The sequence below is a fragment of the Carya illinoinensis genome, chromosome 14 (genome assembly GCF_018687715.1).
Source record: "Carya illinoinensis cultivar Pawnee chromosome 14, C.illinoinensisPawnee_v1, whole genome shotgun sequence".
NCBI lineage: Eukaryota > Viridiplantae > Streptophyta > Magnoliopsida > Fagales > Juglandaceae > Carya > Carya illinoinensis.
In genome coordinates, this window is record NC_056765.1 from 4,543,084 (window position 1) to 4,615,172 (window position 72,089).

The 72,089-nt window shown below is 32.9% G+C and overlaps 2 protein-coding genes and 1 pseudogene across 6 annotated transcripts; all 3 read left to right on the forward strand.

The window, feature by feature from the left end:
- Positions 1–28,790: 28,790 nt before the first annotated feature.
- Positions 28,791–38,315, forward strand: LOC122294273. Of its 5 annotated transcripts, XR_006237574.1 has the most exons (14): positions 28,793–28,980; positions 29,231–29,610; positions 30,960–31,355; positions 31,508–31,657; positions 32,084–32,191; positions 32,878–32,976; positions 33,465–33,518; positions 33,692–33,745; positions 33,874–33,927; positions 34,373–34,417; positions 34,587–34,631; positions 34,760–34,950; positions 35,132–35,211; positions 37,401–38,315. XR_006237574.1 is itself a non-coding variant. In XM_043102877.1 (13 exons), exons 2-13 carry the CDS (start codon positions 29,247–29,249, stop codon positions 35,135–35,137), a joined length of 1,566 nt encoding a protein of 521 aa, XP_042958811.1. In that variant the 5' UTR covers positions 28,793–28,980; positions 29,231–29,246; the 3' UTR covers positions 35,138–38,315. The 5 variants fall into 5 exon arrangements, 1 of the variants encoding a protein (XP_042958811.1); XM_043102877.1 differs by having other exon boundaries at positions 35,132–38,315; XR_006237575.1 differs by lacking the exons at positions 34,760–34,950; positions 35,132–35,211; positions 37,401–38,315 and having other exon boundaries at positions 28,791–28,980; positions 33,600–33,745; positions 34,587–34,630.
- Positions 38,316–39,968: 1,653 nt separating this feature from the next.
- LOC122293424 lies at positions 39,969–41,343 on the forward strand. Its single transcript, XM_043101997.1, has 2 exons — positions 39,969–40,574; positions 40,788–41,343. The coding sequence occupies exons 1-2, from the start codon at positions 40,033–40,035 to the stop codon at positions 41,290–41,292; spliced, it is 1,047 nt and encodes a 348-aa protein (XP_042957931.1). The 5' UTR covers positions 39,969–40,032; the 3' UTR covers positions 41,293–41,343.
- A 4,042-nt stretch (positions 41,344–45,385) lies between these two features.
- LOC122295030 lies at positions 45,386–46,419 on the forward strand (annotated as a pseudogene).
- Positions 46,420–72,089: the final 25,670 nt, after the last annotated feature.

A 72,089-nucleotide genomic window follows, 5' to 3' on the forward strand; every position in this document is an offset into this window, starting at 1 on the left:
AGTTTTATTGATTAGGGGGGAATTGATGGGTTCGTTATGTTTGAGGGTTTCCTCTGCCATAAGTGAGGGGTAATAAAGTTATGGAGATCTCGTCCTCCTTTTTAAAAAAAAATTAATAATTTTAATTATTTATGCATCCATCAGCTACAGCTTATCATGTATTCCAATTTCCTTAATTCTTGTCTCCTCAATATTGTAGTTGCTAATTCTTTCGTCCAAGAAAACATGATATGGCTGAGGTTGGAGTTGCATTGCTCTTTGCCTCTCTTAATTGGAGCGTTCTTTGACAAAATCACGAGATCATTCACTTCTTACAAGAAAGAAAATTTGTTAGCCCAAGCCTCCTTAAAAATTCAAAAATATATATTTATATATATATATATATATATATATATATATATGTATATATATACTACAAATGCTATGGAAAATTTTGGCTATGATAAGGTAAGTTGTTTCATCAAGTAAACTATTGTAACTAAGACTAGGTGACATGTGGTAATTTAACAAATTAAGATGGTTATTAAGAAGGAAAAATTCCCAAAATTTGATATGACATGATTAAATCTATCTTTAAAAAAAATACAATTTGATATACCATATTGGCACATTGTACATCATTTCAATTTGTAATCAGTTTTTTGAAATTCATTTTCTAGATAATTAATCTTGTTGAAGTAAATTTTAGTTATTAATTTTATACTATAAAGTCACTTGCAATATTGTTACCTAATAGTGATAGGGAACAAAGGAGGGGCCCGTTGGGGTCATTGATATTGTTTAATGTTGTGAAAGTGAGACACTTGTGATTCTGCTTTCCCTACGGACTTTGTGGTCCACTTAGCACCACAAGGGATGATTTCCTTCATGAGATATTTAATACATTAAATGGTACTGGTAAAATGTATTTTTCTCGATTGCCATCTCTCTCATTTTCAATGGCAACGTCCTCGAAGTTTCCATTTCTTTTCATGGTAGACCATCTCTAATGATAAACATTTTGCAACTTCTGACTGGCTACTCTGCATCAAGACATGGTGGAATTCAAAAAGTCTTTTTCTGAAATAAACACTTTACTTAAGCAGTTGTCATCCCTAAGGAATGATTCTTTTTATGAAATTATCATCATTGCATAACCATTATTGATGAGTTTTATCTTCAATGAAATGTGGGTTTGGTATATTGAGGATTTTTGGGAAGAGATTTTGGTCTTTTGGATTCGATGGTCTATACTATTTGTCATGTCCTCAGAGAGGGTAATAAATTTAGTTGCTGATTGGCTTGCAAAGTATGGTGCGCTTGGTTATCATATGAAGCGGCAAGTTATTGGAGAAGTGCCGAGGCTGCTGAGAGGTTTAATCCGCTTGGACAAGCTGGGTCTTCCTTCGTTGCACTGCCGCTAATTTTTATTGCTTTTGTTGCTCTTTTTCTTCTATTGCTAATGGTTTTGTGCTTGGTTCTATTTTGTTTCTTTTTCTTGCATGGGCTAACCTTTTTTTGCAAGTTGTTTGTGTCCCTTTGGTTGCTTTGTTGGTTTTTTCTTTTGGTTTATTTTGGATTATGTTGTATTGTGGTTTTAATGCTCTTTATTTTTTGATGCCTGTGTTTGGATTTTTCTGTAACCCCCAGGTGTCCAGTTTGTAACTACGGTTTTCCTCCATCACAAGTGAGGGCAATCAAGAAGTTGTTGCCTTGTGTTATAAATTTAAGCTTGTTTTTTTATACATGGCAAACTGAACGCTCTACTAGGGTTTACGCCGCTAGGTTTTTCGTTCGTTCTTCATGGTTGTTGCCGAGGGCACCTCGGTAACGGCTCCTCCTCGGTTACGTTCGTTGGTGGAATTGGTTCAGGATTCCCCTCAACCTGTTCCTGAGGTCTTGGTTCCTTTCCGGGCTCCTAAACTGTGGATGGGGAGGTGTGCATTTTATTCACTAAGGATGAAATTGACAAATCGGCATTTCCGTTTCAATTCTCTATTGTCCTTAAATTTCTACGCCAAAGGCCTTCCTTAGATTCAATCAGAGCATTCATTCGTGCTAGATGGGGTCTCATTAATCAACCTATTTTTTCATCGATGTTAAGGCCTCGCAATGTTTTCATAAGGATGTCGTCTGAGGAGGATTTTGTTAAGGCTTTGACGAGGGAGGCAATAGATATTAATGGAGTGGTGTACCGTGTTTTCAAGTGGAATACAGAATTTCAGGAGGATAAAGAACCTATTATTGTACCTGTCTGGATTTCTTTGCCTGGCCTTCCCCCGAACTTTTATCATGACTCATTCTTGCTCAGTATTACGGCTCCACTCGGGAGATATCTGAAATGAGATAACACTACCAAATATGCTACTCGTACAGAGGGGGCACGAGTATGCATTGAGATCGATGTTTCTAAGGAGCCTTTGATGGCGTTCTGGATTGGTATCCCTCGACAGCCTCACAGTTTCTTGCAGCAAGTGATCTATGATAAGTTACCTACATACTACATGAAGTGTAATATGCAAGGACACAATGACAAGACATGTAAGGGGAATGTTCATAAAAAGTTGGGTGATCATAACCCTAAAAATGACGGAGGAAAGGTGGATTCGAAATGGGTAAGTAAAGACCAGAAAAAAACCCTAGCGAAGAAGGAGACTGTTATGAAGCAAAGAATGGTGGTATTTCAAGAAGGAAAAACAAGTGAACCAATGACACTGCAAGAGGGAGAAACACACAAACAAGTAGATAACCAAGCAATTGAGAACAATCAAATTGATAAATTGAGTATTTTACAAAAGGAAGTGGACATTATGGACAGGGTCAATGTGCCAATGCCAGGTTCTTCCCATGAGGATCCGGGCGTACAGAATGAAAAATCGATGAATGAGGTAGATTTGATGCATGATGTACCCAATGTGATGGAGGACACTGATGAGTTGCATGAACCTGCATCGATTCTTGAGGTCTATCTTGGTGGGGATGGTCACCATGGTCTGACTGTGGATGGTAACGTGGAGGAACATGGGTTGATTGTAGTGGATGATCGTGATGGGAATCTTATGGAGACTAATGATGATAATGTAGCTGTGGAAAATATTGCTGAGAGAGAAGAAGGGGAAATTCAGGTTTGCTCAGAATCTGAAATGGAAGGACATTTACAACATTTGGCCAAAGGAAAGGATTGTCTAACAGATTCTGAAGTACTAGTAGAGACTGATATGAGAGAAAAAAAAGTTGTTAAAATTAGGGGCTCTGCAAGGGTTAAACTAGACTTGATTTATGATGAGTTCCTATTTATTCTGGAATGTGAGAGGTTTGTGTACTTCAAGAAATAGACTGAAGAAATTAATTGTGAAATTGAAGCCTAAAGTTTTAATGCTTGCTGAACCTATGATTTCTCATAGTCGAATCCATGTATGGAGAGATCGGTATAACTATGACAGTTGTGCTTCAAATGAGGTTGTGGGAGGAAAATTGTAGTTGATGTGGAAAGATGATACTAATTTGGTTGTGCTGGCCATGGGAGATCAGTTTATTACTGTGAGAATGTTGGATAATTTGAAACCTATTTACATGACTATGGTTTATGCTAAATGTTATTATCAAGACCGTAGACGTTTATGGAGTGGTCTAGAAGCGACTAATACGCATAATGTGCCATGGACTGTTGTTGGTGATTTCAATATCATTAGAAACGATAGTGAAAGACGTGGAGGAAGGCCCAGAAATTTAGTGGCAATTGATGATTTTAACAATTCTATTGATATATGTGGGTTACTGGAGATGCAGTTTAGCGGGTCATCGATGTTGTGGTGCAATGGGCATCATAATTTTACTTGAAGTTGGGCTCGTCTGGATCATGGCTTCTTTAATTCTTCGGGTTGTGATGAGTATCCAGAAGCTCATCTAAAATACTTGGCTAGAACGTCGTCTGATCATGAGCCCATGCATATTACGTTGGCCAGGAAGGTGGTGCCTTACGGTTTCCCATCTTTTAAATTTCAGCAAATGTGGACTACACATGAATCTTTTCTTGATTGTGTTTCCAAGGATTGGTTGGGAGAAGGGTCGAGGTCAACTCTGTCCAGATTGGCTTTTAAACTTAAATCTTTAAAGCTACTCTTAGGGTCTGGAATAAACATGTGTTTGGGAGGACAGATCTGAACATTGCACATCTAGAATGGTGTATTAAGGAGATTGAGGATAATTTACAGCGCTCTTATTCTCAGGAGGAGGAGATGGACCTCATTGCTTCACAACTAGAACTTAAGGTATGGCTAGATAGAGAGGAACATAGATTATCTCAACAGGCCAAACAACATTGCTTACCTAAAGGTGAAGCTAATTCTGGTTTCTTCCGAGCAGTCAGTCTACGTAATCATAGGCAAGTGGATGAGATGCAACTTGCTGATGATACTACTCTTACTACTCCTGAACAAGTACATAATGGTGCTATGGACTATTTTCAAAAATTTCTAAAGGCTCGGCCGTTTGGTGATATGCCAAATTTGGAAGGCCTGATTGATAAGCTGGTTACTGAGCTTGATAATGCTGATTTATATAGAGTGTCATCTCAACAGGAAGTTAAGGAGGCTATTTTCTCTATCCCGGTGGATACTAGTCCAGGACTCGATGGGTTTGGTTCCGGGTTTTATCGATCATGCTGGCATATTATTTACAAGGAGGTTGTTGAGGCGGTGGTAGAATTTTTCAGCGGTGCTATGCTTCCAAGATTTTATTCAGCTTCATACCTGGTCTTAATTCCGAAAATTCTCAATCCCAATAGTTTTGATAAGTTTAGACGGATAAGTTTATGTTTGGTGTTTTATAAGATATGTTCTAAAATTCTGGTTACTTGGTTATCTTCGATATTATCCAAACTTATTTCGCCAGAGCAAGAAGCATTTATTCAAGGTTGGAGTATTTTTGAAAATATTAGCTTGACCCAAAAGATGTTCCATGGTTTAAACAAACCAACTCGGGGGGGAAATGTTGTGATGAAGATTGATATGGCCAAAGCATATGATAGCATTGATTGGGAATTTCTTTTACATGTGTTGAATTCCTTTGGTTTCTCTGAATCGGTTTGTGGGATTATTCGACAATGTATTACTACTCCTTGGTACTCAGTGGTAATGAATGGAATTCCTAAAGGTTTTTTTAAGGGTGGTCAAGGATTAAGACAGAGCGATCTGTTATCCCCATATCTATTTATTCTAGTTGAGGAGATCCTCTCTAGGATGTTAAAACAACAAATAGAATTGGGGAAGATTAAACCTTTTTATCATCCGAGGGGAGCTCCTATTATTTCCCATCTACTTTATGCGGATGATATAGTGATTTTTGCAAATGGTGGAAAGGCATCTATGAAGTCAATTTCCAAGGTCCTCAAGAAATATGGAGAATGGTCGGGTTAAATGGTGAATGAGAGGAAATCTTCTATATTTTTCTCAAAATACGTGTCCATAGCTCAGCGTAGAATGATTCTACGTTCAACTCGTTTTAGTGGAGGGGAATTTCCGTTCAACTACTTGGGTATTCCAATAGTTTCGAGAAGACTACTTGTGGCACATTTTGAACGAATAATAAATAGAGTTTGAGCTCGAATAGAGGGGTGGAAGGCTAGACTTTTGTCCAGTGGTGCTCGTCTTGTTCTTTTAAAGCAGGTTTTGCAAAGTATTCATATTCACTGCCTCTCAATTTTACATACTCCTAAGGGGGTGATGGATAAATTGAAGCGTATATTCAGTACTTTCTTTTGGGGAGTGAGAGATGGGAAGCCAAAAAAAAAAATGGCGGGCTTGGGAGGAACTCTGTAGGCCAGTTACTGAAGGGGGCGTTGGACTACGTAAGCTGCATGAGGTTCAGGTTTCACTTCATATGAAACTGGTTTGGAACTTATTACAAGGTAATTCTATTTGGTCGAAGTTTTTCCTTGCTAAATATGTACGCCAAAAACATATTTCTATTGTGGATCCCTTAAAAGGTTCCAAATTCTGGAAAATGTTATTGCATAATCTACCGGCAATGCAAAAGTTTTCTAAGTGGAAGGTCAGAGAAGGAAAATTGTCTTTCTGGCATGACAAGTGGTTATCAGATGGTCCTTTTACTGATCACCATGAAGTTAGAGAATCACCAACCTTATTATTAGCAGATTGCAAGACTGAAAGTGGATGGAAGGTGGATGTCTTCGACGAGCTAGTAGGGATGGAAAAATTAGAATAGATCATTGCTAAACTGAGAAGAGTGAAGCAGGGGAAAGATGTACTTATTTGGTTACCGAATGCTCAAGGTTGTTTCTCCACTCAATCTGCATGGCATTATACTCGGATACGTGGCCCAAAATTACCATGGGTCAAATGGTTGTGGCATCCTGCCTTACCGAGGAAAATGTCATTAATTATGTGAAAAGCTCAACATAACTGTCTACCAGTGGATGATCGAGTGCGCAGAGCAAGAATTCCTTTGATATCAAAGTGTGATTGCTGTAGTGAAGGGAGTTATGAAGATCATAACCATGTTTTGGCACTTGGAGCTTTTACAAAACAGGTTTGGCGCATTTGTTCTATAAAGCCTGAGATGCCTTTTTTGGAAGGTAAATCATGGAGAGAAAAAGTGGAATTCTGGTATAGGCGAGCTAAACATTCTTCACAGAGTGGTCAGTTAATTGGCATGTTGCCTAGCATTATTACTTGGAGATTATGGACTTGATGATGTACAGCTAGAATGGAGGGTCAGCAGGAGTCTATCCAATCCATATGGCGTTCGATCACATATTGGTTGGCGTTGGTAGGGGAAAATCTTAGGCGTCAACCAAATGGTCAACTCGGGATGAAGAGGTTCTGAGATGTTTTCAAATCCCAGTTAAGCAAAGAAGGTTTACTTCTCATATAGTGCAGTGGACGAGACCTCAGGAAGGATGGCATAAATTGAATGTGGATGGTAGCTCATTGGGAAATCCGGGTATTTCAGGTGCAAGAGGTGTGATTAGAGATTTTAAAGGAAATTTGGTTTCTGGTTTTGCTATAAAAACTGGTATTCGGTCCCATAACTTTGCTGAATTTATGGGCTTGCTTCAAGGAATCTGTATTGTAAGATTTCTGGGTTTAAACAAGGTAGATATCAAGATGGACTCTAAACTTGTGATAGATTGGCTGATGAAGAAAAGATGTGGTCTTTGGTATTTGGAAGACTACTGGGAGGAGTTGTTAAGGCTACTCGAAGGAATGACTTTCCGACTTAAACATGTTTATAGGGAATGCAATTCTTTGGCTGATGGCTTTGCACGTTTGGGTGCTGTTGGCGTTAATAGAACTTGGAATAAGAGTTCAGATTTACCTCGGTTACTTAGGGGTATTTTCCGTTTGGATAGGAGTGGGTGTTCATATCTTAGATTAATAACATGTTCTGGGTAGGGGTTTTTTTTGGGTTGTTATGCTGGTTTTTTCAGTCTTAAGTTGTAATTACGGTTTTCCTTCGCCATAAGTGAGGCTTTCTTAATAAAATTGGGGAGGGGTCACTCTTGGACATGTGGCTCTGACTCTTAAAAAAAAAATGAGGGCAATCAATAAACTTGGGACACCAACCTTTATATATATATATATATATGCAAATATTCAGAAACGCCCAAAGAGGTGAATTGTGAAAAAGATTATTGTTCGGATCCGGGAGGAAGTCATGTGAGTGTTTTGAATATAGATGCCAAAGAAGTACCTGTGAGGAAATCTCGAAGGACGAAGGTCCAACCAAACAAGCTGAAGTTATGATTGGCAAGGTAATGGTGTGGAATGTGCGCGGACTGGGCACGTCGAAAAGTAGAGTATGGAAGTTGATTCGTAAGCATAATATCTCAATTTTGGCTATTTTAGAGCCTTTTTTATCTGTTGAGAAAATACAAATATGGGCTTTTAGAGCTGGTTTTAATAATTTCATGTCGAATATTGACGATGGTGGTAAGATATGGGTATGTTGGAGGGATGACTTGAATATGGATTTGGTGGATCTTACTAACCAATCAATTACTTGTCTGTTTTCAAGAGATGGAAGTATGGTTTTATCAACACTTATATATGCTAAATGTCTTATGGTGGATCGGAGGCAACTTTGGGATCATCTGTGCAGTTTTTCTTGTCCTAATATCCCATGGATGGTGTGTGGCGATTTTAATATTATTAGAGCTGATGATGAACGTGCAGGTGGGCTCCCAAGATCAAGAAGTGCTATGAATGAATTAAACCTTTTTATTAATTCTTGTGGCTTGTTGGATTGGAAAATTGAAGGGAAGCAATTCTCTTGGTGTAATGGGCAGCAAGGTATGGCGAGGAGTTGGGCTAAGCTTGATCGAATGCTTGTCAATAATGAATTTGCGTTAAAATTCGGGACTGCCTCAGCTCATTTTTTGGAGAGAAGAACTTCTGATCATGCCCCTCTCTTGGTAAAATTTGCGGAGGACTTTACTAGGTATGGTCCGATGCCTTTTCGTTTTCAAAATATGTGGGTAGCTCATGACGAATTCCTTAAGATTGTGGAGAGTTCTTGGAAAGAACCGTTTCCTGGAAATGGATTATTGGTATTGGCCGGAAAATTAAAGAGATTGAAAGTGACATTAAAAAGATGGAATAAAGAGGTTTTTGGTAGAATGGAGGGGACAATTAGAGAATTAGAAGAAAGAGTGGAGGTGCTAGATGCTGAGCTTCAAAACCAATACTCGAGGAAACTTGAATGTGATTTTCTTAAAGCTAGTAATGAGCTGGATCAGTGGGTACAAAGGGAGGACACTCGATGATGGCAGCAGGCTAAACAAAGATGGATGGAGAAAGGTGATCAGAACACAAAGTACTTTCATGCCGTCATTGCTCTGGTGGTAGGCTTCTTGAGTCACCTGTAGAAATACATGAAGAAGCTACAAGGTATTTTGAAAGGTTTTTGTCTGAAGAAGAGAATTTGGAGTTGCCTGATTTATCTACATTAATTAGCCATTAATTAGCTCTGTGGTGGGTGAAAATGAGGAAAGGTGCCTGAGGAAGCCACCATCAGATCAGGAGATTTATGAAGCATTTCTTTCTATTCCAAAGGATTCAAGTCCGGGGCCAGATGGTTTCGGTTCACAATTTTATTTGACATGCTGGGAGATAGTTCGCAAGGAAGTCAGCAATGCAGTTATGGAATTTTTTCAAGGTATGGAATTACCAAGATTTTATACAGCGTCTTTTATTGTTTTGATCCCAAAGGTGAAGGATCCTACAAGTTTTGATAAATTTCGGCCGATTAGTTTGTGTAACGTGATCTATAAAGTGTTTGCAAAGTTGATTGTGAATAGATTAGCAACGGTGCTGGATAGAATGATATTGTTGGAGCAAGGGGCGTTTGTAAAAGGTCGAAGTATTTTTCAAAACTTTTCCCTTTCTCAGGAAATGTTAAAATTATTACATCGGAATGCATGGGGTGGAAATGTCTTTATAAAAATTGATATGTCAAAAGCGTATGATAGGGTAAATTGGAAGTTCTTAATGCATGTGTTGTCTAGCTTTGGAGTGCCGGGAGATTTTTCTGATTTGATTAAAAACTGTGTTACAATGTCGTGGTTTTCGATAATGTTGAACTGGACCTTTAAAGGTTTTTTCAAGTCAAAGAGAGGACTTAGACAGGGAGATCCGCTTTCGCCATATTTATTTATAATTATGGAGGAGGTTCTCTCAAAGATGATAAAAGGAAAAGTGGCTGAAAAGAAGATACAGTTGTTCTCTAATCCAGTAAATTCTTCGGTGGTCTCTCATCTTCTATATGCTGATGACATAGTTTTGTTTACCAATGCTTCCAAAGGAACGATTCGATGTTTGATGGATGTGTTCAAACAGTATGAGAGATGGACGGGTCAGAAAGTTAATTATGAGAAGTCAGCGATTTATTTTTCTAAGAAGATATCAAATCAGTGTATTAATGATATTCGGAGGGTGACTGGTTTTGTGCAGGGTGAGTTCCCTTGTAAATATTTGGGAGCTCCAATTATAGATGGAAGACTGAAAGCTAGGAATTTAGACTATTTAGTAGCGAAGGTTCAAAACAAATTGGAAGGATGAAGAGCCGACTCTTGTCACAAGGAGGTAGGCTCATCCTTTTGAGACATGTGTTATCAAGTATGCCGATTCACCTGTTATCAGTAATTCAAATGCCAGCATCTATGATTAAGAAGCTAAATAGTTTATTTTCTAGTTTTTTCTGGGGAGATAAAAATGGTAAAGTTAAAAGAAGATGGAAGGCATGGAATCATATGTGTGGTCCGGTGGAGGAGGGAGGGATTGGTGTCAGGAAGTTGGGGGAAGTGCAAAGATCTTTGTTTCATAAATTTGGGTGGCAGCTGTTGACTGAGGACAGTTTATGGGCAAATTTCTTTCGGGGTAAAAATGTGAAGAATAAACAAATGTGTTTGTGGTTGGGGAGAAGATCAGGTTCCAATTTTTGGCGTAAAGTTGTGGAGGGAATTCCTTTTATCATAGGAAACTCAAAGTGGAAGGTGCATGTGGGGGACCTGTCATTTTGGTATGATAAGTTCCTAGATGAAGGCATGTTATGTGATCTTGTACAACAGGTAGAGTATCCTGATATTAGAATTAGAGAGCTGGTGATTAATGATCTATGGGACATTGGCAGGTTGCAAGAAATGGTTGGTAATCGGTTGGGGACAGATGTTATGGAGACTATTGGGAATTTGAAAAATAAGAAGGATGTGTTAATTTGGCTTCCAAATAAAAATGGTCTTTTCTCAACAAAATCAGCATGGGATATCCTTCGAGTTAAGTTAGTAAGGAATGAGTGGTATCGATGGGTGTGGAATAAAAGTCTACCAAAAAAAATGTCTCTATGTATGTGGAAGGCAATGTTTGGATGCCTTAGTGTAGATGAGAAAATAAAAAAGGTTGGTGTAGCGCTAGCCTCATGCTGTAATTGCTGTAACAGGGGTCAAGTTGAAGACTTGGATCATGTGCTTGGAAGTGGGCAGTTTGCAAGGTCTGTGTGGTGCAGGGTATCGGCTGAATTAGACATTCCGTTTGTGCCTCAGCAACGGTGGAGAGAAAGGGTATATGCCTGGTTTAGTAGAGCATCAAGACAGTCTCAATTGGGGATGCTGCTGGGTTTAGTACCTGTTATTGTGACATGGAGGCTGTGGAAAAGGAGATGTACAGCTCGGAAGGAAGGAAAACATGAGAAGTTGGAGGTGGTTTGGAGATCTGTGATGTACTGGATAAGGTATGTTGCTAAGAAAATAGAAAATGTAAAAAAAATTGTCAAAGAGGGATATAGATATCTTGAAGAAATTGAATGCTAATATTGTGGAAAAACAGAGAAGAGTGCCGAGAATTGTGAAGTGGGTTGCGCCTAATCCGAGAAGATTTAAGCTAAATATAGATGGCGGTAATTTAGGTAATCCTGGAGAAGGAGGTGGTGGTGGTATATTGAGGGATGATACTGGTATGTTGAGGTTTGCTTTCACAAAGTACTTTGGTCATTGTACTAATAATGAAGCTGAACTCAGAGGGGTGTTAGAGGGACTGTTATTATGCAAATAGCTGGGTTTCTTTAAGATTGATATGGAATGTGATTCTTTGGTGGTTGTTAATTGGTTGATTACTAAAAAGTGTACTGTTTGGTACCTTTGGGATTTTTGGGACAAAATAGTGGCTTTATTAGAAGAATTTGATTTATCTATTAGTCATTGCTTCAGGGAAGCTAATAGTGTTGCCGATCTGTTAGCAAAAAAAGGTGCAACAGGGTTGAATAAGGTAGTCTGAAATGTTGGTCTGTTGGATGTAAAAATGAGAGGTCTGTACAGATTAGATAAATCAGGTATGCATTATATACGTTTTTAGTTTGGTTTACTCTGGACAGTTGGAGTTTTTTTTTTTTAGGGTTGTTTTGTTTGGTTTTTTGGATGTAATAAGTTGGTTATGGGTGTATACGTGGGGAGCAATTTCCTAATGTATTGATGTAGTAACCATGGTTTTCTCTACCATAAGTGAGATTTTTGAATAAACTTGGGACGTGGCCTCTATGTGTGGGGCTAATAGCTCTTTTTTTTTAAAAAAAAAAAATTAATTATTTATGCGTCCATCAGCTATCGCTCATCATGTATTCCAATTTTCCTAATTCTTGTCTCCTCAATATTGTAGCTGCTCAGTTCTTTCATCCAAGAAAACATGATATGGCTAAGGTTGGAGTTGCATTGCTCTCTGTCTCCCTTAATTGGAGCATTATTTGACAAAATAGCATCTCACGAGGTCATTCATTCTTGCAAGAAAGAAAATTTGTTAGTCCAAGCCTCCTTAAAAATTCAAATATATATATTGCAAATGCTATGGTGAATTTTGGCCATCAAACTGTTTTCTCAACCCTTATTATGAGTGCAAATGTTTCAACAATACGACATGATTCATTGACATGAATGGGTTTGAATGCCTTTTCTTTTCTTTACCCTTTTTTTTTGGGGGGGGGGGGGGTTATTTTCCGGACATCTTTTCAAATGTAGTTACTCTCTGCAATTTAGAAACATGTTTTTACTTTTTCCTTCTTCTATTTTCTTTGCCATGATAAAGTAAGTTGTTTCGTTAAGTAAATTATTGTAACTAAGACTAGGTGACATGTGCTAATTTAACAAATTAAGATGGTTATTAAGAAGGAAAATTTGCCATGATTAGATATGGCATTATTAAATCTATCTTTAAAAAAAATTACAATTTGATATACAACACTGGCACATTCCGCATCATTTCAATTTGTAATCAATTCATTTTCTGGATAATTAATATTGTTAAAGTAAATTATAGTTATTAATTTTATACTATGAAGTCACTTGCAATATTGTTACCTAATAGTGATAGTGAACAAAGGAGGGGCCCGTTGGGTCGTTGATCTTGTTTAATATTGTGAAAGAATGGGTTGCGATAAAAAATTTTGTGGAGGCTCAAAGGCAATGTCCACTAAGTTTCCCTTTCTTTTGGTGGTAGGCCATCTCTGATGATAAACATTTTGCAACTTCTCACTGGCTACTCTGTATCAAGACAATAGAATTCAAAAGGTCTTACAAGAATAGCTGTCATCTCTAAGAAATGATTATTTTTCTGAAATTATCAACATTGCATAAATATTATTAATGGTTTTCTCTTCAATGAAATGTATGGTATGCAAAGATTTAAAATTCAAAGTTCACGACCAATCAATTTTCAAGTTTGGAAGTGATTTTCAATTTATCTCAATTTTGTTGCTTGGATTAAAAAATTATCTCAATTTATCTCATTTCATCTTATCTATTTGTTGCAACTTTCTTAAAATTTCAAATAAAATATAATATAAAAAATTCATTTTTCTTTTAAAATCTCAAACAAAAATTATATTAAAAAAATTATATTCATTTTATTCGATTTTCAACTCTTTCATCTAATCTCAACTCAACTCTCTTTAAATACTAAAAGAGAGTGGTTGAAATATTGGTAGCATTCACTTAACCTATTTTCTTTTAAATTATATATTTGTATTCATTCTTACCTTATTAGTAAATATTTGATTTCAACTTTGGAAGTGATTCTTGTTTGATTTTGACCAAATTTTGGTAAGATTCTTGTTTAATTATATATTAATTCCTCGTACAATAATTTAGATTTTTCTATTGTTTGAAAAATCTTCATAATTTCGAATTTTGTAACTATTTAAGTCCGGCTTATGGACTTCATAAAGTAAGTTTAAATTTTATTATTAATCAATATTATTAAGAGATTTTTCTATTTTTAGGCGATTCTCTTGTCTTCCCCATTTCAATTATCTGTCGAAACTAGCCACTAAAATAATGTTTGTTCTGTCTGGCGTCAGTAATGGTGCAGTCTAAATTGATATAGGGTATCAGTTATTTTTTCTAAAATCATTTAAAATGATACCAATTATTTTCTTTCAAATCATATATATCTGCTCATTCTTCTCTTGTTAATAAATATTTGGTCAAAATCGAGTCAGCCCATAGATGTTAATATTTGTGATGTCAAAAGCTCTAAAAACTTTCGCTAAATAAACATGAATTTGCATCCTCGAGGTGCTACTACTTTTCTTTAAATTGCACTATAAACTATTAAAATCGGCAATTTACATCATTACCGACTAAAATCTGACAATTTCAAAGGCAATTAAACGGTGAATGGTGGTATACTGGTTCTTTTTTTTTTTTTTTTTTTTCTGGATTGCCATCTCTCTCATATTAAAAGCAATGTCTAGTAGCCATCTGATCAACAGTCAGGACATGTATTTTACAACTTTTGGCTGGCTATTTTGCATCAAGACAAGGTAGAATTGAAAATTCCTTATATGAACAGCTCTCATCTCCGAGCAATGATTTTTTTTTTTTTTAATTTTCAATATTGCATAAACTTTATTAATGGGTCTTTCCTTTAGTGAAATGTTATGAATGATGAATGGCCAGAGCATGTGCCAACTGACAGAATATTATAAAAGACTGAGAAACAAGGGATTATTTTCTACCTATCTAAGAGTACTAGCATTAGTTTCTCTATATATATCTTTAAAATCATAATTTTTGAAAATTAATTTTATATATAAAGAAAAACTTTCACATTGAATTATGCATTTTTGAACCAAATAATAATAAAATATTATTTTTTTATTTTTTCTTAAAATTATTATATTTATATATTTTACAATTAACACAATGTGCTCAAAAATACAAATTTCATATATCTAAATATTATCAATTTTATATATCAAAATGACCACTTCTATCAATAAACATTAATATATACTAAAAAACACTTTATATCATCAACTTAATATAAATTTAATATATTAAAATCATCTTAACACAAATTTCACAAAATTGATTTTAATGGGTAGAAGAGAGAGAAAATAATAAAATAATATTTGAAGAGTCAATTGTGGTTCTTCAAACTTGAATAAACACTATTCATAATTCTTCAAAATTTTAAAGATACATAATCTAATGTAGACTAATTTAGAAAAATATTATATAAATATGAAAATAAATATAAAGATTATAAATAATTGCCAATTCTCTAAGCTCTATAAATACTGAAAGAGATCGAGTGTTCCAAACCAAGCGTTGATCACTCCACCGACAACGAGATATTCAATAAAATTTAAAGTAAAAATAAAAACAAAAAAATTAAATATAACAATGAGAGGAGAGTAGAATAAAAGATACCGACAAACAAGAAATGGTTTCATCGAATTGTATCATGTCTACGAAATTTCTTTGAACCATATGCATGTATGATTTGTTCACGCGAATATTTAAACCAATTAAAGGTTAGTTAGGCACCGACCAAGCAAAAAGGTAATTAAAAAATCTAGAGAAATACTTTTTACAGTCAGGAGATGCAGTCGGCGTGCAGTCGGTTGTAAAAAAAAAAATTAATACGGGGTCTATATGAAAAAAAAAAATTATTTTTATAACTTTTTATAATTCATGTAGGTCTCCTTGAATATAAAAAAAAAAATTTTATAATTTTTTTTTATTCATTCCGTATAGCTGACTGCACGCCGACTGCATGTAGCGACTGTATGTAGCAAAACCCAAAAATCTAACTTATGAGAAAACTAACCGACTATTGAACCAACCTTCCTTCTTTTTTCCTTTGATTTCATTCACTAAAGAAAGAAAACATGCGGCTAAGGTGGGTGGAACTAAAACAACAAAAAACATAAAAGAAGGATTATTTTCTTTTGAAAAGGGTTATGAAACAAATTTTATAAAAATAAATTTACAAACTAACATAATTTTGTATGCATTTGCAGAATCATGTTGAAGCTCGAGGCCTCTACAGCCTCAAAAAAAAAAAAAAAATTATTATTTGAATTCAAATAAAATTTGATAAAACATATGGCTGAGGTTGGACTTTGGAGTTGCATTGCTCTTTGCCTTCCTTGGAGCGTTATTTGACAAAATGGCATTTCACGAAGTCATTCACAAGAGGAAGAAAATTTATTAGTCCAAGTATTATTGAAAATCTAATAATAATAATAATAATAATAATAATAGCAATCGCAACAAATTCTTATTAAATCGATCCATGATGAATTTTGGCCAGCAAAATGTTTTATCGGGAATTATTATGAGCGCAAAAGTTTCGACAGTATGCCATGATTCATTGACATTAATGGTTTTGAAGGGAAACAATGGACTATTTTTCCCCCTCCATAAGTACTGGAAGAGTGTTTGAAATAATATTGGCCGTGTTCACTTCAACGATGATGGGATATTCATTCAAATTCTTTAAATATTTATTAACGTTACATCTGAAAGAAGAAATTGATGAATTGGTTTATTTTCACATAGTACTCCGACATTTTAAAAAATATGCATGGAACTTAGATAAAATAGATAAAATTTCTGATGCAAAAGTCTTTAATTTTATGTCTACCGATATATATACACCAGCTAACAAATGGGAAAAAGAAAAATAAAGGAGTAACTTCGAGAATTGCTTTCGAAAAAACTTGCAAATCTTTTTATTTTTCTTGTAAGTTTGGATGATATTGATTGGATTAGCTTATTAAAGAAATCAGTTTGAATAGAGACGAAATATCATTTCAAGTAAAAACTTCAACTGCGGGGAAAAAAGTAAAAACATAAGCCATGAATGCATGCGTCAAAATGTACCATGTGAGAACTGAGAATCATACTTGGCTCCGTACTCGGTGGAGTCAGACAATGAAAACAGCAAAAGACAATAACTGAACATTAGAAGACGGTTGGGGAACTCATCAATGAGGAAAATGGCATCTCAGCAGTAAATTCAGATACTGACATCACCAAACATCTTAATTAAAATCACTTCGGCACGTTTGCTTTTATTTTTTGTCCGCTTTTTTCGCAATCTAGTGTTGCTGATATTGGACTCTATTAATTAATTATTTATTTATTTAATTCTTGAAAAATATAGAAATATTATCCGATGTTATTACAGAGTCTATCCATGTGATAAAATTTGTGTTGTCAAGAGCTCTAAAAACTCTCACTAAATAAACATTTGCATCTGCGGGGTGCAAATTCTTTTCTTTATATCTACATAGCGATTGACACAAGTAAATTATAGCAAGAAGACAAACAAACATGAATTATGAAAATTAAACAAGGGTGGCACTACAGCTACCGGGAATATCCAGAGATTCTCCCGATCCACTACAAAACAAATAAGTTTTTGTGACCAGTTGGTTCGCATGTGGGAATGATGACACAATTGTACAGTTTTGCCTTTTGATTGATGGTCGGGATCTTTTGATCCATTATCTTTATAAATTCAAGCTGCATGCCCCACGGATTCATTCGAGATATGCTTGGGATCCAATAATCGACAAGGTTTTTTTTTTTTTTTTCATTCTATTTTCTTAATATTCTTAATTTTTTTAAAATAGAAATGCTCGGCCAAGAAAATAGTCTAATCAATAGACAACTAATCAATAAGGTCGTACAGTACGGTCTCATTTAATTGAGCAGTGCTATATCCACCCCTCGTGTAGTCTAAATTCCTATTGAATGGAATCCTTTTTTCCAATTTTTTTTTTATTTTTAAAAAATTTTTTTAAAAAAATTATATCATCACTTAAAAAAATTACTTAATCACTAACTTAAAAAAATTTTTGAAAAAAAAAAAAAAGGATTCGGTAGAATTTTTTGGTCCGAATTCGATAATTTTAGCATTTCTACGTTTAATTCGTTGAGAGGACGTCCTTAGAATGACATCACCCCGAAAACGTAATTCATGATCCAATAAGATGGCAGACAGTTGTTTCACCACCGATGGACAACTGGTGAAAGAGGGTAGGCAAGTTTAAGGGTAGGCAAATCGCGTTTTAATTCCAATTCGTGTTTAAATTATGAATATTTAATTATATAAATCAATTCGAATATAATCTGTTAAGTTAAATATATCACATTTTTAAATCTTAATTCTATTTAATTAGATAATGGATCGTACGAGGGCATTCTTTTTTATTAAATTAATAATTAATTAAAAATATATTCGCACTCATTTAAACTTATTTATTTTATATAAATAAATAAAATTGAAACATATAACTGATTTGATTTGATTAATATAATTTTAAATAAAATTAAAAATTTATATTTATTAATAACTACAATATATTAATAAATATATATTAATATTTTTTAAATTTTAATATATAATAAAACAAATATTATAAATTCTATAATAATAAATTTAAGTATAGATCTAAAATTAAAATTTCAATAATAAAAAAAATACAAACATAAACATACTGATAAATATCTAAATTATAATTTAACTATAATAAAATTTTAATTTTAAAATAAATTATAAATGGGTAAAAAATGATTAATTTTGTGTAAATAGATTGATTTGTTTATAAATCTTATATTAGCGAGTAAATTTATTTTAATCTCAATCCGTTAATATTAAATCTAAATTTATTAAGTTTTTATTATATTCTGTTTAATTTACTGATAGTATCTCATATTGTAACTGTACTAATAATTTTATACAAATTTTTCTATTTATAAGTCTTATAAACTATATATTATATAATTTTTTATTTTTTAAATTTTTTTAAGTTTTATTTTTTTTTAAATAATTAAATTATTCTGTTTATTATCTATATACTATATATTTAATAAGAAAAAAAATTAAAAAAATAATAAAAAAATAGTGTATGGTATTTGATATTTATAAATATTTCTTTTTCTTTTTTATTTTTTGGTTCTAGATCAGGTGGGAAGGAAAGAATAATGATAGCCTTACTACTACTCTTTTACTATCCTTTTATTACTTTTTTTAATTTTTTATTTTTTAAAAAATTTTTTTTTACTTAATGATTAAGTAAGTGATTATCACTAAAATGATATATTTTTAAAATTTTTTTTTAATGGTTAAGGATGTTAAAAAAATATTTAAAAGAAAATAATAAAAAAATAAATATATTATAAATAATAAAATAATAATAAAAAAATGATAAGTGTTTCATTACCGGGAAGGAAATAATTGACTAGTGAGAACAGTCGACATGCATCTGTTTTACCGAACGTCTGAAAACGAGTTCTCTTTAGGTTAAAGCAGGACCAGTCTACCCAGACTAGCCTGCCCCCACTGTTCGGCCCGTGTTTGGGGATTTCATTGCCAGTACTCGAAAGTCAAGTCCATGCCAGTACTTCATATTACAGCTGGCGAGGAAGACATGATTTAATAAGATTCTTTCAGTGTCAGCTACATGCATGTCCATTCGGCCTCGTTCCAAAAGATTACGCACGATCAACACAGAGCCAATGAATGAGATACCTCGTGTGTGTATATATATTAAGGGTGGTGTGCACCATGAATAATCACGAAAATGTCTACCGCACAATTAATTACGAAGGTGAAATTAATTTTATAGCTTTAGATTATATAAGTCTCGTTTATTTCTTTTAAAAAAAATAGATAAATTTTAGATTTATATAAAAAATCTTTTTTAATAATAAATTTTAATTTTTCATAAAAAACACGTAAGATTTGCTCATTATTAAATTATACGTACCATTACTCTTAAATAAATAAATCAATCTCTCTGTAATTTCAAGAACAAATATATACGTACTGTCAAAATTTACTTAATTTGTATATTTGAGCATAATTGGATACCGCGGTATCTTGATCTTTGAGATATATTAAATATTAAACTAATTTATTTTGAGTGCTCTTCTTTTTTTTGTTTTTTTAGGCCAAACCGTTTTGTCAAAAGCTTAAATACAGGAACACGGAGTAAGCTTGGCATGCATACATGTCATATATGGCTATATATTTAAACAACTTGCATCCGTAGCTCTATTGATCTATTTTTATTGTTGTGTTTATCATTTTAGGTATTTTTTGTTATCTTTCAGTAAAGATAACAAAAACTTCTATCCCGAGCACACACAATGGAGTCGTAGACAATCAAGTGAAATTCAATCCACGAAATAATTTGATCTATGGACAGCATTATTGTGGTAAAGGTCGTAATTTCAGAGGAATCATTACCGCAGGGCATAAAGGGGAGGTCATAAGCATCTATATCGTAAAATTGATTTTCGACGGAATGAAAAAGACATATATGATATAATCATAACCATAGAATACGATCCTAATCGAAATGAATACATTCGTCTCATACACTATGTGGATGGTGAGAAAAGATATATTTTACATCTCAGAGGGATTACAATTGGAGATACCATTGTTTCTAGTACAGAAGTTCCTATAAAAATAGGAAATGCCCTACCTTTGAGTGCGGTTTGAATTATTGATTTACGTAATTGGAAGTAACCAATTAGGTTTACAACGAAACCTAGAAATCGATCACTAATCCAATTTGAGTCCCTCTTAAGGATAAACTTCAATAGAAAACTGAAGAGGAACGGCAACAAGTGATTGAGTTCAGTAGTTCCTCATATAAGATTATTAACTCTAGAGATATAGTAATATTGAAAAGATAAAATTGTTTCAAGCACCGACAAAACCAGAAGCGCGTGTCCGGATTGGTTACACAAAATTAAAAAACTCATCTCAACTCATTATTACAACTTTTTCAAATCTTCATATAAAATATAATAAATAATTTTACTTTTTCAAATCATAATACAAAATTAATATTATAAAATTATATTATAACAATATTTTATTCATTACTATTTAAAATATTTTATCTCATCTCATCTCATCTATGTAACCAAATAAAACCTATGTAAAAGCTTAACTTGATCTCAAAATAAATGTTTTATTGCTTATGTTTCCACATCTTTAACATTTAATTTATTATTTTCTATTTTCTATTTAAAGTAGAATAATAAAATTGATAAATCGTATATTAATTATATGAAAATGTCTTATGTAAAACTTTCGTGTTAAATATATCTTTAAATATTATTCATGGTGATTAAATTAAATTATAGGCTTTGTTTTATTTGCTCATGAGTAATATATAAAATTTTTTATTTTAAATATAAAATTTTTATTTCATTATCATAATTTTTTTAAATTTTTATATAAAATATAATAAATAATTTAATTTTTTTTAAATTTTAATACGATAATAATTTTAAAATATAATATTTTAATCTTTTATAAAAAATTTTAAATTCTCATATCAAAATTTAAAAGTGGCGAAACCATACATACCTACTTTCACCATCAATAAGGTCGTACAGTACAGTCTCATTTAATAGAGCGGTGCTGTTCAAATGATCGTAACCCAAATAATTGAACTAATCCTGTTGGCGTCTCCACTCATGATTTCTTTTTTCCGATTAAAGCAGCCGGCCTGAGATTCCAAATGCATTGGGAACATAAATATTTTAAATCATCTTTATCCGTACTGTAACACTGAAAAGTTATTTGGAATCATATAATCATTACCGGCCAGTTGGAACGTCTAGTAAGAGCATTCCATCCGGTTCCTCAAAATACTGTATTCTCCATGATTTAAGATTTATTATAGAATTTTGATCAAAATATTCTCTTCCTATTTTAGAAAAAAGTTTTAAGAAATAAACATTAAGTCCTTATATTTAGATATTCACTATTTATTTTATAAATTATTTTTATTAATATTTTATTCTAATATATAAAATAAATAATTTTCTAATCATCTACACTTTCTCTCATATTCATATTTATTATAGTTTTAAATAATAATTTTAAAAATAATTTAATTAATTAAGAAAATATATAAAAATTAATTTTAAAAATATTATCATATTCACAAAAAAATAATTTAAATTTTTGTTTAAAATATTCACTAGACTAATAGTTCAAAAAATAAGAAAAAATATTGAGTAATTAAATTTGTAAATAAAAGTAAAAGAAAAAAATAATAAAAAAAGAATAGAAAAATATTATTTAATAGAATAGAGAATGGGATGTAGGAGATTTTTGAAAGATGAATAAAATTTAGAGAAAAATTTAAAAAAATATATTTTTGAGATAAATTATAAGAATGAAAATGAGAAATAGGATGAAAATGCTCTAAATTGCTGCTCACTGCTCAGATAACATTTTCTTCATTGATAAGCTCCCCCAACCATTTTCCATTGTTTCTCTTCAAAACCATTAATGTTAATAAATCATGGCGTAGAAAGTAGGTACTTCATCTTAGAAGTAAAATGGGCTACTTGAGAAGAAAAAGTCTGTGGCAAGGCATTATAAGTGGTGACTATCCCGTTGTCGGTAGAGAGAACGCGGCTAATATTTCAAATATTCTATTTCAGTATTTACAGAGGGGTAGAAAATAATGATTTATTTCTCAGTCTTTTATTAATTTATGCATCGGTTAACACATGCTCTGGTCATTAATCAAATAATGACTTATTCTCAGTCTTTTATTAATTTATGTATCAGTTAACACATGCTCTGGTCATTAATCATTTATTGGTTGGTGGTGAGCTTTTGATCCAGAGTAACCAGAGAAGTTGCAGAATGCTTGTCCTGACTCTGATGAGATGGCCTACCACTGGACACTGCTTTTGAAGATGAGAGAGATGACAATTCAGAGAAATACATTTTACCCCCATTCACCATTTAATGCATCCCCGTAATTATTTTTATTGTTCATGTGGGCAAATTTTCAGGCTTTAGTTGGTTGTGATGTAAATTTCTAAGTTTCATAGTTTACAGTACAATTTAAAGAAAAGCAGCAGCACCTCGCAGATGCAAATGTTTATTTAGTGAGAGTTTTTACTTTGCTATATCCACCCTTCGTGTAGTCTGAATTCCTATTGAATGAAACCTTTTTTTTTTAATTTTTTTTATATTCTTAAACTTTTTTTAAAAAAATTATATCATCACTTAAAAAAATTACTTAATCACTAACTTAAAAAAAATGAAAAAAAAAAAGGATTCGGTAGAATTTTTTGGTCCGAATTCGGTAATTTTGGCATTTCTGCATTTAATTTCTTGAGAGGACGTCGTGATCCAATAAGATGCAGACAGTTGTTTCACCGGACAACTGGTGCAAGAGGGTAGGCAAGTCGTGTTTTAATTCCTATTTGTGTTTAAAATATGAATATTTAATTATATAAATCAATTAGAATATAATCTGTTAAGTTAAATGTATCACATTTTTAAATCTTAATTCAATTTAATTAGATAATGGGTCGTACGATGACATTCTTTTTTATTAAGTTAATAATTAATTAAAAATATATTAACACTCATTTAAATTTATTTATTTTATATAAATAAATTAAATTAAAACATATAACTGATTTGATTTAATTAATATAATTTTAAATAAAAGTAAAAATTTTTATTTATTAATAATTACAATATATTAATATATATTAATATTTTTTAAATTCTAACATATAATAAAATAAATATTGCCAATTCTATAATAATAAATTTAAGTATAGGTCTAAAATTACAATTTTAATAATAAAAAAAATGAAAACACAAGCATATTGATAAACATCCATATTATAAGTTAACTATAATAAAATTTTAATTTTAAAATAAATTATAAATGGGTAAAAAATGATTGATTTTGTATTAAATAGATTGATTTGTTTATAAATCTTAAATTAACGAGTAAATTTATTTTAATCTCAATCCGTTAATATTAAATCTAAATTTATTAAGTTTATATCATGTTCTGTTTAATTTATTGATAGTATCTCATATTGTAACTGTACTAATAATTTTATACAAATTTTGCTATTTATGAGTTTTATACACTACACCTTATATAATTTTTTAAATTTTATTTTTTTAAATAATTAAATTATTCTGTTTATTATTTATATACTATATATTTAATAAAAAAAAAACGATGTATGGTATATGATATTTATGAATAATATATATATTTTTTTATGTTTTTTCGTTCCAGATAAGATGGGAGGGAAATAATTGAATAGCGACAACAGTCGACATACATCAGTTTACCGAAGGTCTGAAAACGAGTTCTCTTTAGGGTAAAGCAGGACCAGTCTAGCCAGACTAGCCTGCCCCACTGTTCGGCCCGTGTTTGGGGATTCACATGCCAGCTCGGAAGTCAAGTCCATGCCAGTACTGCATATTACAGCTGGCGAGGAAGGCATGATACAATAAGATTCTTTCAGTGTCAGTATCATGCAGGTCCATTTGGCCTCTTTCCAAAAGTGCATATTATAAATATCACATGTTGATGGACATAAGTCAGTACGGATATGGTACTGGATCTCATGGTAACCAGCTGTGCGGCTATCATTTTCAAAAGTATTATCGGTGACTACAATCATCATCACTTTTTTTTAAAAAATAAAAATATATATATAGAACTTATAAATCTTAAACTTATATATATCATTGCTTAAATCAATATATATATAAAAGAAATGCTGAAGCTATACATTGAGATCTGGATAGTGTAATTTTTTTTTATTTAGTAATTAAATAGTATTTTTTAATAATATGATAATTTTTTTATTTTTAAAAAATATTATAAGTATTAAGAAAATACATTAAAATAAATAAAAATAATATTTTTTTTGCACGTAGATTTCAACTTAATTGTGTACTGTTTATTTTTGTTTACACTTTGTTAATATAATGTTTATTCACTGTTTACTTTTAAATTTTACTGTTTATCACTATTCATATATTATTTATTGTCAAATTTTACCATTCATTACTATTTATTTAAGTAAATATTTTTAAAATTTAAAAATAAAATATTAGAGGTTTGGATAGAAAAAACTGTGATACGGTACTCGGAATCCAAACCGATTACGAGCTAGCGACGGTACTTCTGAAAAATATTGATCCCGTTGAGAACCTTCAATTTTACGATGTACTAGCTAGGTAGAATAAGAATAATTGGGAAATATCTATTACATATAAAATTTCATAGAATAAACTATTTTCTCATAAAGCCATATCATCATCATCGTCTATATATCTCACTTTATTATTATTATTATTGAATAACAATTAATGTTATTAAGCCACATCGTCTACTCCTCATTTGTGCTATTGATCATATTAACATATAGAATTAAGTTATGAAATACAAAATAATATATCCAATCAAATTACTAACCTGTTTTTAATACATAATCTAAATTCTTCAAACTATAGATGTAGTTTTAAAAAGTAAAGTTTTTATATCAAAATTGCATATATATTTGGCTAGGTTTCTACTTTATTTGAAGATAATACTTGGAGTGTGTCTCATAATTTTTTAAATAATAATGAAATTGTAGGAGTAAAAATATTTTATTGGTTTTGGAAAATGAGGGAGAAAAATACGAATAAAATTATCATAAAATAAATTAAAGAGTTGTTTGAATATAATTTTTATTTTAATGTTTATATAAGTTATATTGATTTTTGTGTTTTATTTTAAAATTTGTAAAAGTTGTACTAATTTTTAGTGTTTAAGTAATGATCATTATTTAAAATTAATTAGATGAAAAAAATTAAAAATTTAAATTTAAGAAGTGTTTAGTGTTTGAGTGATATTTGAGATTGAAATTATGAAAAATTTTGAGAATTCTCACTGTCCAAACATTCCCTAAAATTGCAATGATCAATGGAAGGAGTTGATTCCACATAGAATTATGAATTTATGAGAATTCAACCAAGATTCTGCAAATCAAAATGTCAAATCTTTTTTAAGGGGCCTAGCTATCTGTTGTATAATGCCTCAACACACGCCAATTTAGTTACATGGAGTGTTTTTCGTTTAGTAAGTTTAGTTATGACTAATTGACTTAATATTTGAGAAATTACCAAGTACTTCTAAAGCAATAATAATGTGGTATTTCAATCCTATCACAAAATATTGTACTACCAACATTACTTACATAAGTACTAATTTTTAATTATCTATCATTCTACAATAGGAGTTGAATATTATGTGTTCCTCCTTGAAAACTACAAAATAATGAATTTTAATATGTTTCTTTAAAAAAAAAAAACAAGGGTAGGAAGCTGATGACTAGAGTATCGGGAAACAAAATAAAGGAAAATGCTGGGGGCCGCTGGTGCCTATGTTAGGGCTACCGTTGGGTATTTTTTGTTTTTTGGTATTTAATAATTAAATAAATATTTTTTAATAATATTTTTAATAATATTATAATATTTAAAAAATATATATGTAAAAGAAAAGTAAAAAAAATTACATTAAGAGTGGTGTTACTCTTATCGCTAGGAGCTTCTGATGAGGTTTTCGTTAGTGTAATTTTAAGTTTTTTTATTTTTATTTTACTTTATTTTACATTTATTTTCCAAATATTTTTAATTTTTTTAATTTTACTTTATTTTATATGTATTTTTCAAATATTTTTTTAAAAATATTTATAATATTATTAAAAAATATTTTCTTAATCACCAATTTAAAAAAAAAAATAGAAAACAAAAATTTCCAGCGAGAGCCCGACTAGCATTATTCCTCGTAATTATTCTGGGCTGTTGTAGTCGTCACCGGTTAGTAGTACTTCATGAACCCTAGCCCGAATAAACGATGGCCGCACATCTAACGTGTGGTTACCATAACACCTAGTGTTATATCTACATAAATAATTGAGTTTTATAAAATAATAATTCTATTTATTATTTTCAAGCACTATTATTTAAATTTATTTTATATTTTTTTATAATAAATATACAGTTTATAGATGATAAGAAAAACAATTTAATTAATTTATCAAAAATAAAATAATAAATAATATTAAAATATATAAATTGTGTAACCGTGTAAGATGATGAGTATCGTATCTATTTATAAAACTCTTTACGCACTATAAAATTATATGGAACGTTACTCTTAATTAAATAAATCTATCTCTCCATAATTTCAAGAACAAATATATACATACTGTCAGAATTTACTTAATTTGTATATGAAGTATTAAACTATTTTATTTTGAGCGCTCTTCCGTTTTTTTTTTTTTTTTTTTTAATAGGAGAAACCGTTTTGTCAACAGCTTAAATACAGCATCACGGAGTAAGCTTGGCATGCATATATGTAATATATGGCTATATATATATATATATATAAACAACTTGCATCCGTAGCTCTGTTGATCTATTTTTATTTTTGGTGTTTATCATTTTATGTATTTTTCGTTATCTTTCAGTAAAGAAAAATATCAGTTCAAATATTTCGTATTTATGTATTCAAATATTTCGGTACTTTTTAAATTTACAATTTATTGTTTAATATTATGTTATTTGTTTTGGTCTAAAAATTTAAATTTGAAATTTGAAATTTTAATATACAAACCTTTGAATCTTATGCAACAATATATGTTCAAACATTATTGCATATCATTTGCATGAGAAGCTAGACGTACATTACGTTCTAACTATATATAAACAGTAACTTTTGCATGTATATAATTACATTGGAACGTAATTCGTCCAGACAATATAAATTTATTTTTCAATCAGTACATTCACATGTAAATATTGTAACGTTCAATTAAATTACAAACTGTTCGTACAAATGACTATATATCTGAACGTACTGTATGCGTTCACGTTCAAATGTATTAATCCAGAAAACGGCATCGTATTGTTAACGTTTGGAAGTAAAATCTTTAGTGTTCAAACATTGTTCAATTTATCTTCTAACTTTAGTGACACTTTGAAGAACGTTTATTGATCGTCACAAATGCTTAATTGCCACTAAAAATCAAATCTGCTGTAGTGTTGGTGGCTTATTTTATTTTTGCTATGGACTAGCTGTTGGCTTATTTTGATTGTATTTGAGAATGAAGTTAATTTATAGTTGTCTGAAAGATTTTATGTACTCTGATGTGTAGATTATTGTAAATTATAAAAGCTAAAAAAAAAAAAAAGACATAAAAGATATATGCTAAAGAGGAGATAAAAAAAAAACTAGAGAAATTAAAAAAAAAATAATATTTTATTAGTATAAAAACTGAAATGCCCAATTCAACGTGAGATTAAAGTTTGGAGCAGGTAGGCAAAAAGTAAAAGGTGACATTTTATCCAAAGTTTAACTAAATTTTTGCCAACACCAATGTGAATGTATATTGTTAATTAACAAATCCTAGACAGTTTTATTTTTTAATAATGAGATCAGATGAGATAGTTTTAGATAAAAATTAAAAGTTGAATAAAATATTATTAAAATATTATTTTTTAATATTATTATTATTTTAAGATTTATTAAAATTAAATTATTTATTATATTTTGTGTAAAAATTTAGAAATATTATAATAATAAAATGAGATAAATTCGTTTGATTATCCAAATTACGTCTTAATATGCGAATTAGAGGCCGACGTCCTCATTCATGATCATTGATACATTAGAATCAGGAAGACATGATCAGATAAGGTAGACTCTTTCAGTTTCAGCTGCATCCATGCATTCATTTGCCTATTCGGCCTCGTTGCAAAAGATTACGTACAATCAAAACAAGGGCAATCAATGAGATATATACCGTGTATGTGTGTGTATATATATATATATATATATGATATTTACTGCGTACTCGATCTGATGCATATATACAAAAACATATTATAAATGAAAATCATAAAATGAAACAAATATTATAAACACCACATGTTCATTGACATAAGTCAATATGGATATGGTACTGAATGTCATGGTAACCACACGTTAGCTGTGCGGCTATCGTTTCTTTGAAAGAACTATCAGTGCTTATAATGATCACTTTTATAAAAAAAAAAAAAAAAAAAAAAAAAGAAGAAGAAGAAGTACGTAGAATTTATATATTTTAAAATGGTATCTGTCATTACTCAAGCCTATATATATATACAGTGAGAGAGAGAGAGAGAGAGAGAGAGAGAGAGAGAGAGAGAGAGAGGATCCTGTTATGGTAAACATTGGTTAGCTGTGCAGCCATCATTTCTTCATGGAGTACTACCTGTGACTACAACAGCCAAGTGAAACTTAAAGATACGAGCGGCAGTTTTGGAAAGTATTCCGTCTTCCAGCTAGCTAGCTGCCTCGCAAGTAATTGATTCATGATCTCTTTATCCTTTAATTTGATCAATGATTGAAGTTAAGAAAATCATGCTATTCTCATCAAGTCAATTTTATTAGTATTAGATTTCACTTTTAAGTTATAATTAATAAAATTAGGACTGTAATGAAAGTTGTAGATTACTATATATGAAATTTGCCTCTGATCTCTTGAACACTTCAACTTTCTCTTTGATCTAATATTTCTACTCACCAGATAGATTATAATATATGCTGATAGATCATTGGTACTTAAGATGGAAACAAAGAGTACTACTGCCTTTTCTGCGGCTATTCCTGTTCTTGAATTGCTTGACAAACATAATAATTATCCGGAATGGGCGATTCGGATGCGAACCTACTTAAAGGGTCAAGATCTTTGGAAGGTCATCATTGACAAAGACGAAAATGCACCTACTTATGAAAATGATGATGTCGATGATAATGGTGCCGACGATGATGATGCTGCTGCTGCTATTAAAGTTTGGAGAAGGAGGAATTACATGGCATTACATGTGATCCAGATTTCATGCGGCCCAGACGCATTTGCCGAGATTAGGAGCTTTTGTTCAGCCAAGACTGCTTGGCAAACTTTGGAAAAGAAGTATTTGATTGTGCTTGGTGAGTCTCTCTCTCTCCCTCTCTCTCTCAACATTGCCACGTACGCTCAAAAATTGCTCAACTCTGCGTAACTAATTAGATACAATTCTTGGTAACTCTATCCAAAATAAATTCAGTAGGCTTGAAAGTACCGTCGTACCTAGTTAATTATCCCTAAGGACTCCATGAACATTAAACGATATAAGTTGGTTTAAAAGATCCCGGTTTGGTTTTACGAGGAAAATAAGATGAGATGAGATAAGATAATTTTAAATGAGTTAAATAAAATATTATTATTGTTGTTTTGATATTTGAAAAAGTTAAACTGAAATTTAAAAAAATTGAATTATTTATTATATTTTGTGTAAAAATTTGAAAAATGTGTAATGATGAGATGAGATGGGTTGAGAAGGTTTCCCAATCTAAAAATATACATGTTTAGGATTGTGATAAGAAATATAGTTTATAATTTAATAAATAAGTTCTACTATTAAAAAGTTATTTACTGTTTGGTAACCATATGTTTAAAGCACTTTTAAACATGTTATGTTTATTTTGAAATAAATTAAAAAAGTATTTTTTGAGTTAGAAATGACGATTATTTGAATTTTTAAAGATTATGATCATATCTTTAAAAGTTTAAAAATTGTAATTATCTTAAAATTGTATGGATATTTTCATCCATTAACAATATTTTTAAAATTTGAATTACATTTTGTATTATTTGGAAGAGCATACTTTTTATCTTATTTGAGAATAAAAGTACTTTAATATATAACACTCAAATAACCTAGTTTTTTTATTAAATAACTTTGAAGACTATTTAAATACTTTTTAAGACTCCTACCGCAATCCCAAATAAGCCCTTAAGAAAAATAAAGTTTAAAAGCTGAAAAAAATAACTTGTTTTAGAATTTTTAAAACATAAATCGATTTTTAAATTTTAAAAACCAAATTATTAAAAAATGATAGGATTACAAATATGAGATTTCTATTTAATTAATTTTACATATTCATATATATATAGTTTTCCCAATTAACTTAACTGACATAATTTTAACTTAATTAAGTCATTAATTGTTAATGAAATCTTTAAAAGATATATTATGGGATGGACTGCCAGTCTGCCACCACCTGCGGCAGCGCCAAATTTACTAGATACGATGCGGCGCCGAGTGTGGCAAATTCTGCCGAATCCCCAAAATTGGAGTATTTTTCGGCTGCTCCAGCTGGCGCCGCTCATGCTGGCGGCCGGATTAATTACTTTTGAGCTTAATCCAACCTTTTCTAAATGGAGATCGGAAAAAGACCACAGTTAATTGCATTTACGGAAAAAGACCATCTCATGAAAACAAGAAAAAAAATTGCAGATACGGGCAACATTGGCAAGAGCTATCTTCAGTATGCGGACTTGTACAGGGCCGTGCATCGTGGTAATTTGACTGCTACAAAGGACTTCCTTGATTCTCAACGAGAGGCAGTAAGTAAGGCAATCACAAATAAAGGCCAAACGGCTCTTCACATTGCTGTTACTACTGGACATGCCCATATAGTCAAGGAGTTGGTGAGTCGAATGTCGAAAGAAGACTTTGGGATTGAAGATGGTGATGGTTACACAGCTCTAACAACGGCTCTTGTGTATGAAAGATCCGAACTGGCACTCTACTTGTATACTTTCACTTTGTTGAATCATGGTGATCTGCTTGTAGAAAAAGGCCGCAAAGGAGCTATGCTTCTTAACCATGCAATATATTCCAGAAATTTGGGTAACAACGTACTCTTTGTTTTAGTAATACCCAATATATATTATTGTCCGTCATTTCGGATTGATCATTTGAAATTTTGGCATTATTATTAATTAAATTCCTATTTTGTTCATGATTCTTTTGCTGCATGTACGCTTCGCACAACACAACAGATCTTGCTTTGCATTTAATCCGGCATTTCCCAAGTTTGACACATGCTTTTGACGACCGCGGCGAGTCCCCCCTCTTAGCATTGGCTTCTATGCGGAACGCATTTCCGAGTGGAAATCGACTCGTCTTCTGGAAACAATGGATCTATAACCGTTAGTGCTACCCTCTCTCTCTCTCATTACTAGAGTTTGCCACTACTTTCAATTACCATGTTAATAGTTGATGGAGAATCAAGAAAAATGTACCAATCAATCGTGAAATATTACAGAGTTATTCTACTTTCAAGTTGTTGTATAGAACACATCATCTATATTATTTAAATGGTAAGATTTGATTCTAATATCTCCTCACAAATATAATTTTTCAATGCTATATATATTTCGTTTGAAGCTTTCAATATGTACGGATAGAGCCAATTAGAGAGAGATATATATATATATAATCTATATACATGATATTATATTTTTTGTTGTATTTTTAAATGGTCAAAATTGTTCATCCAAGACCTGGATTGACAGTTGTACTTCTATCCGATATTTGTCACGGACTTAAGATTTGCTGGCCTTTTTTGCTGAAAGGTATATGCATTCATCCATCAGCTCTTGGCACCACCATTGAAACTCGTTTGAACACTCCCAACGTTGAAAGTGGCCGCCAACACAATCAAGTTATACAAATGGAATCAGGTATATCTTTCTGCCCTACTTTCCATTATCTATACAGTATATTCTACAGCCTAGCTTGTTATATTCGGTTCAGTTTTGAGGCGTTAATGTGCTGTTTCGTCAGATTGTTAAGGGGGAATATTATTCTGAAAATTCGATCCAGTACGTACACATAAATACTAATTTTTTTTTTTTTTTGTGACTCCGAAGTCATGATGGGCTCGGTATGGGTTGTAACGTCCTGTAGCCTTATTAGTAATTACTTACATAATTGTGGGTCGGGCCTTGGCCCATTATCTTTTTGTTCTTTAATTATTGTAAGCCATTCAGTCCAATTTAGTGTTTGAGTCATGGCTATTAGTTAGCTGCAACTTGTCAATATATGTAGTGGGTTTCCCTTTTAGGATGTGGTTCTGAATCTTAGGTTTTGGATACAAGAATTGTTTTATTTTATTTAATTATTATAATTTTTTTAAATTTTTACATAAAATATAATAAATAATTTAATTTTTTTAAATTTAAAAATAATAAAAATATTAAAAAAATAATATTTTAATAATATTTTATTCAACATTTATTTGAGACCTTTTCTCTCACTTTTGGCATTTTTATTTTCTTGTTGCTAATTTAAAAGAAAATTGTTCATGCAAGACCTGGATTGACAGTACTTGATCTTTCCGATATTTGTTGGGCTTTTTTGCTGAAAGGTAATCAATCGGCTCCAGCCACCTTTGAAACTCGTTTGCGCATTCCCAACGTTGAAAATGGCCGCCAACGCAATAAAGTAATTACAAGGATCAAATCAGGTACCATCTCCTTAACTAATTATAACTATTCCCTCATTCTTGGCTTGTAACATTTGAGAAATATCATTTATTCTAATTTGGAAACTTCAGTATTCACTATATACGTAGATCTGATCTCCCTCGTAAACTGCCAAAAGATCTGATGTGCTTAATACAAGATCGATGCTAATTGCATCTAGATTATATCTGCTTTGAAATATTGCTATTTACAATTGAGACGACTGCCTTAATTATTTGCACTGTCGTAGACTCATTGTAGTACACCAAATCTTAGGAGGCATTCATGTGCACGTAAAGAACCCTGCTCCAAGTAGACAATACTCTATGACTCGACTGACAATGAAAATATCAGTTTTTGCGCAACAAAAAGTTAACTCAAAAATTCAGTTAGAAGAAAACTGATTGGCATATATCAGCTTGGAAAACCCACTTTTATTGGATTTATGATGTCTATAGTTACTGAAAAGATTTTGCTGATTACTTTGCAGTGACAGCAGTACTGTTGCGCCGCCTAATTTCAGTTGTTCTCTGCTTGTGGGCCGGTATACCGTCTCCCCGCTCCATCAAAATCATATCTTGATAATTTTTATTTAAGATTTTTGTAAGATATTGTGCATGATTAGTTTCAACAGGAGGTTATCTACTAGCTTTGTTTTGGTGGAACTACATGATGATGTCTATAAGTACTGAAAAGATCTTTTTGATCACGTTGCAGTGCCAGCAGTACTGTTGCGCTGCCTAATTTCAGTTGTCCTCTACTTGTGGGCCGGTATACCGTCTCCACTTCATCAAAATCATATCTAGATAATTTTTATTTGATATTTTTGTAAGATATTGTACATGATTATTTTTGTAAGATATCTATAAAGTACTGAAAAGATTTTGTTCACTTTGTAGCGCCAGTGTTACGGCGCGATCTATCTTTATCAATTCATGTCAGCGACTTGTTAGGTATACCCTCTCCACTCCATCAAAATCGTATCTTAGATTTATAATAATTTTTGTTTAGAATTCTTTCTTAAAATAGACAATACTCTGACTTCAATGAAAATATCAGTTTTTGCTCAACAAAAAGTTAACTAAAAAATTCAGTTAGAAAAAAAACTGATTGGCATATATCAGCATGGAAAACCACTTTTATAGGATTTATGTGTGGACGAAGTAATTCTTTTCTTTTCTTTTCTTTAATTTCCTTTTTTTTTTTTTTAATAAAGACTAATACAAAAGAAATCTCCTTAGTACTTATTAAATAGATTTGATTTTAGCCATGGGGCCTTGCAAAAAATTAAGAATTGTACAATATTAATTTGAAGAAGAAATATTCAACTAGCTTTGTTTTGGTGGAACTTTTATGACGTCTATATGTACTACTGAAAAGATTTTGTTCATTTTGCAGAGGCAATTCTTCCACTTCTAGAGCGACTATGGTCTATAAATTTGGGTATACCGTCTCCACTCCATCAAAATCATTTCTTGATAACTTTTATTTGAAATTTTTGTAAGATATTGTACATTTGTTTGCACAAGAAGTTATCTACTAGCTTTGTTTTGGTGGAACTTATATAATCATGCCTGTAAGTACTGAAAAGAATTTTTTCACCACGTTGCAGTGCTACTAGTACTGTCGCTCCACCTAACTCCAATTTTGTTGGCCGGTATACCGTCTCTACTCCATCAAAATCAAATCTTGATATATATTTTTTGTTTAAAATTTTTGTACTCTTTTTTCTTCTTCATTTTTTGTTATAGTTTCATCCAATTAATTAAATTGGCATTGTTTCAGCAATTGTGAAAGCAATCGTGCAATTGTATGTAATGAAGAAGCTCCATAAACAATCCCAGAAACTTCTTTCCTGCATGTGTGAGGAGATATCAACATCATTTATACAAACTGGACAGCTTGAAAACATTGGTGGAGTTTGTGATGCAATCACCCTTGCTGTCAAGAATGGGATTTCCGAGTTTGTTCTTAAGGTAGCGAGGACACATCCAAGCTTTTTGGAAAATAAATATAGAAATTCGAGGAACATACTCATGCTTGCTGTTCTGTATCGCCAATCTGAGATCCTTAGCAATATATATCATGAGTTTGATATGAAGTACACTTTGACATCTTATGGAGATTGCAACGATGACAACATATTACATATGGCAGGGATGATAGAAGATTCCACTATGCTCAATCAAATCTCTGGTGCAGCTCTACAGATGCAAAGAGAATTACAATGGTTTAAGGTCATATCTCTCTCTCTCTATATGTGTGTGTCTCTAGCATATTTTCTTTTCCCTCACTTTTGATAACTAAATTTTTCTTATTCTAAAAAGGAAACAAGATACACAACAAACTCGAAACTACTAAACCATATTAAATACTCGTGACAATCCATTTTTCGAGAACACATCATACCTGAACATATTAACTCACGTCTAACTTGTGAAAAGAAAGACTTGTAATAAACGTGTGGAATTCACATTCTACAATAGTCTCATACATGCAACACAGTACCCTATATCTATAGTTATACCCATAGCCGATCCGCTCCTTCAAAGGAGCGACGATCCATTAAAGAGCGAAAAATTATACTTATAAGCTTCTTATTTACGCACCTAATACATCTTTTCCTTGTCAACTAGTGCAAAAGGTATTGGTCTTTTAAATCTTTTTATAATTGTAATGGACCCCATAATAAGAAGTACGTTTATACACTCTCTTATGACCCAAGAGACTAAACAAGCAGTCACCTTAGGCAAATGTACGGCTTTCTTCGTATCAGTCACCTTGCACAACTTTTTAGAGATAAAATACAACATATGGCATGCTAAAGGTAAAACCTGATCAATATTTAAATCAAAGTAGTTCCAAAAAGAAAGAACCGAAAATTAATAACCTTACGCACCAACGCTCTATAAGCTGGGCTATAGCCTTTTATCTGAAACGAACTTTTAGAGGATTTAAAAGAAAATCAGAGATTCCGGGTGTAGATCTTCGACGGTAGAGATATGATCATGATGTCCATGAACTTCTAACTTTTGATACTTCATATGATAAAGATAAAGGTAAGTGGTGAATGAGATTTCATATTATTTTAAAATGAGAAATTCTTGCTCTTTATAAAATTTCAATAGAACTTCAATTATATCAGTGACTAATTATTTTGGAGTATAAATCATATAGTTCGGGCCTTCTATTAGAACGTTACAAGTAATACCAGAGCTTATCCCAACAGTCAGAAATATAGGACTTGAGCTGTGTCATCTATTACAGACAGACTTGATAAGGATATCAGGGATTTAAGAGTGATACCCCATATGATAAGGATAAGAGTAGGTGATGAATGAGACCCCACATTGTTTAGAAAGAAGAAGTTCTTGATTTAATTTATAAGATTTTAATAGAGCTTCAATTGTATTATTAATTAATCATTTTAGAGTATAAGTCATGTGATTTGAGCCTTTCATGATTGGGGAGTTACACAACCTCTCATAGATAATCCACAATAGTTAATCCTCATCACAACATCTCTCTTCCCCTTGTTAGAATTGGTCTTCTAATCATTCCCAGTCTTCTTATCCTTTTCAATTTACACATTTAAAATATAATATATCCGCGTACACACAAAAATAATTTAAAGAGAGCTGGCTATTTTACCATAGACTAGGTAGATTAAGAATAATTTGAAAATATTTGTTACTTAAAAAATTTCAAAGAATAAACTCCATTTTCATAAAGCCATATATATAACCAACTATAGCTATCTCAATCTATTATTATTAAAAAACAATTTATGTTATTAAGCCACATCGTCTAGTACTCTTTATTTGTGCTATTGATATATAACATATAGCATCAAGTTATGAAATAAAAAGATAATATATATCCAATCAAATTACTAACTTTTTTTTAATACGAGCTCTAAAATCTTCAAAGTATGTAGTTTTAAAAGTAAAGATTTTATATCAAAACGGCATGTATATTTGGCTAGGTTTCTACTTTATTTGAAGTTAATAGTCATTTAATTTTCCTAAAACGTGCTTTTTATTCGTCTTTTTTCCTTGGGCACCTAATTTACTCGTCTTTTTTGTTCTCTTTTTTAATTCACTTAAGCAAAGTTTGCAATGTTTGAGAATTAAGCATGTTTGGAAACTGGGAGTATCTTAAAATTTTAAAAATAATAATGAAATGGTTCGAGTGAATTTATTTTATTGAGTTTTTTAAAATGAATAAAAATATTATAAAGTTAAAAAATTGTTTGACTATCATTTTTAATATGAATTTTGTTTTGAAGTTTGCAAAAGTTGTATTAATTTTTATATCTGAATAATGATCATTATGTAATGATTAGATAAAAGTGTTAAAATTTTCTAACATTACCCCTAGCTATGCAGTTGATTTTTGTTAGTTTTTTTTTTTTTAACAAATGCAGCTTGTGGAGAGAATTGTCAATCCCAAGATTAAAGAAAGTACTAACAAAAATGGTTTAACCCCGCGACAACTGTTTACAAAGAACCACAAGAACATGAGGGAGAAGGGAGAGAAATGGATGAAGGGTATAGCATCCTCAAGTATAGTGGTAGCTGCTCTGGTTGTTACCATTACGTTCACTATTGTTTTTACCATTCCAGGTGGTTACAACCAAACTACAGGCTTTCCAATATTCTATAAGGAAAGAAAGTTTAGGATCTTTATAGTACTCGATACAATGTCCCTTTTTTTGTCATCAACTTCAGTCTTGAAATTTTTGGAAGTCCTCACAACACGTTACACAGAAGAAGATTTTCTTGAAGTTTTACTGAAAAAGATGATTCTAGGTTTTTCTGCACTAATGCTATCTTTTTTAACCTTGATGATAGCCTTTTTTTATGCTCTTGAAGTCATGCTAGATGGAATAAATATTCCATATCATTTGTATGTTTACATTATTATTCCAGTCATCTACTTCTTAAGGACTCAGTTCTGCATTCTTAGAAATATGATCAAGTCGACCTATTCCCGAGACATCTTCAATAGGAAGATGAAGGTTGGTTTTAACTAATCCATTGTGCAATATGGTGTTTTGCAACATAAACGTACGATCTCTTCGGTGGCAACGCAAGAGATTGCATGCTTGAAGGCTTCAGGTTTGTGCCGCTCAAAAGAATAGAGAGGTTCATAACTTTCTTCATTATCTCACCAGTTTAAGGGCTTGAGATCAAAAAATTGACAGATTTCTCGTTTGGTTGAAATTTGTGTCTAGTGTGTTTGTAATTGACAGATTTCTCGTTTGGTTGAAATTTGTGTTTAGTGTATTTGTAAGACTTGGATGAATTAAGATTTTAGGTTTTAGTGTTTTTTGTTATCACTACTACTCTTTTTAACTCCATTTTTTTAGTTAGTATATTTCTTCCTATTCGTCTTCAATAGTGGGGTGGAGCTTATTTTCAAGCCTAACCATATTGATCTTAGTTTTCATATTATTACTGATTTACTCTTTGCAACATCAACACCAACCCATTCCTTCGTATTCAAAGCCATAAATGAAAAAAAGATCCAAATGAAAAATAGGAGAGAATGGGAGCGGGGAAGATGCGTGAGAAATACCTGATCATTCATCCCTTTTGAGTGCCTCCTCTGTAGTGTACTCTTGATCATCTACGAATGCATAAGCTTTGGACCTTTCAAAAATACTTTCCATTATAAATTTAAAAAATACACAATTTTATTAATAGTCACTTTCTTAATCATTAAATAAACAAAAAAATAAAAAAATAAAAAGAATAGTAAAAGGATGATAGGAGGGTAGTTAGGGGGCACAAGGGATGTTTGGGAACATGTTTCATTTCATCCCATCCCATCTCATCACATCTCATCTTATTTACTTTTTAAATAATTTTTAAACATAAACACAGTTAAATTAATTATTACAACTTTATCAATTTTCTAAATAAAAATAAAAAAAATAACTTAATTTTTTCAAATCTCTAAACAAAAATATAATATTTTAATAATATTTTAACTTTATAATATTTTTTATTTTTTTCCTCTCCTTTTTTAAAACCCAATAAATATTTAACTCAAACTATTTATTACTATTTATAAATTATCTTATTACTATTTACAAAATTATCATATCATCTAATTCTCATGTAATCCAAATATAAACACACCAATACAAATGGATTTTGTCCTTTTTTTTGTCTTTTTTTTAAACAGTTTTTAAACATCCACTTTTTTAATCATTAAGAAAAAAATTAAAATATATTAGTGGCCATATTTAATGGGCATACTTGGAAGTTTTTCCCAACGCTTCCAAATTTGGCATTTGCAACGTTTCATTTTATCGATAGTGCTGATTTGATAAGAGCATCCCCATCCGGTTTTACTTCCCCATCCCTATAATTTAACTCAAATATTCATTTCCTCAAATTTATCCCTAAAATTTGTTTATCTTCTAAAAACCTCCTACATCCCATTCCCCATCCCTATCTCTATTCTTTTAAATAATATTTCTCTATTCTTTTTTTATTACTTTTTTCTCTCTCTTCCATTTACAATCTTAACTACTAACTGTTTTGTCTTATTATCAACTTTTTAAAATATCACTTTCTACTAAATATTTATTGGAGATTAAAACTAACCAATACAGTATTTTTTTTTTTAAATTGAAATTTGTAGGAATAAAATAAAATATTTTTATTAATTAGTGCATTTTCTAACGTGATGACAAATTTAATTAGATCCGGACTCAATATCTCTAATGAAAAACCGAAAATCACGTATTGATGATGTCTAAAATTTTTTTATTGGATGCAACGGTAATATTTCAGCAACTTTTATTCAACGGTAATATTTTCTGTCTTAACTACAAACAGTAATATTTTTTGTTTTTTCTCCAACGGTAATATTTTTTATTTTTTCTCTAACGGTAACTTTTTTTATCTTCTCTCAAACGGTAACATTTTTACTCCTATGTCAGACGATAGCAGTAATTCCTCTATAAATATGCAAACTCAAGCCTCATTTCCTCTATACAAACCGAACTTCTATTGCATCCTTTCATCTCCTACTCCTTTCATCATATGGCTCGTACTTTCTTTCGCAAATTATTGACATACGTATCATCTGAAGATGAGAGCGATGTTCAAAACATGGAGGCGGATGGTCAGTCATCGAGGCGACGTGGCAATAGCCAACGTCGTAAGTTTATTCGACGTGATCATGTTCAGGGACACGAGCGTCTATTTCGTGATTACTTTGCTGAAAATCCAGTGTATCCCTCGAATCTATTTCGAAGGAGATTTCGGATGAGTCGTCCCCTATTTCTTCGTATTCTAAATGAAGTAGAGTGTAACGACCCGTACTTCGTCCAGAGAAGAGATAATGCCGGCCGACTCGGTTTATCTTGTATGCAAAAAGTCACCGCAGCACTTAGAATGCTGGCGTATGGGGTTACTGGAGATTTTATGGATGAATACATACGTATTGGTGAAAGCACCGCAATGGAGAGCCTAAAAAAATTTTCTGAGACAGTAGTAACTGTTTTCTCAGAAGAATATCTAAGGTCTCCAACTGCTAATGATATAGCCCGATTGCTTGCAGTTGGTGAACAACGAGGATTCCCAGGAATGCTGGGAAGCATTGATTGCATGCATTGGAAGTGAAAAAATTGTCCCGCAGCTTGGAAAGGTATGTACTCTGGCCACATCCGTGAACCAACTATTATTTTAGAAGCAGTTGCTTCATATGATCTCTGGATATGGCATGCCTTTTTTGGTATGCCCGGTTCACATAACGATATTAATGTGTTAGAGAGATCTTTTATTTTTACGGAACTTGCCCAAGGGTGTGCTCCTCCAGTCAATTACACTATCAATGGCAACGACTATACTATGGGCTATTACCTTGCGGACGGTATTTATCCCAAGTGGCGAACTTTTGTGAAGACCATTCCATCACCACGTGGAAATAAGAAGAAAAATTTCGTGAAAGCACAAGAATCCGCAAGGAAAGATGTCGAGCGTGCATTCGGGGTACTTCAACAACGATTTGCTATCATTCGTGGACCTTCCCGAATGTTTAAAGTGAAGGAACTAACGAATATAATGAAAACATGTGTTATTCTACATAATATGATAATTGAAGACGAGCGTGATGATTGTGAGTGTCTGAACATTGAATATGATCAACTTGATGATAATCTCCCCGAATTGTCGCGCAATCATACAACTGAGCTTACAGACTTCATCCAGCGTCATCATGATATTAGAGACACCTCGGCACATCATCAGCTTCAAGAAAATCTAATCGAACATCAATGGCTTTTACATTCACAACATTAGTCAGGGTTGCTTTACCTTTTATTATTTCCTTAATGTAATTGGGCTCCTATGTTTAAGTTAATCGGATTTGCATTTGTATTTCATTATTGTTATCAAAATTCCTCTATATTAATGGTAATTGAGTTTGTTTCTGAAAATGTCGTTGAGTCATTAATTGCACAACCATCATCATACTTCCCATATTAAATTTATACAAATACAAAAAAGATTAATTACATGTATTTTTACACATATATAATTGTGTCAAACATAAAATAAGAAATCAAATACAAAATAATCAATCCAAATCGTCGGACCGACTGCGTCTCGCCATGACCTCCCTCTGGAGTTGCTGGAAAAACTGCCGCTGCAATTCTGGCATGACACTCACATCCATCATCATAATGCGCTGATCTGATTCCTTCTTCGCGAGCTCCACTTTCTCAGCCTCCAACCGTAGCCGTTCGTCCTCTTGACGTAATTTTCTGTCCTCCGTCTCCTTGTCATACGCCATCTTCTCGGCTTTAAGACGAAAAAACTCTTTCTCCTGAGCGCGTGACTCCTCCAACAGAGTATATTTCATCTTCCTGATTTGGAAGTTCTCCTCTGCATGCTGGCCTTGGGCCTTTCGTTTTCCTTTCTCAGCTTTCCTTCCAATTGGTCGGTTAGGCTCCATAACTTCATTCTCCATCACATGGTCCGCCTCGAGATCAAAAATTCCATCAACTGTAGCTCCAGAACATCGAGTTGGGGTCGGGGATGGGGACATCGTCTTCCTCCGCTTTGGATCCTCCTTTGTCGCGCGCCAAATCCACTTAGGTTGGTCCTTCAACAGCTGCCAACAATGCTCGAACTGGAATGAGCATTTCTCTAGCGATTGGTACATAACCTTCGCTTTGTCAAACTTGTAAGAGAAAAAGAAACAAATGTTAAATCAATACTTATGAACAGAAATTGTTTGAGTAAAGGACATTGGGATTTGATAATGTTACCTTATCTTGCTCGGTCATGCCACTTTGATTTAACCCTTCAACTTGGGCTAGTTTCGCACAAAATTTGTTTGTGGCCTTTTGGATCACTGACCACCGGTGAATTAAAGACTTTATCGTCCGCTCATTTGTGGTTTCTTTAAATTGATGAAAGTACTCAAATATTTTTTCCCAAAGCTGTGAGTGTTTTTGATCTGTTCCCTGGACGGCATCAAGGCTACAATTTAGCCATGCGGAGACAAGTAACTTGTCTTCCTCGGGGGTGAAGTTCGCACCCCTCACTGATTTCCTAACACCGATAGGGTCGTTAGGGAGTTGAGGTGGAGAGTCATCGAGGGTCACTGGAGATGCTCCACATTGCCCACCATAAGTGGGCTCGAGTTGAGGATCTTGACTTAGGAGGTTTGTGAAGTACATATGTCCAGAGTCTTGTGAATCCATTGCTAAAAACGCATTGAAAATGTTAGAAACTAGTTTCGGAAAGTTTGGGGTGTTAGTCCGGGTGGATGGCTTAGAAACCGTTTGGTATGATCTTGGAAAATTGGCAACCCATTGATGGCCAAAACAACCGGTTGCCAATACTTATTGGCCGTCCTGATTACCTAGCCATCGGGGAAATGACCATTAAATTTCCCATATCCCCACAACCGGTTGTCATCATCACAGCCTTGTGGTTTAATTTACACATAATATAACTCAATTAATCAATAATACCAAACAACATGCAAAACAAAATAATCCTAAATACGAGCATCCCCATCCGGTTCTACATCCATATCGAATATATAAATAATTAAAAAGGCTCAGAATGGTGTAAATATTGACACCATGTGTAAGCAAGGAGCCCAACATTCGAATGGCTGCAAAATCTCACCCGAACCCCGATTACCTTTTGTGGAGAGTACCACAAACTGCAATATGGCAATTCGGGTGAGAATTACCCCGCCATATCGATGGGGCCCCATACACACTTCTGACATAACCCGCACTATAACACCATCATCACAGCCTAATATAAACCCTCTCCCCTGATAGATACGCAACACTGCAAATGACCCAACACCAAATATCAAAATGAGCAAACTATTTTATTTCAAGGACAGATCCAGTATATTAAAGTTATTAGCATGTTGGGCTATTAATACCTTCCATAATATAGAGTTATGTGGAGAGAAATTCCACTCTCTAATTATATTACAAAATAGGAGTCCGAAAGCCCAAAAAATGTATTTTCCAAACACAAGGAAATAATAACAAACAAGAGCAAGAGACTAAAATAAAGGGGCCGAATACAGCATGTTAAAGGACCAAGAGCAACATTTAAATAGCAGCATGTTATTGGAGCACCAATAAAAATCCATCAATTCATCATGATTTTAAATTGCATAATGAAAACAGAATTTAGAAGAGAGATCACAACATTCAGGGGCAAATTCAACATTGGATATGAAAGACCAAGAAACAGCAGCCCAAGAAGCATGCTTTGAAGGAAAAAGATATGGAAAAAAATGTAGATCCCAAGTTCTCTCAAGCAAAGATGTTCACAGCAACTGAAAACCAAACTTGGATCACCAAAGATTCAAAATCATAAATCTATTCTGGCCCACCAAACAATACATGTGAGCTAGATAATCATCACATTTCCTCTATATACATTTTCGCAGCAACCAAATAATAGCCAAAGGAAAATATGACAGAAACATCATGGAGGATTTTCCCAGCAACCAAACAATCACAGAAGGAAAAACAGGGCAGCAAGAAAGGGGTGAAATTCGCACCAACCAAACAGGGGCACCCTTCATCAAAACGTCCAGCCAAACCTCATCTAATTTCCCAGCAGCCAAACGGGTTACTAAAGAAAAAATGCAACCAAACCGCAGCAAATTTTCACAGCAACCAAACGGGAAGCTCAGGAGAAAATCAGAGGAAACCATCGTATAATTTTCACAGCAACCAAACGGGTTGCTCAAGAAGAAATCAAAGGAAACCATCGGCAAATTTTCACAGCAACCAAACGGGTTGCTCAGGGCAAAATCACAAGGAAACCATCGTATAATTTTCACAGCAACCCGAAGAAATCAAAGGAAACCATCGTCTATTTTCACATCTACCACACGGGTAACTCAGGAAAAAACGAAATCAACACTTCATCCATAAATGTCCACATCAACCAAACGGATAACCCAGGGAAATAGCCACAAGAAAACCCTATCAGTTTTCACAACGATCTTCATTTTGCACAAAGCATTTCCACTTTCATCATCAAGAAACACGCAAGAAATTAAACCGGAAAATGAGAAGAAAGTTGTACCGATTTCCTAGCAGGAGAGGCGAAATCGGGAGCACCAACCGTCGGGAGGGATGAACGCGGGACAGGATGGGGAAATGGGATTTGGGGATGTACAGTAGGTCCCCAAAGATGGGGATTTCCTGTACATCCCTAAAATTAGAAACCCATTTTAGGGAACCGGATGGAGGGAGGGTTTTAGAGAAAACCCTAAAACTTTCAACAAATAATAAGGAAACGGGGGGGATGGGGAACCGAATGGGGATGCTCTAAGACATCTTTTCTGGACGATTTCACTCATTTATTATCGTTCAATAACTTAATGTAATGTTCATACATAGAATCAAGAATCCAATCATTTTAAAATATTTGACGTACACGTTTCAAATATATACCGATTTTGTTGAGAAATTAAGCAATCCACCAGTATATACCAACGCTAAGGAATGAAAATGATTTAGTTTATGAGCATTAAACCGCAAACTACCTTCAACAAGCTCACCATAGGGCTTCAAATAGGGATGTCATAACACCCATATACTCATGATATACTTATAAGCTACATCTGACTCATCTACGTACCTAAAAATAAATACATAGATTACACATAAGCACAACAAATTATCTATGTTAACTCTATCCATTTACAAAAAATTACTAATGAATTCAAACATCTAATCATAATAGTGTGCATGAAGGTTCAATGATTGAAAAATGCTAACTGCAAGCGGGAGGGATAGTCGTCGAGCAGTCAGGTCCTACGTGTCCTAAATGAAACGGTGCGTATTATGCAAAATCTTCTTCCTCCTTTCATCTCCCTTCTCATCTTCTCCATCTTCTTCCTTCATCTTCTTCCTTCCTTCATCTTCTTCGTCTCCCCTCTTATCTTCTCCTCCCTCTACTCAAACACACTAAACAGAGCTCGAGACCCATGTTCTGTGTTGTCTGTTGGTGTTGGGAGTTGGGTCCCCTTCTCTCTCTTCCTCCAACCTCTCTAGCCATGGAGCCAAGGGTCCCGGTCCCACTGCCATTGCCACCCACCACCATCCTTGGGAAGTACCAATTGGGGCGTCTACTGGGACGTGGTAGCTTCGCCAAGGTGTACCAGGCACGGTCCATGGTGGACGACATGACCGTGGTCGTGAAGGTCATCGACAAGTCTAAGACTGTCGATGCTGCCATGGAACCGCAAAGAATCCGAGAGATCATGGCCATGCGTCGCCTTCAGGACCACCCTAACATCCTCAAGATTCTCGAGGTCATGGCCACCAAGACCAAGATCTACCTCGTCGTCGAACTTGCCACGGGCGAAGAGCTCTTCTCCAAGATCTCTTGCCGAGGCAAGCTTACCGAGCTGTCGGCGCGACGGTACTTCCAGCAACTGGTCTCAGCGCTGCATTTCTACCACCAAAAAGGCGTAGCCCACCCGACTTGAAGCCCCAGAACCTCCTCCTCGACAAAGATGGTAACCTGAAGGTCTCGGACTTCGGACTCTCAGCTCTCCCCGAGCAACTTAAGAACGTTGCCACACACGGCGTGCGGGACCCCGGCTTACACGGCCCCCGAGATCGTCTGTCGGGGCAGATACGATAGTTTCAAAGCCAACGCCTGGTCTTGCGGAGTCATCCTGTACGTGTTCCTTGCCAGTTACCTCCCATTCGACGATAGCAACCTCGTACATATGTACAAGAAGATTCACCGAAGAAGAAGATGACCACCATCTCTGAGTGTCTTTATTTTTTGTTTTTGTCGTTTTTTATTTTTTTTAATTTAATTGGCGTGGCCTGCACGCCTACCCCACATTTGCATCCCCGACTGACTATAGAAGAATTGTCAATGAATAGAGGAGTCACATTCTCAATTAGTGAGAAGGGTTTAACCGGTCATCAAATTTTGGAACAGATATTCAATATGTGCATATATTTGACAATAAAAATTCAATATATGCATCCACATATTTAATTGGATTCTATATAAATATTCATGTAACTCAAATAAATTAGATTGACATTAGTACACATGCAACACTCGAACAAAAAAGGACATTGGAATCCCTCACATGCACCACCACGTGCCTTCTATGAGTGTGGGTGTCGTTTTGGCTTAAGAGGTTGCCTTGCCTCTGTGTCACGCACAGTGGTGGAGAGTGTACTACGCCGCCAACTTGTATGGCCTTTTTGGCTTCTGTTTCAAGCGCCATTGGGTCTCTAATTTGCTATTAAATTCACAACGTCGTTAAAAATAATTCTACATGTGGAATTTGATACAAAATTTTTCTTTTATTATTATGATTTTTTTAAATTTTTATATAAAATATAAATTTTTTTAAATTTTAATTTAATTTTTTAAATTTTAAAAAAATAATAACATTAAAAAATAATATTTTAAACTTTCAACTAAAATTAAAAATTCGTATCTTACCATCCAAACCTATTCTCAAAGTACAAGGGTGGAGCGCACTCTCTAGAGTCTAGAGTGTAACTGGTCAAGAATGTAACCCGCAACGTTTTCTTCCTCAACCCATTTTTGTTTCAATTTCGACCACTTGATTTCAGTTGTCCATGCCTTAAACATTTTGGAACTGTTTACCAAAACGGCCTCTTGGCTGTTGTAATAACGGGCAGACGATCGAACTAGGAGAAATGATCGATCCCCCCTCGCACAGCTAATGCCTAAGAAATCTTGTATTACTACGTAAGTACTTAATTACTTAATATAAAGACCTGAGCCTAATGAAATAGTACAAACTGTACGTATGTATAAGTGAATTATTAAGAGACCTTTTATTTTTTGGCCTAAAAGAAAAAGGACTCAGGAGTCACTTTTTTAAAATGGTAAGTACGTCGTCTTTGAACTTAATAGAAGTCAAGATGCCATGAGTGCATATTAAAAAATTCTCACAGCTGAAGAGGAAGACACGATCCAATGTATAAGATCAGCTTCAGCTGCATGCATTCATGCATATGCCCATTTGGCCTCCTCCCAAAATTTTTTATTTCATTATATATAATAAAATAATAAAACTTGGCCCATTTTATAACAAAGAACAGCATACACACATATATATATATATATATTTATATAGATGTATGTGTGTGTATGTATTATTAGGACCTTGCTGGAAAATATTGTAATAAAGGAATTCACATTACTGGAAATGTTACGATCAAAGATGGATAGAAAGATCTTCAAGGAAAAGATAACTTTCATTCATATGTAGAAAATCATAAGGAAGATTCGAGGCATTCCATCCTCCAGGTTTATTTATAACAATCTTCAGATTCTACTCAAGTCTTCCTTACAAATTCCCTGACCCTATATATTGTAGTGACATACTAATTATAGAATTACTCTTACAAATTAAAGGAAAATGAAGTCTAACAGTGACAGACAACCCAAGGCACACAGCTAATTAAAAGTAAAAACAAACGGAAGGGTCACAACCCTTAAACACTGCGTTTCATGTAAGTGAAATGCAGTGTTTAAACTCACGATCTCTACTTCTCCAACTCCAAATGTAGCGTTCTACCAACACAGGAACGACATCATTGCTAGTTATTCCCGCAAAAGACTTAGCTTTAGTTCGATCCCAAATCTAGTTCACTTCAGTTCTTCTCTCAATCTCTAGCACTAGGGTTTCCCTCGCTATCTCCTCCTTCATTCGATGAGAACCCTAACAAGCACCCCCCTTAAAGCACTTGGTCCACCAGGTGCAAATAAAGGCTTTTGAGTTTCCAAAGACTTTCCCAAGTGTTGGCATCGCGTGAACCTCCAAACCATGTGATTAAGACTTCCGTTAGGGGTTGTTATCCCTGGCATCTGATATGGCAGTCGATGATGGCTTAGAGGTCGAGAAGGATCTCGTCGGGGATATCCACAAGTGGAAGTGTGGAAAGAGGCTGAATATGGTTTCCCACCTTCTTGAGGCATGATATATGGAAGGTGGGGATGGATCTTGACTGTGGTAGGCAGTTGAAGGTGATAAGCCACAGATCTGATCCTTTGCTTGACTTGGAAGGGGCCACAGAAGTGAGGTGAGAGCTTCAAACTTCGTTGGACTGCCATTGAGGACTGCTTATACGACTGCAGGCATAGGTACACCAAGTCTCCAACATTGAACTCCCTTTCAGTTCTTTTCCTATCAGTATAGTATTTCATGCGATTTTGTGAAGCCTTTAAATTCTCCTTTAATAAATTGAATGTTTGTTCCCTCATGTGTAGTAGCTTGTCCACTAATTCATTGGTAGATATACCTGGAACGTAAGAAAACAAGGAAGAGAGAGTAATTTTGTAGATGCATGATAGGATGTATTGTAACACCACTCGGCTAGGGCTAGCCAATGGGCCCATTTAGAAGGTTTTGCACCTACATAGCATTTGAGTTAGCCCTCGAGGCACTTATTTAAGACTTTAGTTTGACCATCACTTTGAGGGTGATAGGCCTAACTATAGTTGAGCGTGGAACCCTGCAGTGTGAAAAGTGCCCACCAGAAATTACTGACAAACACTGGGTCCCTATCAGACACAATTGATTTTGGTAAACTATGCAATTTAAAAACATGTGCCATAAATAAATTAGCCACAATAGAGGCAGTATAGGGATGTGATAGAGGTATGAAGTGGCCAAGTTTTGTGAGACGATCCACGACCACTAATATAACATCATAACCTTGGAATTTTGGCAAACCTTCTATGAAGTCCGTAGAAAGGTCTGCCCAAGGCTGTTGTGGAATAGGAAGGGGTTGTAGCAACCCAGCTAGATGAGTCATCTTGTTATTGCCAATTTGACAGATTTGGCACTCTCTCACCATTTGTTTGATATCAGCCTTCAAACCCTTCAACATAAAATCTCTTTTTGCCTTGTGGTAGGTTTTCAAGTATCCCGAGTAACTTGCTAAGGGATCAACATTAATGTAATGGAGAACATTAATCTTGAATGGAGAATATGGTATAATAACAATTCTACCCTTCTTTAAAATCAAACCTTGTTGTAGTTGATAGCCAATGGGGGGATTTGAACCACTGGACAAATTAGTAATCAAATCTCTCATTTATGTTGAGTTACTATAGCTTGCCTTGAGTTCTTCAACCCATTCAAGATTAGGAAAAGAAATCATAGCCAATGCCCCTTGTGGGCTACCCTCTTCCTCCACTCTCCTGGACAAGGCATCAGCTAACTAACCTTGTTCTTCCTGCACTTCTTGTAAAGAATAGTGAAATTGTAGCCTAGTAATTTATTGAGCCATTTTTGCTGAGTACCCGTGCCTAGGCTTTGTTCCAAAATATACTTCAAGGCCTGTTGGTCCATCTTAACGACAAAGGATTGGCCTAATAAATAAGGTCGCCACTTATTAACTGTTGTCACCAAGGCCAAGAGTTATTTTTCGTCTGTAGGGCCTTACCCTTTAAAGCCTTACTATAAAAGGAAATGGATTAATTGAACTGCAGTAACATTACCCCGATGCCCTTGCCACTTGCATCACATTCAATTATAAAGGGGTGGGAAAAATTAGGAAGTCTCAAGACTGGGGGATTGGTCATGGCATGTTTTAGCTCCACAAATGCCTTATCAGCCTTTTCAATTCACAGAAATGCATTCTTTTTAAGTAGCGGAGTGAGAGGTGTCGCAATTAGCCTATAATGTTTGATAAACTTACAGTAATAGCCTGTTAAGCATAAAAAGCCCCTAAGGGAATTAACATTAGTTGGAGTTTGCCAGTCGAGCATAGCAGCTATTTTAGAAGGGTTAGCCTTAACCCCTTCAAAATTGATTAGGTGGCCCAAATAGTCTATTTTTGGGACTTTAAATTTGCACTTCCAATGTTTAGCTTACAATTTGTGGCTGAGACAGTTTTCAAAGCCACCAGTGCAGCGGAAAGTTGAGCCATTGAAGCGTATGTAGGCTGAACGACAACATTCGATGGTGGTGATGCAAACGCAGAAGAAGAGGGCCCAATGGAGGCTAGGGTTTTTGCATCATCAAAATGTACATGACTAGAAATGTGGACCCTATTGGTTGTGGGCTCAAGACGATGGTAAGCATTTTGGGTAGAAGAATACGAAATGAAGACACACAGAATGGACTTGGGTTGGATTTTGTGTATGTTGTAAGGCCTAGTGAAGGGATAACAAATACACCCAAAAGTTTTTAACTTAAGATAGTTGGGTTTTTGTCCAAAAAGGGTGATTTATTTTGAAGAAGGGGAGTGCGTTCACAATTGATGAGGTAAGTAGCAGTATGGAAATCATGTGGCCAATATGAGAGAGGAAGATTGGCATAGTGAAGTAAAGTGAGACGAGTCTCAACTAAGTGATGGTGACAACGTTCGGAGACACCATTTTGTTGAGGTGTGTGAGGGGCAGTAGTGTAGTGACTAATCCCATGAAGAGAGAGAAATGGTTTGAGACTAATATATTTGCCACCATTGTCGGAATAAAGACTTTTAATTTTTGCTTGAAACCATTTCTCAACAAGAATTTTGAATTGGGGAAAAATGCTCCTAACACAGTATTTTGCATTTATGGAATAAAACCACATATATTTTGTGTAATGGTCAATAAAAATTAAATAATAACGAGAACCATCTAGACCTGTACAATAAGCGGGTCCCCACACATCAGTGTAAATAATATCAAGAGGAGCATGACTTTGAAAACTCGTGGGCCAAAAAGGTTGTTGATGGGCTTTATTAATAGAACAAGATGAACACAAAGAATTCATTTTATTGTTCATAACAGGAATAGAAAAATGATTGACAAGACTTTGAACAACTTTGAAGGACAAATTTCCAAGACACTTGTGCCACCCATCTAACGAGGTTCGTTCATGCACATTTGCAACCATTTTAGAAGAGGAACCCCCTAGTGATAAACAAAAAATGATAAACGCCGCTTTCACTGCACCTCTTAGTAGGGTCACCCCCGTAATCCGATCCTTCACAAGAAAATAAGAGGGGCGAAACTCAAGGAAAACATTATTTTGTGATGTGAAATGATGAATGAAAATTAAATTTTTGCGAATATTGGGGACACAACAAGTATCATGTAGTATAAAAGTCTGTGTTGGTGAGTTTAAAGTCAAAGAACCAATATGTGAGATGGCCAAACTTGATAACAACTTCATTAGTGCCATCATACTCAGAATGAATAGATAAGGTCGCCAAGTCACCAGTAATATTATGAGAAGCAGCAAAGTCAAGAAGCCATTTCTGATCTTGTTGATTGGATGTAGTTGCATAGTTAGCTGCAACCTTAGAGGAATGGAGCTATGGGCAAGACTTGGCTGTGTGGCCTATTTGATCACAAAATTGGCACTTCGATTGGTAACGCTGCTGATTGGACTGGTTATTTGAAAACTTGGAGTTGTCTTTGGATTGGCCTTGAGGGATTTTGTTTTGGCCTTGAGACAGAGAAGGCCCATTAGCCTTATAAGACCCTTTTGATTGAAACCCACTAGATGAACCAGAGTTTTGCTTGTGACAATGAGAATAATTTGTAGAGGCCACAAGCTGCTGAGTTGCAGTCTCCAAGTGCTGCAAGTAACTTTCATGCCCCACAAGAATATCATGAAGCTCTTCGAAAGCCAGAGATGTTTCCTATGCTCGAATCAGTGCAGCAATTTCCTTAAAATCAAAACCCAATCCATTAATAATATAAAGGGTAAGATCATCATCATATATTGGATGATCGATGAGTGTGATCTCATCGGCAAGGGCTTTCACTGCATGGTAAGTTCTTCCTTGAGTTGCATGGCTCAAGTTCTAGATTTACTGGCATACATGTGATGTTTTTTTAAGCCTCATGATAGGTTTTGGCAGTAGTATTGAGTGGGGGTAATGGTGGTGGAGGTTGAAGCTAGAATGGCACTCATGATTAATATATCCTGACGAAGCCCAATGAATTTTATTCAACTCGGTGAAAGAGGTGCCAACAGGGGAGGGGTACTGGGAAATTCCATGGACATAGTCAAAGAGATTATATCCTATAAGAAGAGCTTCAAATTGTGCTCTCCATTGAGGAAAGGTGGATGGTGCCAGTTTCTCATTGATTTGTGCAGTAATGTTGAGAGCAATGAGGGCATTTTCAATGGAGGAGACGGGATGAGTGTTTGGACGAGGATCAAATGTTTGATCTTGGGAAGACGACATTTTAAAGAAGAGGGTCTGTTTGCTTGTAAGAGAATGGCTCTACTGATACCGTATAAGATTTTAAGAACATGCACACAGTTTCAATGGAAAACCACCACACAAATTTCATTGACTATTGAATCAGATATATACAAGCACAGAACATAATTTAGATAACTAACACATGTACGTTTGCTGTAATTTTGCAAGAATACAATTTACAATAAATGGAAAAATTTGTAACAGCTAGAATTCTAAATTTGGACAGTGATCAGTTGACTAGGCATGATTGATGCAATCTTCCTTAATATATACATAGCAATAATCCTTTTTTTTTTTTTTCTTATTTATAAGTAATGAAAGAAAATATAAAATATAAAAGAAAATGAAATGAAGAAGAGAGAAGGAGGGAGAGAGATTTTGAAGGGTACATTTACTCAATTCTAAATTATGGTGGAATACAAATAATTGGTCCCTATTTATAGAGAAATTACATAGAAATAAGATAAAGTAAATATTATGATAATTATAAAAATTAAATTTCATGATTTAATAATTATGAAAATCTAATTAAGATAATAATCGAATCAAAATCTTGATTTAATATTTACCTCTAAGAAGAAGACTTATGGAGAAGAATTTAATTTTAATTTGTTCACGGAGGGACGAATACCATGACAATTTAGCAAAAGAAAATCAAATAACAACGGCTAAGAGATTGCTACCAATCGAAAGTTTAGACTAGTAATTGTAATTGATATCTGTATGTAATTCATTTAAAATTTATATTTACAACAGAAGTTAATTAATTTGATTTCCAATCTAAAAGAAATTGCATATATTCTAGCATCTTGTGCAAGGACGAAGTACTAAGAACTGTTTCCGAATCATACTTAATTGAAATTAATTCATGGTTTTACTTGCAAATGAGTAGACATTATTAAGCGTTTATGAGTAGAGAAATTAATTCATAGTTTTACTTGCAATCGAAGTAATTAATATTATAAAACTACGTACGTTTATCTCTTACGTTCGATATATATATATATATATATAAATTGTTTATATCCATCTATTTTAATTATTTGCTTAAAACGAGGGCCAAGATTCAAAGCTGGTTAAAGCCGGACCAGTATAGCCTTCCCCCACTGCTCGGTCCAGCCTGTTCTCCCTCTTCGGGGGATTGCACTTGGATCAACGACCTTGGACTAATGCCAGAGGCCTAAGGCCTGGTGTCATGAACCCCCACCTCCAAAGGTCTGGGTTCGATCGCTTCCTCAAATTCCCAATACATCAAAAAAAAATAAAAAACCTTGGACTAATACATAAATATTACACGCCCCATTTAAAATGCCCTCGTTATTGGATTCGCCAGCTAGCTGTAACTAACTGGCTTCTTGACTTCTAAGTACCACTAAACCCAAATATAAAATAAAATTCTTTGAGACCAACAAGTCTCTTAATTAGATGCTGCATATTACTTAATTCGGTTTAAATAGTCTTTATCATACCAAGTAGTAATCAAAACATAAAGTACGTTGTTTATTCTCCCGTGAGGCAGCTAGCCATCATTTCTTCAGGGTTCATGGTCCCCAGACTGTAACGGCAAAAAACATGAAAAAAGAAAAAGAAAAAACAAGAAAGATGTAGGCGTAAGTATGAGTGAGGGAAGAGGGAGGGAGGGAGGAGCTGAAGCTCCACCCCCCTCTGGGCTGGTTTTTGTTGAGAGGGCGGCTTTGGAGAGAAAAGGGAGAGAGCGTTTCAGAGAGCCAGTCGTTTCTATGTGCCTACCAATCTATTTTTATTTTTGTGTTTATCATTTTATGTATTTTTTGTTATCTTTGTGTAAAAAACAATATCAGTTCAATTATATTGTATTTATGTATTCAAGTTCTTAATAATTTTTAAATTTACAATTTATTGTCTAATATTATGTTATTTGAGTATTTAAATTTTAAATTTTGCATGAGAAGACATTACGTTCAAACTATATAGCAGTAATGTTTGCATGTATATATATAATAACGTTCAAATGTAATGATTCAGAAAATATAATAACGTTCGCATGTATCCAGTACATTCGCATGTAAATTTTGTAACATTCCATTAAATTACAAATTGTTCGTACAAATGACTATATATCCGAACGTACTATATATGTTCGCACGTCTAATGAATTACATTCACATGTACTAATCTAGAAAATGACATCGTATTGTTAATGTTCGGAAGTAGAATCTTTATGTTCAAACATTGTTCAATATATCGTTTAACTTCAAAGTGTCCATTGAAAGTTTATTGACCGTCACAAATGCAACTGTCATTCAAAATCGAATCTGTTGTAGTATTTGTGGCTTATTTTATTTTTGCAATGGACTTGCCGGGGGCTTATTTTGATGAGTCCATCTTCTAACAGGACGTGGTGCAAGTACCATGTTTACACCAACTAATGAGATGATGACATAACAGCTTACATTTTATTTTCAAATAGACATTGCCACACAGGATTTCTTCCCATTTCTAACAACATTTTACACCACTGTAGCTGCCCAGTGAGCTCTACCACTAGTGATTTGGCGTTACTGAATGTCGACTACCTTATTTACCACATTGGTAGAGCTCACTGGCGTTGTGGTAAATAAGGTAGTCGACATTTAATGTTTATCTTACAAAAATCGCACTACATTTTATAAATACAAAAATCATAACTCTTTCACATGACTAAAGTTTATAAGAAATTTGGGGAAGATTTTTGAAATCGGTAATTGTAGCTCCATCCAAAAACTTTTTGGTAGACTAATGTAAATTTACACTGGGAAGAAACAACCAGTGTTGGGTTGTACTTTTGACTACAAGAGATTTCGTGCAGAGCCACCAATGCTCGGTGGTGCATTGTGGGCTGAAAAAACTAACATTCCAAAGTTCCTAATTGGAGAGAGAGAGTGAGCAAATTTGTTGTTATTCACTTATTTTTTTCAATACTAAAACAAAACCCAATGGATCTCGGCCATTTTGTCTTCGATTTGTCTCGAAAGAAAAAAAAAATTAAGAAGAAAAGCCGACAAAGAAGGAAGGAGAGAGAGAGCTCGCCGATGTTGTAGCCAGAACGAATTGAAGCAACAGCGATAGATCAAAGGAAGAGTTGCTCACTTTACTCAGGCTTATGAAGATGAAATGGAAGAAGACATGAGCTTTCCAACGCAAGAAAAGCTCATCCCACAGAAGATTGCCTACCAAAAGGAATACTGAATTGGGTGGCAATGCCACATGGTACGTTATTTTCTTTTAAAAAAATAATAATAAGAATAAAAAATAGAAGAAAACATTGGGTACAGCGTGTCTCACCCGCCAGTCCCTTTCGGCTCCCTAGGGATCATGGGAGAAATCAAGGTCAATCTTTGAAGAAATCTAGGGTATAAGAGGACTTTTGGAGCACCAGCACTTGTGAAATGGACATCAATGCAATCCAATTTCAGAGAAGCATCTCATCAATCAGCATGCCAAACCAATGCCTTGATACTAAGGGTGGGCAACGGGGCTCGCACCCTGCTGCACCATCTTGTTCGCCTCATTTTGCCCATATGGGGCGGGAGTTTGGTTCTGCTTATGCAGGGGACGGGGGGCCCTGCTCACACCAGAGGCCTCCAGCGGAGGTGTGGGAGAAAAGGAGCTAAGCCTCGGTTTGTATTTCCCCACCATGCATGCTATATAGAATATGAGCAATGCTACATATAGTCACTTTTGCGTATTCCTTGCATACTCCACTGATATAATTGGCTGGATTAATTTTTTTTTAATATCCAACCAATCATATCACTGGAATGCACAAAAGAGTGCACAAAAATGACTGCACATAGAATTTTTGATAGAATATTATATATATATATAACCCACCCCGCCGTTTCATCTTATTTATTAAGTCTTCCCCCCCCCCCCCCCCCCCCCCCCTTAGGTTTCCCCTAGCCCTTTCAGGCTTCCAGCCTTCTCAAACTCTCTCTCAGACTCTCTCGCGCTCTCTATATTTCTGTCTCTTGCTCTCTCTCTCTTGAATCCTTGATCTCTTCTCTCTCTCTCTCTCTCTCTCTCTCTCTCTCTCTCTCTCACAACATCTAAAGTATCTCTGAGACTCGTTGTCGCTCCATAGTTTGCTGCGCCAAAGGTAAGACTCCAGATCTTGAGTTCTCCATTTATTTATTTTGAATTTTGGATTGAAGATTGGAGGAAGGATGAGTTCAATCGGATACGGAGGATTGGAATGATTGTGAATTTGTGTGCTGTGGATTGTGATTTGTACATGTGTTTGAATAAATCGTTGTTCATTGATTGTGATTGTGTGCATTGTGTTTGAATATTTTATATATATATATAGTTGGTAGGTTTTCGGATTTAGAACACAGTTTAGGGTCCAAATTTGAAACTCTAAATAAATTGATTTAGGGTTTCAACGAATCAATTTAGGGTTTCAGATTGAAACCCTAAAAGCACGCAAAACCAATGCCTTAATACCCAGGGTTGTGGCGGCAGCGTGAGCAACCTAATGTTTCGCTCCCTCGCCAAGCCCTCTCCACTCCCTTTCGACTCCCTCTTGCAATGTAAAAATGTAAAAATTTATTTCCCTCGAAATGTAAAAAAGAATATGAAAAAAAAATAATCGGAAGAAATAATAGAGTTAGGTAGTTACCATTGTTGGAGAGTGAGGAAATCTGGAGGTGAGCTAGAAATAGAGCTAGGTGACTTTGCTTTACTTAAAAAATCAATCCTATACATTGAAAATGGTGCAGGAATGGGGAGGGAGGGAAAAGGAGGGAGATTTAAGTTAGGGGAAATGGTGTATTAATATTTGTCTTTTTTATTTTTACTTTTTATATTTAGGCTGCCAAGTAGCTTTGCCACATAATTCGGTGGTGGTTTCGGTATAAATTTTCTATGGCTATAGCATAACTCTTCATATGCGGGCTTGAATCTCATGTAGTAAAAATTATCTTAAAAAAATAATGTATGCTAATGTGTCTCTATCTTATTGGAGCGTGTAAAAAGGTAAATTACACCCTATCTGTTGAATCCAAAGTTTCAAGTTTCGTGTAATCATAAATCTATATATGAATTTTGATGATAACAAATAAATTTAAAGAATAAATGAGTCTCAAACTCAAGTTATCCACACAATGGAATTAAGCACATCAAGAAACCAAGTATGAGCAAAAAGGGAACAAGTTCACATTAAAGTCATAAAGTAATACTGTAAATGTTTTAAAAATTCAAAATTAGGATTAAGGCTCAAAATTAATATTTTATCATAAATCATTAAAATAAATTTTCCATATGTTCATGAATATTTTGAAAATTAAATTTGAAAATTTTGAAAGATGATTGATTGTCATCTTTCACATGTGCATTACATGATTAAAGGTTTGAACTTTGAAAATATTAAAAATGATTGATAGTCATCTTTCATATGTGCATGTTTTATTTGAATATTTTCAAAAGTGATTGATGCTTTTTTTTACTTATGCAAATGGTAGATGTTTTCGTTTGAAAATTTTAAAAAGTAAAGTGTGCTCCTTTTGTCATATGTAAAAAGTAAAAAGATTATATTTGAATTTTTTTAAAAGTAAAGTGTATTCTATTTGTCATATGCCAAAAGTAAAAGATTAGATTTGAAATTTTTGAAAAATGAATTATGTTGTCTTTGACAATTGAAAAAGAATAACTTTTTATTTGAATTTTTTGAAAATGTGAATGCTGTTGTCTTTGACATGTGAATCTTTTTAAATTTGAATATAAAGTCTCATATGCCTATAAATAGATCATTTGAGAGCTTCACATTCACAACACCAAGAGCATACAACATTCATTTAAAATTTTCATTCTCTCTTCTCTAAGCATTGATCCTTAATCCTTGTTCATTTTGAGAGAAATATAATTTGCGCTGTATTGTTCTTATTTCACTCATTGAGGAGTATTTTCTGATAACCTACACACTATCAGCTCTTGTATCAGTAAAAGGGTGTGTATAACTCTTGTGTGTGTAGAAAGTGTTCTACACAGGGAATAGTTGAATCACCACGTATAAGGTAATTGTAAGTGTAGAGGGTGTTCTACACGAATCCTTTGTAGCGGTGTTGTTCAAAGGTGTAATAGGTTTCTATCTTCACCTGAATGAGGTTGAATAGTGAATTTGTGGATCCTCAAGGGGTAGCTTGAGGCGAGGACGTAGGCAGTGGGGCCGAACCTCGTTAACATATTGAGTTTGTTTCTCTCTTACCATTATTCTTTATATTCAATCTCGTATGAGGTTGAATGCTGTTTTATTTATATTTTATATTGTATATTTAATTTATAATTGTTATATTTTTTAAATACAACTCAATTCACCCTCCCTCTTGTGTTAGTCATCTGGGCAACACATCCATTTCGAAAGTTTTCTCTATTTTGGTTGTATTTGAGAATGAAGTTAATTTATGATTTTTTGAAAGATTTTATGTACTTTGATGTGTAGATTATTGTAAATTATATAAGCTAAAATTAAAAAAAATATAAAAGATATACGTGAAAGAGTAGAAAAAAAAAAATTTAAAAAGAACAATATTTTATTACTATAAAAACTGAAATGCCTACTATTTTAAATACAAGACACGGACACACCCTTAGCATTGTCTAATGTCTTATTTATAAGAGTCCAGCTACCCCTACACATAAAAAATGTAGTCTGAATTATGCGCTAATGTGGCAGTAATGGATAACCATTAAGTTTGGCTGATTAAATGTTTTTATAATGAACTAATGTAAAATTACAATTTTCTTCTCGTTTATCTTTTCTTTCTTTCTCTTTCCCTTTCTCCACATTCCTCTTCTCTCTCTTTGCCTTTCTTTCTCTCCCATTTCTTTCCCTTTTTCTGCCACTCCCAACGCCCTCTTCTCTTTTCGTGGGCAATATAGGACCTTAAGAAAAACCCTTGTATCTCACGGGTTCCCTACATCTTTAAGATTGCAGGATACTTGGCACAAAATCAGCAACAAACTTCAATAACATTCCCTTTTACAGATAAGCTAAGACAAAGGCAACCATCATTAGTAAGCAAAATGTTCGAGGGCAACGAAATCTCAGGTGGAGCAACACCGAACTGAGTCCCCACTAGGTGGAGTAACGAAGACTTTTAATCCACAAGCACGTTGTTGAGCACTCTCATATTTCTAAAACTTATTTTTACAACGAAGAAATTTACAAATAAATAGATACGATAACAAATAAAATATGGTGGTATTACAAATCTTGTTTTAGCAATAAAGTTGTAATTTTTTCTCTCCTCTTTATTGCACTAGGTGAAAAAGTAATGAAGAACTCTTCCATGATCAAAGAGAAAAAACAAGAGATCAGGATATTGAGAAATGAATGAAGGCACAAAGAAGAACATTCTGTTAATTTCATATTTATCCTTTGGTGGCTTTAATCTTATTTTTATTTTATTTATTTTTAAATAAAAACAAAAACTGATGACATTATTACATTAGGATGTAAAGGAGTCCACATTTTTCATCCATATGTTAAACATTTTCCTAGTTATAATAGAATCATATCTTTAAGAGCGGTATCTCATTGTTATCGCTAGTATGTTTTAAACTTTCTTTTTTTGTCATTTTTCTTTTTATATTTTTTTAATATATTTAAATATTTTTGAAAAGTAAAAAAATATATTAATATATTTAAAATCACTTTCTTAATCATTAAAAAAAATTAAAATGACGAGCGGTATATTTTAGCAGTACAAAATAATATTTCTATATTTGTAAACACTATTTTAAAAAGATATTTGGATATTAATAAAAAAATATTTATTTTATCACTAAATTAAAAAAATAAAAAATAAAAATCGAGATAAATGATCGGATCCATTATCAATGGATCCCAAACATTTCCCAGCCTCCTATAACATTTGTCACTACAATTGCACAGGCTGCTATCACCATCAATGTAATCTGCGAAGAGACCGACGTCATTAGAATGACATCATCTTTAAAACCTCATTCATGAGAATATTTTAACATGAACATTAATAATCGGATCTTTAATTTTATATGATCTACAATAATAAAACAGTGATAAATAAATACGTACATTTCTCTATTTGTTTGATAAAGAATCTGACCTGACTATGAGAAAAGGATCACCCTAGCAACTTTAATTTCAAATGTCTCCCGATGGCTAGAGTCACAATAATGTTGTAGGTGAAAACCCTTTAACCCCTTAGTGCTATTTATAGATTTCCGGCCATTATGAAATCTAGAGTTTGTATCTGACTATAATTAGAGATATAGAGTTTTAATCTTATTTTTTAGGAGTTTTCTTATCCCGTTATTACTCATATTTTATCTGATAAGTTTGAGCTATTTCAAACCCTATTAGGATGGGTGTGTGGGACATAGAGTTTAAATAAAACTCTTACATTCTCCCACTTGTCCCGTACGCCCATAAAATAATATTTTCCGTTCATGGGTTTATTACAAGAAATTAACCATATTGCGCAAATTCATTTCTTGAAACTTTCGTAGTTCAAAGTACATTACATGAGTTCTGTAATATCAATATCAAATCAACTACTGATGTAAGTCATGGCGGTCCTCTGTTATATAATCAACAAATTCCCTTCCATGTACCACAAAACTAGTAACCAATTTAACACAATCTTTAATTAGGACAATTAAGGTCAATACATTGATGCCTTGGGTTCCAATTCATATCTGTTGCAGATATTATCTTGTCATCATTCTTCCAAACCATTCAATGTACAAATAAGTGGAAAGACAAGAAAACAGAAATAATCATAATAGATATCTTTCAATGTCCAATAACAAAATATTCAGCATATCAATGATCTCTATAACATGTTCACATTATGGGTATAAGCATTTGAACCCATATTTTCAACATGTTTTTTAAATTATAATCATTAACACACTATTGATATGGACATATTTGTTTCTGTACTTTCTTCTTAACATTTGGGTATTTAAAATTTCATTAAATACTCATCATTTCGAGAAAAATACTCTAAGGAATTCTTGTCATACATTCTTAGTGGCTTGGTTATAAGTTGACAATTCCAAGTCCTAAGATAAATTTCCTTAGTCAGATACTTTAAACTGTGGCCTCAAAACATACCACAAACTCAGTCTCTATTGCACATGAAGCAATAAAATATTTGCCCCATACTTTTCCATAAATAACTCTACTAGATAGCAAAATACATAACCATAAATGTATTTTCCATCATTAAAGTAATCATATAAAATAGGGTCTGAATATCCAGTTACCTTAAGAATATCAGTTCTTCTTAAGACAACAATATAGTATTTAATTTCTTACAAATAATATTACACTCTTTTCACAACTTTTTAGTCAAACATCATTGGGTTACTTTGGCAACAGTCAAGGATGTTAAAGATAAAACCAATGTTCAGCTGTATACAAATTTGTACAACCATCAAGTTCCTTATAACCATTTTATACAGAATTTCTTTAATGACGTAATCAATTCAAGAACACTGTAAAATACTGAGCATGTCACATTTATTTTTAAAGCATCTATTGAACAACAATTCTTCATAGAAAATCTTTTAAAACTTTATGCAGCTATACTGAGACAATCCTAATAGTCATCGTCTTGGTATTAAATTCAATCTCAATGTCTCATTCATAAAATTCATTTAGAAACGTAACTTTAATGTCATATTACTAACGATGACTCATACTTGCCAAAAAGTCATATACATACATGACCAAAATGCAAATATACTCCCACTGACTTATGGGTATATTTATTAACAATAAATATTTTTTTTAAACCAAAACAATATTAGTATTATCAAATTTCATATACCAAGATTCAAAAAACTGTTACCTCTTCTAGGTAATCCTTTTATTCGTTTCTTGTAGATTTCAGATTTTTACTCTACAAGTGTTTTCACATTTATTTGATGTAACTCTAGATCATAATGAGTTACTAATGTCATAGTAATCCTCAATAAGTTCTTTTTGATTTAACAAAAAAAAAAATTCTCTAATCAATACTCATTTATGAGTGAAATCCTTAATTACAAGTCTAACTTTATGTCGTTCAACATAGCTATTGAAGTCAAGATTTTGTCTCCAAAATCCATTTCCATTTGACTTTTCATACATTTAAGACAATTTAGATGAAATTGCATACTTTACATTGATCTATGGATTTCAATCACTCTTTTATGCATCAATCTTTTATAGAATCACTTATTTCTATAATTTGTGAAAACATATGTAAATTTTTATTTATTTCTTTACCACATTCAAATTTTGAAGATACACCACAAAACTCAACCAAATAGCAAATCAAGAAGATTGCATGAGGTTACTTGTTCTGATGTCTCTATGGCCAATTCTTCAATGGTGTTTCTCTGATGAATTGAATGATCATTTGCTTGTTATTCTGTATTATCATTAAGATAATCATAAAAGAAAACTACAAAAATTTTCAAAAGGTACGAGAATGCACTTCACAATAATCACATTTTTAGTTTCCATACTCCCACTGATTTTGCCAACCATAAGAAATTTGATTTTTCAATTTTATCAAAATTCATACCATAAGTAGAAGCAATATAGCCTAGATCATTGAATCTCTTTAAGTAATCAATAATAATAATGTACCCAATAACTATTATAAGATTCAACAATCTTTCAGTTGAATTATAAATTATTACTTTAATTTGACTACTAATACATGAATATGCCTTAAAATAATTCATAAATAAAAAAATAAATCATTAAGGCTAAAAACACAATATAAGTTCTAAACCATTATAGCCCAACTCTTAATATTTTTCATGACACTATTTCAATCCAATTAATTGATTTTCACATTTTTATCTAACTGCAATTCCTCATCGTGAGAAGTACTACAAGAATTACTAATGGTTTGAGACTTTTCATGTAGTAGATGAATAGATTCATATCATGAAAATCATCTATAAAAATAATGAAATACTTATATCAAATATTATAGGGAAAAAGATTTACATGCGTCTATATGCATTATCTTAAGAAAATTTCCATTTCTTGTGGTATCTTTTATTGATATGTTTGATTTATTTTCCTTTTATACAAATCAACACACATCCTGAGATTAGAAAACCTAAATGCGGAAAATATTTTATTTACTAATCTCTTTAACTTTTCTTGAAGATATTCTCCAAACTTTTATACTACAAATTATTTTCAAATTCTATGCCAAAAATTGTAAAAGTTTTTCATAAATCATTTTTCTTTTGGTTTCAATACATACCTCATGAGTGAGAAAAAGAAAAAGAAAACATTATTATGAAGACATGACAAATACAACTTTATTGGAAAGAAAAAATGGAACCAACATAAGTGACATATTGTAACAAATTGAAATTTGAACATTTGTACTTGAGTTTAAACTAAAAAGAATACATAAACATGTATAAGATCTGATTCAAAACTTATTTAGTTTACCCTTCCTTTTGAATCATGTCTTATGCTTAGGGCACTTAAACCTTCATGTGTCACTATTTCTTTCAAATTTTAATTGACACAATTCTTATATTTTTATTACAATTATTTCCTCCCTTTCCCAAAAGATACAAATGATTTTTCATACAAATTAGCAAAATAAATTTGTATCTAGCTAACAACCATGCTACTAACTTGTTCATATCTCATTATTTTAATGAAATAATAATGCATTTAAACTTAACCATTATGTACAAAAAAAATTCGTACAATTTAATATCTAAGTAGTTAAACATTATACTTTTCTGATTTTTATCACTATTCTCAATGATAATTGATGTTTAAACATAAAAAAACTCTTAGTGTAAATTTGATATGCTCATATTTCTCTATATTAGAGTCCATTCTATACATGAAACTTGTAATGATATTCATATACCTACTACAAGAAAAGCATTTTAATCACTTTAATGTTTTGAGTTCGACACTCATAAACAATAACAGAATTTAAACCATTATGGATGAACTGATAGTGTCATCGAAATCCCTCATTTTAGAAGTGGATCTCAATGCACAAAATGTTCCCTCCAGTTTTAATTTCAGAATTTAAACCATGCATTATCAAGAATTTAAACTATTATGAATGAACTAATAGTGTCATTGAGGTCCTTCCTTTGGGAATGAGCCCCAACACACAAAATGTTCCCTCTAATATTAAATTCTATGGATGAATTAATTGTATTATCAGAATTCTCCTTTGGGAGTAAACTCTAACATACAAAGTGTTTCCTCCAATATTAAATTCTGTGGATGAACTAGCTGTATCATCAGAATTCTCCTTTGAGAGTAAACTCTAACATACAAAGTGTTCCCTCCAATATTAAATTCTATGGATGAACTAGTTGTATCATCAGAATTCTCCTTTGGGAGTAAATTCTGACATACAAAGTGTTCCCTCCAACCTTTCTTTAATGGAAGAACTAGTAATGTCATCAAGACCCTCCTTTAGGAGTAGATTTTGACACACAAAATTATTCACTCCATCATATCCACCTTACTATGGAATTTAATGATTTTTCACCAAAATTTAAGAAAGTCTTGTACCTTTGAGCAACCAATCTTTTCTTTAATTTTAATGTAGATCATTTGCTCCATATTGGATAAAATATATATTTTTATATATATATGGCATGATAATAAGAACCAAAATAAACAATTCATACATGTATTTAATAATAATGACATGTACATAAGATTTAATGCATGTAAATAATAGCATCCATATGACATTTAATACATGTATTTAACAATAATAATATGCCATAAATTTAATAATTTCCATACATGTAGATAACAATAATAACATGTATATAAATTTAATAATTTCCATACATGTAAATAACAATAATAACATGTACACAAGATTTAATAAACTTTTCATACATGTACATAATAACATGTATTTAGGAATTAATAAAATTTTCATACATGTAGACAACAATAATAACATATATATAACAATAATTTAAATAAGAACCATAAATTTAAACAATTCGTACATGTATTTAACAGTGAGGACATGCACATAAAAGAAAATAAAATATCAGGTTTTTTTTTTTAAATAATGATATTAAAATAATAATAAAATGATAATATTTTAATCTGATCAGTTCGGGTCTGAATCGGACCGAGACCCAAGTCAGCTGGATTGGTTGACTTGGGCCGGATCTACTGTACAGGCCCTTCCTTCCTTTTTTTGTTCTTTTATTGGGCTGGGCCACATCAGTGGCCCATTGGCTTATTTGTTTTCTTTTGTCTTGGACTGGGCCAAGCCCAGTTGACCCACAGCCCACAGCTTTACTTATTTACAACATATTTCAGTTTTAATGACTTGGGCTGGGCCAAAGCCCACAGCCCAAGCCTTTAGTCTATTATCAGAAAACCTAAAGGAAGCTTGCTCTATTCCTTCAATAAGCAGCGCTGCACCAATATTTTTCCTCAGATGTAGTGCCGCACCAAGCACCACGGTGCCTTCAGTTTTCCCATAAAGGTGCACAGCACCGCACTTCAATTTCTTTTCTTCTTTCCTCAACATGCAGTGCTGCACCTCGTGTAAAACTTCCTTTCGTTTGGCGCAATGGTAAAGCCACACCCTGTTAGATGCATTGGCATCGAGCCCACACTAAATCACCACCAACATTAACAAATCCTCTGTTGTGCGCAGAGACAAGGGCATGCAAAGTAACTTGTGGGCAAACCATATCAGACCACATAAGCAACTCTAATGGCCTGGCAAGGTAGGTTGTCTCCATCAAAGACTCCTCATTACAATTTTATTTTGTCTCTTTCTCAATCTGTTATGAGTATAATTTTGTTTCTTTCTCAAGCCAACACAATACAGGGAAAAATAATAATAATAATAAAGAGAAAAATAAAACCCAAGTACAGTTCTAAGTCCAAAACATTCAAAATACATTTCAACGTGCAGTTTCAATAACATCAATACACATGTACAATAATAATATTATGAATATGTAATAATCGGAATAATCTTTTGAAATTCCTAAACACCATCGCAAGTTTATTTCTCAGACCAAAAAGATACTCAACTACAACATGATAAAAATCGAGAAACGCACGGAGACTATATATATAAATTTAGTCAAATAGATATTTATTTATAGTATATTTTATCGAGATCATAAAAAATCTACAACCTAAATCTCTGATATCAAATATTAGATATTTTAACATAAACATTAATAATCGGATCTTTAATTTTAAATAAATACGTACATTTTTCTATCTGTTTAATAGAGAATCTGACATGACTATGAGAGAATGATCACTCTAGTAACTTTAACTTCAAGTGTCTCCCGATAGTAGAGGCACAATAATATTGTAAGTGAGAACCTTTTAAAAATGTTATTTATAAATTTCTGACCATCATAAAATCTAGAGTTTATATTTGATTATAATTAGAGATATAGAATTTTAATTTTATTTTTTAGAAGTTTTCTTATCTCGTTATGATTTATTTTTTATCTGATAAATTTAAATTATTTTAAATTTTATTAAAATGAGTGTGTGGAATATAGAAACTCTTATGATCAATACCTTCGAATTTGTTTTCCAAAAAACAGATATATTGAATGAGGAAGACAAGTCAAGATGCCAGACTATTGCCAGTGCATATTACAGCTGGCGAGGAAGGCATGATAAGGAAGAAATGTCACTACAATTTTACTCGTGAGAAAAAAAAAAAATATAGTTACAAATATAATTATGTATTAATTTATATATTAATATAATATGATTGATTAAAAAATAAATTTTATTAAAAATAATATTAATTTAAATATTAAATATGAATAAATTAATATTAATATATAAATTAATGCGTGACTGTGCTTATATATAGTAAAATTAAAAAAAAAATTGGACCAACAGGATGCGCGACACTCAACGAAAAGAACCAAAATAATAAAGAGCTTGGAAAATCATACGAACGATTGGTCGCCGCACCGTTTAAAGTGACCGATATTTACATTTTTTAAAAATATTTTTTAATAAATTTAAATATTTGTTCAAATTAAAAAATATATCAATAAACTTAAAATTACTCATTTAATTCAACTTTTTTTTAAATGTTTTATTTTTTTCATTCCTTTTTTTATATTTTTAAAAAATAAAAATTCGTAATATCATTTAAAAAAATTTACAAAAAAAAAAAAAAAAAGGCATTTGGTAAACAGTTTGGGTCCTTTACAACGGGACCCAAAGCATTTCTCGCGGTAATGATTTTGTACGGATTATCGACTACTTTTTCAAAGTTACAACTTTTTCAAGAGTTGCAGCACGGGTGAATGATGATTTGAATACTTTCCAAAGTTAAAGTAAAAGCAACGATGATTCGGTGGCTTTTTCTGTAACGTAGTGATAGGGCTATTATTTTTTATTAATCATTTATTAGTTACCGTATATTTAAAGTAATTTATTTATTATTATTATTTTTTAATTTTTTAATATTCATAATTATTAATAAAAATTAAAAAATTATATAATTTTATTAATAATCAATTTTTTAAATATTAAATAAAATAAAAAAAATTAATAAAACTCAAATATAATAAAAATAAGAAATAAGTAGCAGGAGCACGATAGATTATCTTTTGAGTTTTGAAAAAAATCTACGCCACTTCTTACCCAATCTCCATACACCATAAAAATATATATTTTTTAATTAATTTATGTAACTGCCGCAGGCTACTTCCAAATACATTAGGAATCTCTTGACATCTGCTTTAATCAGAAAGAAAGAGAAATGATTAGAATTTAGTCGCTACAGGTAGTAATTCATTTGTCCGTTTGGCTCATGATCCTGTCCTCTGGAAGCATCCAATGATCAGTCAAAGTTAAAAATATTTTTAATAAATGTCAGTTCAATTTTAATATTTAGCTATTCTATTATTCACGTAAGTTTATACGTTAGAATAATTATTTTTTTATTATATAATAATAAAATAATATAAAATAAATGTTATTTTAATTATTTACATCAAATCTCTATATTAAATTATCTATTTATTTATTATTATTTTAATATTTTTTAATTATTTATTATTTTATTATATTTTATCATTTTTATCATTTTATAATTTATTTTATTTGAGTTGCGTGGTGAATTTTTCAGAATAACAGTGATTAGAATTAAGTGAAATGATGAAGAGAATAATGAAGAGATATTCTTAGTGCGGCTATCATTTCTTTGTAAGTATTATCGGTATTCAGTGATTACAACCATCACTTTTCTCCTACTGGGACTACGCTAGACTTAAAATAATAATTTTTTTAAAATAATTTTTTAATATTAAAAAAATATATAAAAAATTTATAATAATATTAAATAATTTTTTCTTAATTATTAAAAAAAAAAAACAAGCGGTAGCCCTCACTAGCGGTGGCCAAAGCATTTTTCATCTTATAATTGTGTATATGATTACTTAAGCGTGTGTATATATGTATAGAGTACCAGTGACCAGTGACTACAAAAACCAAGTGAAACTTAAAGCTACGAGCGAAAGTTTTGGAACCAAGCGCCCCCCCCCCCCGCGGCGCGTCTTCCAGCCACCTAGCTGCCTGGCAAGTAATTACTTCATGATCTTAAGAAAAAATGATGCAATTTCTCATCAAGTCAATGATATTAGTACTATTAGATTTCACTTTCAAGTTATTAATTATAAAAATTAGGACTGTAATTAATTAATGTACTAAGAAAATCCATGTCGTTGAAGATTATATATTCTATATATATGAAATTTGCGGTCTCTCTATTAATATTTCTGCTCACCAGATACATTATAATATATGTTAGATAAATTAAGATGGATACAAAGAGTACAGCTTTTTTTGCGGCTGTTCCTATTCCTGAATTGCTTGACAAACATAATTATGTGGAATGAGCGATTCGAGTGCAAACCTACTTAGAGGGTCAAGATCTTTGAGTGGACATCATAAATGACAATGCAACCGCAACTGCAACCTCAACCACTTCTCAGAAACAAAAGTATGGTGAAGATGCTAATAAGGTTGGGAGAAGAAGGAACTTCATGGCTTTACATGTGATTCAGACTTCATGCGGGCCAGACGCATTTTCTGATATTAGCACAATTCGTGAAGCCAAGACTGCTTGGCAAACTTTGAAAAAGAAGTATGGTTAGTCAGTTTCTCTCCCTCTCTCTCTCTCTCTCTCTCTCTCTCAACACTGTCACGTACGCTCAAAAATTACTTGAAGTCTGTTGGGCCAGCTCTGCTATAGGTACTCGGGATTGGGTACCTTTGGAGGAATCGGCTGCCACGATATATTAAAAAGAAAAAAAAAAAAAAGGCAAAAACCGAAAATATAAACGAAACCCAACCCAGAAAAACAGCTAGCGTCTGGGGTGCTGCAGTATATGCATTTGGTTTGGTCGAAGAAATTATCAGCAGATCAAAACACTTAGAAAGAAATGTCTAAGAAATTGGTTTGAATTAATTTTAAAGATTTTTTTTATATGTTCTACTTATTGTTTTCAAGAGTTTTTGAGTTCAGCAAGTGGGGTTTCCCTCTGTTTTTAGGCTTACTTATTTAAATGTATTGAGGGGCACAGATCCTTCTTTCTTAGTGGGGCCTAAGCATCCACACAGAAGGACACCCCAAGAGCTCATTGTAATTTAGAGCAAGGTTGAAGTTTTAAGCGATTTTCTCAACACTGTTCCTTCACTCGTCCTTTCGATATTTTGCCGCCTCCGCCATTAAAATGTTTTTTAATCTTCTCTGCAGCATGCTCTTAGCGTCCCACTACACCAACAACACGAGAGAACCACACTCCAACTTCTATTAATGAAACCCACTTTAGTACAAACAAGCAAGACCATGTATGAATGCCCCGTCAAACCCTCTGAGCCTGAGCCTTTCCTTCTCTTTCTTCTTCGTCAGTTACAAGGCCTGAAGAGATACGTCCTAGCTCTTCTCCTTTGTTTGCCCACTTCCCTTTTCACTCTTATTCTCCTTCTCCTCCTAATATACAATGGCTTCTCTATCTTCTACCTTCATCTCTTTTTTTTTTTTGCCTTCTACAATGGTTGCGTTCTTCACCGTTCTCTGTGGGGAAGATGTGAAGGAGTTGCAAAAAAAAAAAAAAAAAAATTGAATGAAACGCTCCGTTTTATTATAACACGTGGATCACGGTGGATGAACGTGTACGCGAGAGGTCCCCAATCCCGTGTGCAAATAGACTTTTTGAATTTCTATCAGGCGGAATTTTCAGAAACAGACAAAAAAGGAGCTATGCTTCTTAACCGTGCAATATATTCCAAAATTTTGGGTAACCTGAACTCTTTGTTTTAGTACTATACAATATTACTGTCCGTTATTTACGATCATTTGAAATCTTGGCATTACAATTTAAATTTTTTTTATAATCATGATTCTTTTCTTGTATGCCTCACACAAGACAATTGTCAACAGATCTTGCTTTGAAGTTAATATGGAGTAACCCATATTTGACATATGTTCGTGACGACTGCGGCGTGTCCCCATTCTTAGCATTGGCTTCTATGCTGCACATATTTTCGAGTGGAACCCGGCTCGGTTTTTGGAAACAATTTATCCACTATAAGAAAAACGGTCTTTTGCGACCAATTTATTGCAACGAAAAGACTATTAGCAATCAAAATTGTAGTGATCTACGATCACTGTTAGTACTCTCTCTCTCTCTCTCTCTCTCTCTCTACTAGAGTTTGACAGTGCTACTTTCAACTATGTTGATAGTTGCAAATTGTGGCTTGATAGAGAATCAAAACACATTAACCAATGAATCAAGAATTAATGCTATATATGGTTAGTTCGTTTAATCGAAGGTTTCAATATATATTTCCTGCATTTGTCACTGACTTAAGATTTGTTGGCCTGTTTTCTGAAAGGTATACACATTGATCAATCGACTCGTTTGAACCATGAAACTCGTTTGGACATTAACAACGAACACCATTTAGTTACAATGCAATCAGTTATCTTTCTTCCTTACCTTATTACTTTCCCTAATTCTCGACTTGTAATATTTGAGAAATATCATTTATATATTTTGGAAAATTCTGTCTCCCTTGCAAACTGCCATATAATTTTGATTAATGTCTTTATCTTACCCCCAAAAATAAAGTGAAAGTTCAAAATACGCAAGGTCTCCGGCCTTTCCATCATTAGACAGCCTTCTACCATCATTAAAAATAATTTTAATTGGGTAATTTATGATATAGCTATCATTTTTTTTACAGTTATTTTATTGCGTCTTATTTTATAAATAATTGTAAAAAAGTTGTAAATTTTAATGATGTCTATAAGTACTACTGAAAAGATTTTGTTCATT

Bases quoted from the DNA above. Each gene is read 5' to 3' on its own strand.
- LOC122294273 (XM_043102877.1), top strand. From the start codon at position 29,247: ATGGAAACAAAGAGTACTACTGCCTTTTCTGCGGCTATTCCTGTTCTT. The intron at 32,192-32,877 runs GTATATCTTTCT...TTTTGCTGAAAG, and splicing joins AGTTATACAAATGGAATCAG to GTAATCAATCGGCTCCAGCC. The intron at 33,928-34,372 runs GTATACCCTCTC...TTCATTTTGCAG, and splicing joins TCATGTCAGCGACTTGTTAG to AGGCAATTCTTCCACTTCTA.
- LOC122293424 (XM_043101997.1), top strand. From the start codon at position 40,033: ATGGCTCGTACTTTCTTTCGCAAATTATTGACATACGTATCATCTGAA. The intron at 40,575-40,787 runs AGGAATGCTGGG...TTTTACGGAACT, and splicing joins GGTGAACAACGAGGATTCCC to TGCCCAAGGGTGTGCTCCTC.